We start from the raw sequence: 72,089 nt of genomic DNA, 5'->3' as shown, positions 1-72,089 counted from the left end.
TATTGAGTCTGAGACACATTAGATAGCCTGTGTAATCAAACAGAGGGAAGAACTCGTCCACTCTAGAAATGAGGATAATACTACAAATGATGTTCCTCTACCGGAAATGGATGAAGAGGAGATTGTTCAACTTGACATAGTCTATCCAATCAAGAAGAAGGACGATTCCATTATTCTTGTTGATAAAGATGTTTAGAACACACTGGACCTATCTGGAGACAACACTGCACCAGATATGGAGCCTCCTACAATTACTTAAGTATAGGTTACATTAGTTGATCAACCGATTATTCAACTAAAAGTGGACAATGAACCGGCAACAGAACGATTGGAGAAACCCCAATCTCCACCGGTCATTGAAAATACTCAAAAGGAGTCTACTGAGAAAGTTGTCACTCAGTTACTTGAAAAGACAACAGAGCATAATACAAAGAGAGATATCATTAAGAGTGTACCTTCTGAACTAGTGAAGTAGAAACTACTTGAAGATGATGATGATGATTCTTTAAGTATTTTAGGACCCATTGATATGAACACTTTGAGCACGTCAGAAATGTTGCAGATTGCTAATGTTATGCAATCTAGAGCGCATAAGAAGACACTGAAAGAGAAAAGGATTGAAGCAGAGACAATCCAGAATGCAGTAGAAATTTTGTCTGGTTTACTACTGGAAACAGCTGTTGCACATCTTCCTACACCCATTAGAAAAATTAGTCAGTTAGTTGTAGATGCATCTGATCAAATCAAGTCATTTGAAGATGCTACTCAATTGTCTTCTGAGAAGAGCCACAAGAAGAAATATGGAGATAACTGGCAAAGAACATTGAAAGTGGCAGAATGGCTCTATCTCATAATGGAAGTCTGTTGAGAAAAGCTATTGAATCTGGAGGAAAGTATCTTTCCTTTACCTCTAATGTTTCTTTCTTTTATTCTGACATTTCTAAGATTCAAGTTGAAACCGAGAAAGAAATGGAAAGGATATGCAAGGCATATGTCCCACTCCAGGACTCCATTCATGCCTTTAACCGGTCTGTAGATGATTTGCATGACAGATTGGACAAGAATGATAATGAGAAGGCTAAGAGACTTCGATCTCTAAAAGAGCTCAAGAGTCTGCTCACATCACAGGTCGACATTCTTCAGAAAGCCTACTCCAATGCAGAAGCTATTCTTGCTACTCCTGAAACCTGCACACTAGACTCAATTGAAGAATTCCATTCCCAACTGATGTCTACATTTGAGTATACTACTAACATACTGGAATCATGGGAAAATACTTTATCACAGATGAAGCAAAACTTCAATGACATTTTTATGAGATTAGCCAATGCATGAACTTTTTTAAGTCGTTAATATATGTTGAACACTTTGATACAGTTTTTCTATATATATGTACATATTTTACTTTTTCATTTTGGCATTGTTGTCAAAGGGGGAGTAGAAATATGTATGTGTGTTTTTGAAAATTTTGTATTTATGCATGCATTAAGGGGGAGTATGAGTAAATGTGTAATTTTGTTGTGTATGCACACTTAGTGGTATTGTATTACTCTAAAATTTTCTAAGTGTTGCCATCAATGTCAAAGGGGGAGATTGTTGGCTTGATGATGATTGTAATGTATTCATCACTTGTTGTCATTGATGAAACACTCTCACACACACACACATATGATTACATTGACTACCGGTGTAACTTCAATTGGTTTACACTGTCAATCAGTATGTTTAAGGTTTATCTCTAACCGGTACTTCATGTCAACCGATATGTGCATAAGAGACAACCTGTGGCTACACTAAGTCGACATCAAAATGAAGATGAATATGAAGATGGAGATCAAGCAGAAGATTCCAGGACAACGGTTCACATGTTTTGTTCCAACCAGTATCGACTGTTCTAACCGGTATCCGATTTTGTGATGAGTTACCAGCACCGACTTCTTGGCTGCCATTTTTGTGATGAGTTTTGATCACTTGTCTAGATACACTGCACCTAGGAAATTGTGTTTTGATTTCCTTAGGCCGACATAAGATTTGAATGTCTATTTAAGACATCTTAGTGAATCATTTGAAAGATATAGAGAATGAGTATGGTTATGATGTTATGCGAATACTGATATGCATCGAGAGTGAAATCTTTTGTTGAAAAGCGATAAGTGTTAAGATGAAGAGAAGTGTTGAATATACTTAGAAGGATCTGATCAAGCAAGTATTGTGCTACTCAGAACAGATCAAACCATTCTTGTTATTTTCTAATCATTACAACAGAATCAAATCCCCTAACCGGGTAAGCTCTAACAAGCTTCATTGTACAAATCCTCTAACAAGGTGATCCATTAGTTTGGATTCTCAAATCCTCCAACAAGGTTACTCCTAACAGGGTAGTACTCTTAACAGAGTATACACTTCTAATCAAGCTTGGGGATCTCTAACAAGATTCGCTCCTAGCAGAGAACTTTGCAGACCTTAACCGATTAGTTATCTATTACTGCAAATAGTTAACTTGTGAGTTCCATCTCATTGTGGTTTTTACCTATTTGGTTTTCCACGTATAAACACTTGTATTATGGTGGATGCTTTACTTTTTGTGGATGTTGTTATATCATTTTGGATAGAATGTACTTTGTTTAAATTCTTGGTTAAGTTCATCTACCGGTTAGTGTTTGAAGTAGTGTTTTATTTGGTGTCACTGATTCACCCCCCCCTCTCAGTGCTTTTCAAGTCCATTAGCAGTATCCTCCACAATGTTTTGCTCAACATCATTTTGAACTTCTAGTTTAACGATCACTATCTTTTGTTCATCTACTGCATCATACTTGCCGGAATCATCAGATTTGTCAGAATACTCATAAACTTTCACATTAACACTTTCCACAATCTTCTTGGTTCTTTTGTTAAAGCACTTGAATGCTTTGCTCTTAGTTGAGTAACCAAGGAAAGTTCCTTCATCACTTTTAGGTTCAAAATTTCTAGTATACTCATCTCTCTTTATTAACACCTATTGCCAAAGACTTTAAAATGACTAACATTAGGAGTATGACCATACCATAAATCATAAGGAGTTTTGTCACTACCTTTCTTGACCAATACCCGGTTCATTGTGTATACTGCAGTGTTGACTGCTTCTCTCCAAAACTTTTTAGGTACATCCCCTTGTATCAACATTGTTCTTGTTGCTTCAACTATGGTCCAGTTCCTCCTTTCTGCAATCCCATTCTGTTGTGGTGTCCTTGGTGCAAATAGTTGTCTCTTGATTCCATTCTCATTATAGTATTTCAAAAATTCAACTAATATGAATTATCCACCCCGGTTAGATCTCAAGCACTTTAGGTTCTTATCAGTTTCTTTCTCCACTAAGACTTTGAATGCCTTAAACTTGCTGAAAGCATCAGACTTCTCCTTAAAAAATGTAACCCACATCATTCTTGAATGATCATCAGTAAATATCACGAAATATTTATCACCTTGAAAACTCCTAGTCTTCATAGGACCACATTAATCAGTGTGCACCAAATCTAAAATATTTTCAAAAGAAAATGATATTCTTTTGAAAAGGGGAAGTAGTCATCTTACCCAACTGACACTCCTTAGAAATCACATTGTCTGGTTTGACTAGTTGTGGCATACCTCTAACCATACTTGACTTGCTAACCTTAACCAAATTATCAAAATTTATATGACAAAATCTGCTATGCCATAGACAATTGTCCTCAACTTTTGCAACCAAACAATTGTTAACATTAGTGTTTAGATGGAATAAGTTACCTTTTTTCTATTTACCGGTAGCAATCAATTCTCCTTTGCTTCCTAAAATCTTGCACACTCCATTCTTGAACTCAAGATGATAACCTTTATCATTTAGCTGACCAACACTCAACAAGTTATGTTTCAATCCTTTAACCCAATACACATCATCAACATTACTTTTTCCATTTAAGAAAATTGAAACTTTACCTTTTACCAAGCATGGTGTATTATTGCCAAATCTCACTACTCCATAAACAAATTCTTCAAGTGAGATGAACTTGTTCTTGTCACCGGTCACGTGGTGTGAGAAACCACTATCAATAACCCACTCATCACTGCTGTCAATATGGGACACTGAAGCTTTCTTGTCATAGAGATCTTCCTTAACTGCTACAAAAACAATTTCCTCATTATCTTCATCCTCTGATTCCTCATTGGTAACAACTTCATCAATTGCAACATAACATTGTTTCTTACCTTTTTCCCTTAAACTTTCTGAACTTTTCCCTCTGATCATTGTTAGGACAATTAGCAATAATGTGTCCTATTTTGTTACATGAGAAGCACTTAAGAGGAAGCTTTCCTTTGTACTTATCGGTGCCTCTAGGAAGTTTATTTGACGATAAAGCCTCAATTTCCATCAGGTTATGTTCACCATCCACTTCTTCCTTACCACTGCCATGATGCCTTCACCTATATTCATTCTTTTCTTTTCTTACTGGTGCATTAGATACTGATGCTTTGAAAGCAACTTCTACTTTAGGTACACTATTGTTAAAGCTATTCAATTCAAAACTAGTAAGCTTGCCTATCGATGAATAAATTGTAACTTTATCTTTGTTGACTGACCTCAATTCTTGGATAGAAGATAATCTAATAGCATAAGAAGATAGAAAGGTTCTAATCATTTTACCTACATCTATGTCTTCTCCTATGGTTCCACCAGCACTTTTGATTCCTCCAACTACTTTTATTCTTTGTCCGTACTAGGTGATGTTCTCACCTTCCATCATCCTCATGTTTTGCACATGCTCGTCTCCACCATAAATCAATTTCAACTTTTCCCAAACTTCATAAGTGGTTTCTAAACCATGAGCATGAATATACTCAGAATCAGAAAGAGTACTTACAATGGCCTCCAGTGCTTGAATATTCTCATGTTTTTCCTTAAGTTGATCTGCAGTTAGAATACCAATAGGAGGTGTGTGCTGATTAACAAATTTCTCCCAGAACTGTGCCCCCATACCTTTGATGTAGATCTTCATTCTGTCACTCCAGATTTTGTAGTTATCCTTTATGAACTTAGGACCTTCTTCATCATCTTAGATCTTTACCTCAAGCGGTTAATCTTTTGCACAAAGAGGACCTAGTGCTCTGATACCAATTGTTATTATGAGTCTAGTTATTACTTAGAGGGGGGGGCGGGGGTGAATCAGTAATAAAACAAATCTGCAACTTTTCACAAAACTTTATCGGTAACTACTCAAACAATCTGCTAAGCTGATTTAACAAACCATTCATTCAAGTGTTCATCATTATGCAAACAAAGTAAAGATATCAAATGCACAAATCAACAATGCATCCACCATATGAACATAGAGATTTTTCATGTGGAAACCCAACTGTGAAAAACCACGGTGGAAATTAGCACCCACAAAATATTTGCACTCTTTTGGAATGCACCCGGTTAAAGGCCTAGCCCGATTAAGAGCTTACAATATGCTTGGTTAAGAGCATACCCTATTAGGAGTCACTCGATTAAGGGATTTTGCCTCAACTCTGTTAGGAGCTCTACCCTGTTAGGAGTAACCTTGTTAGAGGATTTTGAACTCAAGTTAATGAGCCACCAAGTGAAGGGATTTACAATATAAGACCTATCAAGATCTACCCGGTTAAGGGATTTCAAACTGCTGTAACTGTTAGGGAACAATAGGGAAAATGATTTGATTACAACACTTCCTTGCTTGCTAGTATAGATCCTTTTTCAGCACAACTCTTCTACACACATGCAGACACTTCAATTTGGTTCCACAATACCTTCTTCTCAAACTATCGACACAAAATCTCTTCTCCAACTAGCCCTAAATACACTTTTCAGTTAGGGCGGCTATAAACCCTAGTTACATTAACAAGTTACAATGAATTAACATTTAGCTGGTCAAAATACGTCACCAAAATATATTATAGATCATTACAACAAATTTCTAGATGATTTTTGACATTGAATGATCACCGCACATCGAGATCACCGCACATCGATTTGATAAGCAATCAAACCCTTGTTTCATTCTTCTAAGCACTTTGCTATTTCCCAAGAAATCTGATCCTTGTATGTGCTCAAATACCATCTTATCATTACACACAAATTATTACACATCATCACTAAGCTATGATCATGATAAGATCCATCGTCAAACCTTAAATCATTACCGGTTAAAGATTTGTTACCGGTATTCATTCTTCTTCATAGAGTTCATAACAGTCAATTACAAATGTGCTTTCTGGTTCACCAAACTTGATGTGATTTCAATCACAAACTCATGCCAATGTTATGAACATATATTCTGAACTGCAACACCTGAATCTTCTGCAATCGTCTGTACCAGTCACTTGATCATCGCTCTATTCCTATTTACCAGTTTAGCAGTTTTGTTGTCTAACTCATTCCACTATCGGTTAGTCTATACCAGTAGATGTAGATGACCTAGATGACTAAACAAACATGGTTGTCATCAATGGCAACACAAATAAAGTCATCAAACATCCAATTGCAATTATATCATCATCATCAAGCCAACAATCTCCCCTTGACATCACATACCTTATCATATCAACTTTACTAGTCATCTTCTCATCTCCATCATCTCCATCAGTTATGCCAACAATATCCCCGTTTGGCATTGATGGAAACACCAAAATCTCATCATGTAAAATTGGAACTCTAACTATTATGACTGATGTACTGTTCTTCTCCCTTCATCAGTCTGTTCTTCTCTTTTTTCTCTTCACTATTCTTCTCCCTCTTTACTTTTCTTCTCCCCCCTTTGACAATAATGCCAAAGGTGTAAAGTGTCAAATTCACCTTCTGCTTCTATTTTTTTCTTCATATGTGTTGTTCCCCCTGAGGAGTAGCCCTTTTCTCATCAATCCACAGTGAAAGATCTTCAATTAGTCCATTGGATTGATGCTGCAACAACATCTTAGTTGACCTTCGCTAGGGGGATAACCCCTAGTTTGCCTCCGAGATACTCAAAGGTTGCTTTAGGCAATGGCTTAGTGAAGATGTCAGCCAACTGCTCCTTTCTTGACACATGATCCATCCTAACTTTCTTTTCCTGCACTCTCTCTCTCTCAAATAATGATACTTCAGTTCAATATGCTTTGTTCTAGCATGCAATACATGATTCTTTGAAATATTTATTGCACTTGTATTATCATAATATATGACCACCAGTTTTGTCATAATCTTCTTGAATCCTTCTAATACATGTCTCATCCATATTGCTTGTGTACAGTTCATAGATGCAACCACATACTTTACTTCTGCAGTAGACTAAGAAATGCAACTTTGTTTCTTACTAGTCCAGGATACCAGTCTTCCTCCTAGAAAGAATGCACCATCGGTTGTGCTCTTTCGGTCATCTATATTACCTGCCCAATCAGCATCTATGAGCACCTTCAAAGAGAATTTTCCTTTGTATGGATACCATAATCCATAATCAATAGTTCCTCTAAGATACCTAAAAATTCTCTTCACTGCCACTATATGAGTCTCTTTAGGATTTTTCTGAAATCTAGCCACTATACCAACTGCATGAGCAATGTACGATCTGCTATGAACAACATAGTGTAGTTTACCAATCATTGATCTATACTCAGTTTCATCCACTGGATCTGAATCATCTTCCTTGGATAATCTGCAACTAGTAACCATAGGGGTTCCAATCGGTTTAGAGTCTTCCATTCCAAAGGTTTTCAATACCTCCTTCACATATTTGGACTGGCTAATAAAGATTCCTCCTTTCATCTATTGGACCTGCAAACCAATGAAAAATTTGATTTCACATATAAAAGACATTTCAAATTCCTTTTTCATTTCTTCTGCAAAAGTTAAGCTCATGTCATCATCTCCTTCAAATATGATATCATCTACAAACACTTTTGCAATCAATAACTTGTCTCCTTCTGTCTTCAAGTAAATGTTGTTGTCCTCACTAGTTCTTTGAAATCCAATCTTTATCAAGTGTGAATGGAGCCTTTCATACCATGCCCTTGGAGCTTGCTTTATCCCATATAAAACTTTATGAAGTTTGCACACCATGTCCTTGTCTTTAGTCAATGAAAACTCATCTAGTTGTTCAATGTAAACCTCTTCTTCTAGAATTCCATTAAAAAATGTAGACTTGACAACCATTTGGTATACCTTGAATCCTTTGAATGTTGCAATGCAAGTAACATTCTTACTCCTTCAAGTCTAGGAACCAATGCAAAGGTTTCTCCATAATCCTCACCTTCTTCTTGTGTGTTGGTGTAAATAATTATTCATCTTGGATATTATTACACCTTACTTAAATTTATCTAGGATAATGCATTTCATAGTAGTTTGGGCATGAGCCACTTGGGTGTTTGTGCCACATTGGGATAGTGTGTGTAGGAGAAATTCCACCTTTTATGGTGTTGATCTTGTTACTACTCTATCATATCCACTTATTGTGGAGTGATAATTCCACCTTCGGTGGGTGATCCACCTCATGTGGAATATTCATTGTATGTAACAATTATTTTTTTATCTATTGATGAGAATACATTTTATTCTTGTCCTATATTTTGTCTCTCTATTTCTACATTTCATTGAGCTCTTGATCTTGGCAAAATCTCACATTGTCCATATCCTTTGCAAACTAGTCTAGCCTTGTTCCTAACCACTTCACCATCTTCATTCAATTTATTCCTGAACACCCACTTAGTACCAATCACATTTTTATCAGCTAGTTTGGGGATAAGTGATCAAGTGTTGTTATTATGTATTTGATCAAGCTCCTCATTCATAACCTTTATGCAATCATCATCCTTGAGAGCTTCCCTCACTATCATAGGTTCAATTGTGGAAATCAGACAAGCACTTTCTTTGATCTTTCTTTTTGTTTGTACTCCAACATTCCTATCTCTAATTATCTGATCTGCAAAGTGATTCAATTTTACATATCTAGGTATAACCGGTTTTGGTATAGAAGTCTTTTCTTGTTCTTGTTCTTCATCTTCCACCAGTTGAGCAGTATCCTCCACAATGTTTTTCTCAACATCATTTTGAACTTCTGGTTTAATGATCACTATCTTCTATTCATCTATTGCATCAGACTTGCTAGTATCATCAGATCTGTTAGAATACTTATCAACTTTCACATTAACACTTTCCACAATCTTCTTGGTTCTTTTGTTAAAGCACTTGAATGCTTTTCTCTTAGTTGAGTAACCAAGGAAAGTTCCTTCATTACTTTTAGGTTCAAACTTTCTGGTATACTCATCTCTCTTTATGTAACACATGTTGCCAAAGACTTTGAAATGACTAACATTAGGAGTATGACCATACCATAATTCATAGGGAGTTTTGTCACCACCTTTCTTAACCAATACATGGTTCATTGTGTATACTGCAGTGTTGACCGCTTCTCTCCAAAACATTTTTGGTACATACCCTTGTATCAACATTGTTCTTGCTACTTCAACTATGGTGTGGTTCCTTCTTTCTGCAATCCCATTCTATTGTGGTGTCCTTGGTGCAAATAGTTGTCTCTTGATTTCATTCTCATCACAGTATTTAAAAAATTCAGCTGATGTGAAGTTTCCGCCCTGGTCAGATCTCAGGCACTTAGGTTCTTACTGGTTTCTTTCTCCACTAAGGCTTTGAATGCCCTAAACTTGCTAAAAGTATCAGACTTCTTAAAAAAAGTAACCCACATCATTCTTGAATGATCATCAGGAAATATCATGAAATATTTATCACCTTGAAAAATCCTAGTCCTCATAGGACCATATAAATCAGTGTGCACCAAATCTAAAATATTTTAAGAAGAAAATGATTTTCTTTTGAAAGAAGAAGTAGTCATCTTACCCAACTGACACTCCTTAGAAATCACATTGTCTGGTTTGACTAGTTGTGGCATACCTCTAACCATACTTGACTTGTTGATCTTAACCAAATTATCAAAATTTACATGACAAAATCTTCTATGCCATAGCCAATTGTCCTCAACTTTTGCAAGCAAAAAACTGTTAACATTAGTGTTTAGATAGAATAAGTTACCTTTTTTTTGTTTACCGGTAGCAATAAGTTCTCATTTACTTCCTAAAATCTTGCACACTCCATTCTTGAACTCAAGAGGATAACCTTTATCATTTAGTTGACCAACACTCAACAAGTTCTGCTTCAATCCTTTAACCCAATACACATCATCAACATTACTTTTTTCATTTAAGGAAATTGAACCTTTACCTTTTACCAAGCATGGTGTATTGTTGCCAAATCTCACTACTCCACCATCAAATTGTTCAAGTGAGATGAACTTGTTCTTGTCACCGGTCATGTGGTGTGAGCAACCACTATCAATAACCCACTCATCATTGCTTTCAATATGGGACACTAAAGCTTTCATGTCATAGAGATCTTCCTTAACTGTTACAAAAATAATTTCCTCATTATCTTCAACCTCTAATTCCTCATCGGTAACACCTTCATCAACTGCAACATAACATTGTTTCTTACCTTTTCCCTTAAACTTTCTGAACTTTTCCTTCTGATCACTATTAGGAGAATTAGCAACAATATGTCCTATTTTGTTACATGAGAAGCACTTAAGAGGAAGCTTGCCATTGTACTTACCAGTGCCTCTAGGAAGTTTATTTGCCAATAAAGCCTCAATTTCCATTAGGTTATGTTCACCATCCACTTCTTCATTACCACCGCCATGATGTGTTGACCTATATTCATTCTTTTCTTTTCTTATCGGTGAATTAGATATTGATGCTTTGAAAGCAGATTCTACTTTAGGTACACTATTGTCAAAGCTATTCAATTCAAAAGCAGTAAGCTTGCCTATCAATGAATCAACTGTAACTTTATCTTTGCTGATTGACCTCAATTATTGGATAGCAGATACTGTAATAGCATAAGCAGACAATAATGTTCTAAGAATTTTTACTTACAATTGTGTCTTCTCCTATGGTTCCACCAACACTTTTGTTTCCTCCAACTACTTCTTTTATTCTTTGTCTGTACTGGGTGATGTTCTCACCTTCCATCATCCTCATGTCATCAAACTTCCCTCTTAGGCTTTCTTCTTTAGATTTTTGCACATGCTCATCTCCATCATAAATCAATTTCAACTTTTCTCATACCTCATAAGTGGTTTCTAAACCATGAACATCAATATACTCAGAATCAGAAAGAGTACTTACAATGACTTCCAATGTTTGAATATTCTCCCATTGCTCCTTAAGCTTATCTGTAGTCAGAGTACCGGTAGGAGGTGTGTACTGATTAACCACATGCTCCCAGAACTGTGGCCTCATACCTTTGATGTAGATCTTCATTTTTTTGCTCTAGATTCTCTAGTTATCCTTTGTGAACTTAGGACCCTCCTTCTTCATCATCTTAGATCTTTACCTCAAGTGGTTAAGCTTATGCAAAAAGAGGACCTAGTGCTCTGATACCAATTGTTATTATGAGGACCCGGTTATTACTGAGAGGGGGAGGGTGAATCAATAATAAAACAAATATGCAATTTTTCACAAAATTGTACCGGTAATTACTCAAACAATATGCTAAGCTGATTTAACAAACCATTCATTCAAGTGTTCATCATTATGCAAATAAAGTAAAGATATCAAATGCACAAATCAACAATGCATCCACCATATGAACACAAATATTTTTCACGTGAAAAACCATGGTGGGAATTAGCACCCACAAAATATTTTCACTCTTTTGGAATGCGCCCAGTTAAAAGGCCTAGCCCAGTTAAGAGCTTACAATATGCCCGGTTAAGAGCAGACCCTATTAGGAGTCACTTGGTTAAGGGATTTTTCCTCATCCCTGTTATGATCTCTACCTTGTTAGGAGTAACCTTGTTAGAGGATTTCGAACTCAAGTTAATGATCCACTCGATGAAGGGATTTACTATATAAGGCCTGTTAGGATCTACTCAGTTAAGGGATTTCAAACTGCTATAGCTATTAGGGAGCAACACGGATAATGATTTGATTACAAAACTTCCTTGCTTACTAGTACAAATCCTTTTTAGCACAACTCTGCTACACACATGCAGACACTTCAATCTGGTTAGACAATACCTTCTTCTCAAACTACTGACATAAAATCTCTTCTCCAACTAGCCCTAAATACACTTTTTAGTTAGGGCGGCTACAAATCCTAATTACATTAACAAGATACAATGAATTTAGATTTAGCGCAGCAAAACACTTCACTAAAATATATTACAGATCATCACAACAAATTTCTAGATGATTTCTATCGTTGACTGATCACCGCACATCAATTTGATAAGCAATCAAACCCTTATTTCATTCTTTTAAGCACTTTGTTGTTTCCCAAGAAATTTGATCCTTGTACGTGCTCAAATACTATCTTATCATTACACACAAATTATGACACATCATCACTAAGTTATGATTATGATAAGATCCACCGCCAAACCTTAAATCATTACCGGTTAAAGATCTGTTACCGGTATTCATTCTTCTTCACAGAGTTCATAACAGTCAATTACAAATGTGCTTTCTGGTTCACCAAACTTGATGCGATTTCAATCACAAACTCATGCCAATGTTATGAACATATATTCTGAACTGTAACACTTGAATCTTCTCCAATTGTCTGTACCAGTCACTTGATCCTCTCTCTGTTCCTGTTTACCAGTTTAGGAGTTTTGTTATCTAACTCATTTCACTACCGGTTAGGCTCTACCACTAGGTCTAGATGACCTATATGACTAAACAAACATGGTTGCCATCAATGACAACACAAATAAAGTATCAAACATCCTATTACAATTATATCATCACCATCAATCCAACAATTTCCCCTTGACATCATATACTTGATCATATCAACTTTACCGGTCATCTTCTCATCTTCATCATCTCCATCAGTTATGCCAACATATATACATGACATAACATGGACCTAATTTAAATCTCCAAACACACAACACCATCGAAAATCATGCAAAGATCAATCACAACATGCTACATCACTAGGAAAACCACATAACATGAAGAACATCACCGGTTCTACAAAATCACCATCAACTCGCACAAGGATCAATGTAGATCGTCAAAATAAATAGGACACAAGTAGGAAACACCAGCAAGCACGTTAGAATCATCAGCAATAGATGCATCAACACCACTTATCAAATCTTCTTCATCGATCAACATCTGAATCTCACGAACACTCAAACAACAACAACTATCATGAAGAAAGATAACTTGAGGAGCACCAAATCATGAACCATCTGAAATGAAGATACTTAGCCCAAGATTTGATCACACTAGAATATACTGGAGGAAATACTAAACTCTGCAAAGTACTGATCAGAAAAACAAATTGCAAAACCGGATCATATGATATGACCAATTAAGCTTCCTGGATCACCAAAACCAATACTAGAGAATATAGTGATACTACTCCATACACCAAACCATGATCCCAATAAACCAATCTGCAATCACCGGAGCAGGAATATGTTGACATCAATGACAACAACATATCCTAGTAGCAACAATGTCTAACACTTACACCAATAGAGTAACAAGGGGATTCTAAAGAGAACCTAACATAACTCAAAAATATGTCAAGTAGCACATCACAAGGGAAGCACATTACGAACAAACAAACACACAAGAGATGATCTACGACATGAATGAAGTTAATCAAGCAAATCGTCCACCCCCCGATCTTGCTGACCATCTTTTAGGAAAGATGGACAAGATGTAAGAGGAGCCACTTTGAGCATGATAGATGGAGTTGCTACAAGTTCCAAACAAGGATCGTGCTCTAATGATGAGTCACTTTGTTTGTCACTAAGAGCTAGGGTTAATGATTTTGAAAAACGTTAAGATAAATCATGATTAACATCAATAAGCTCATACATATAATCAGAATCATTAGAATAAACATTGGTAGCATGAACAACATCATCATCCATATCATCATCTAGATTAATAAAAATAGGATCTCTAATGCGAAAAAAGAATGAGCCATCATTTTTCTTAAGCATTTTTAATCTTGGTGATTTATGTTGAACTTCTTCCCTAGGGTTAGGTGAATGTTGGACAAATGGGATCAAGTCAACATTTGGTGTCTTCAAGGAGGAAATGGTTTGGGAAGCAATTTCACGAGCCTTAGCACGACATCTCCGTCGACATTCTCTTGCACAATAGTTACTTTTAGTTTTTGCTGAGACTTGTGAAGGTTGAGGATCAATGGAAACATGCTTCTTGTCTTCCTTTAAAGGAGGATGAACAAGAGAAGCCCTACTAGGTTGAGACATAGAAGATGCCAAGCAATTTTTTTTATAAGATATAGGAGGTGGGATTGAGTTATATATGGGAGGAACATAAGAAGTAGGAAGAATCCTAGGTCCATTATGAGGAGGAGGAGGAATATCCATAGGTAGAGGATCTCTAGGTTTAATCAAGGACATGATCATCTCATTTTTCCACTTCTGATAAGATAAGAAAAGAATGTCACTTTGAGTCTTAAGAGGTTCAATTTGTTGAGGGAAAAAGTAATCAATGTTGAAGTTGTCATGCTTTGTTGTGGGTTGGTAAATGCTATAATTAATTGTTATGATAGTGCCATTATGAGGGAATTCCAAACATCTATGGATTGTAGATGGAATATCTTTCATGGAAGAGAGCCAAGTATATCCCAACTTCACACGAAACTGATCTGATGTAGGAATGATATAAAAATTCACATCTAAGCACCTAGTACCAACCTCAATAGGGAGACTAATAGAGCTAATAGTAGGGCAAAAGAAAACATCATACACCTTGACCACAACATCAGATTTATCATATGTAACTTGATGCAATTGTAAAGTATAAAGATATTCTCCAGTAATAACATCCACTATACACACTAGATCAATGATAACTCCTCATGAGAGTTTGTCTTTGATCGTCATAGTGATATACAATGGGCCATCGGGTGCAACAATATTCTCACTAGGATCAAAAGTAATGCATAGGTCTTTGGGAGGTATAGGTTTATCCACAAGATTCATCACATTACATTAGATTCCATACCAAGGTCATTGGGAGAAATGGCAAGAGTCTCAAACTCAACAACATTAGTGGAGTGAGAAGGCAAAGGATCGGTGAAAATTTGGAGGTTTTGATTAGGATGAGCTACAGACTTGTTTCCCTTGTCGTTCACACTAGCTACGAATATAGTATTATTATTAATGAAATCTTGAATTTTACTCCTCAATGTATAATATTTCTCAGTATCATGGCTCAGTTGATGGTGATATTTGTCATATGTAAAATTCATCATTATTTAATTAAAAAAAAGGGAAATCATGAATCCCTAGCTAATCAAAGAATCCTAAATAAACCAATGAAATAATGCAAAGCAAAGTAATAGGAATATAAAATATTCAATTAAGACTCCCTATTCCATGATTGCATATGGCTTCCATTGTTCTTATCTTTTTTGTGGTATGATGGCTCTTAGATATTATGCTGGCAACCTGCAAATGACACAAAGATTCAAAGTTCGTGATTGTTAAAAATGGAGATTGAATGCTGAATTTATAGATTTTTGGAGAGGATTGAATAAGAGGTGGAACATAATGATCAAGAGGTAGAACTTAGGTGAGCTCACATGGTGATTGATAGTTGAACTGCTGATTAGGAGGTGGAACTCAATAGATTGAATAGATAAACGAGTTAACTAATTGAGAAAACAACTGATTGGAAGATAGAAAAATAATTATTGGAGGATAATTAATTGATGACAAAGAAAGCTTTATTTAGAAAAAGCTAATTAGAAGATAGAAAAAAATGATTGGAGAGAATTAGAGAAATGATGTAATTAATCAATTAATTGAAATAATTAATTAAAATAGATGCAATAGTTAACTGTTTAAAATCTTTTTGGAAAAAAGCAAAGTGGAAGATAGAAATAGAGATTGAAAAGATAATTGAATTAATTAATTTAGCATGTGCTTGAACTTTGACTTTGATTTTCAATTTAATCTTTGCATGAGATTTAATTCAATTTGTTATTTCAATATATTTAGAACTTGGCTTTGATTTTCAATTTGATTTTTGAAATCATGCACATGTATTTGAAATTAGAAGAAATTAGAAGAATATGAATTTGAATTTGAATTTGAATTTGGAGAATTAATGAAATTAGATGAAATTAGAATTTGGGGATTTGGAATTAGAATTTGAAGAATTAATTAGCTAACTAAATAATTTAAAGAAATTATTTAAATATTTATAAATTGAACTTAATTAAATAATAAAGATTATTTAAATTAAAGGATTAAAATCACAATTAATTAAATAATTAATATTTAATTAATATTTAGAAAAGGGTTAATGATTAAATGATTAGAAATGAACTTATTTAAATAATAAAGATTATTTAAATTGAAAGATTAAAATCATAATTAATTAAATAATAAATATTTAATTAACATTTGAAAATGGTTTAAATGATTAAACGATGATAGAACTGAAAATAAAATAATTAGTAAGATGATGAGGAAATATGAAATTAGAAGAATAAGATTAATTAACTTAATTAAATAATTATTTAACTAATTTAGACGAATAATTAGTATATGATCAATGAGACATTTTTAGGTATCTACAATATTAACAAAAGGTTTTGGGATCATGATAGGATGGCAATGGTTTAGAAGTATCAATTGGCTTGATGGGAGGAAGTTTCAACACATTAACATTTATCAACCTCAACATTATACTATGCAATGACTCAGAAAGAGGAGTTAATTCTTTTCCACTTGGCTACCACTTGAGTGTTGATGTTGTCATTTATCTTAAGGTAACCTTTGTTCAGTTTAAAATTCACAAACGATTGTTGAGCACCCTCATTCTTATCAACTAGAGCCATTGAAGGAGATTATTCAAATTGACTCACTTGAAGTTGATAATTATAAAGCACTACACAAATTGTGTAAAGGAAGTAAACTCATAAAATAGAAGCTTATCTCTAATGTGTTTTTTTAACTTAGCAATAAAAATTCTTTGAACATCATGATCAGGCACTTGATAAGCAATTTGTGAATGCAAATGTTTATATCTACGAATAAAATCAATCACTTTTTCTTTAACTCCTTGTTTACAATGAATCAAATCAATTAAAGTAATTTTAGGACCAATATTATTGTGAAATTGTTGAATGAAAGCATTAGCCAATTGTTGAAATTGAGTAACAAAATAAGGAGACATAGAACAATACCATTACAAATCTTTATCCCCAAAGGTTCTAGTAAACAACTTAGCCATAAGTCTTTGGTCATGAGAAAAATCACTACACAAAGTTTCAAATGTCTTCACATGAGTCAAGGGGTCATGTTTTCCATTATACAACTCCAATTGAGGTACTTCCATATGTTTAGGGTGAACCACAGAGGCAATGCCATCGAATAATGGGCTCACTACATCAAATGTGAGCACATTAAACTTGGATTGAGTAATTGAAGCCAATTGTTGTCGAAGGGATGTAATAGTTTGGGCTAGGTTATTGATGGTTGCTTTTGTGGATGGATTGAAATTAGACATGTTGAATTGTGATGGAGGAGTAACATTGTTATATGTAAGTGGAGGTTGAGAATAAGGAGGTGGAACACTATGGTATGTTGGTATGGGAGATGATTGAGATACAAATGGAAGAATTGCAGAAAGAGGTATGTAAAAATATTAAGTAACGAGATTTCCCCCAAGACTAATATGTGTAGGATTAACATTTTGTGTGGAAGTAACCATGAAAGAATGTAGGCACACTAGGCAAGGATGTAGGCATAAGAATGGAATGATTGACTTGACTAGTAGGTTGACAGTAATCAAAGACTTTGGCACAACTTTTGATTAGCATGACATTAGTATCAACAATATGAGCAAGGCCACACAACAAATCAACACCAATATTATCACTTTGCACCATTATTTTTAATCCTTCAAGTAAAGGGATTGTCTCACTTTGCACCATTCTTTTTAATCCTTCAATAATGGATGTGTCAATAATACTTGAAAAGTGAATTAAACCTCCATTATTAAGTCATCCATTGTTGAAGGATTTTTGTGAATTAAACCTCTAAATTTATGAAATTCAATTGAAAATAACAATTATGAGTGCAAATTTGAATTTTAAAATGATTATAAAATTAGATCCAAGACAATAAATCAAAATTAGGAATGCAAGATGTCTACTTCACCAAAATGTAATGTATGGAAAATTAAGAATTAGGGTTTTACTAAATAAATCCACTAAATAGCCTAATTAACCAAATTGCATTGAAAGAGAGTTGAACCCAATAGATAGATAGGCTCAATCACAATGGGAAAGAGACTGAGATTCTGATTGGATTCAACTTGTTAGGGTTAATTATCCTATTTCTAAGTTGAATTGTAATGTAATTGTTAAATTAGGGCAAAACCATGAATTATTGAAGTAAATTTGATAGAAACAGTAAGCTACATATGTCCCATTGAGCCACAAACTTGGATCCAGGAAAAAGATGTCTAGAACATGTTCTTAGAAGTTTGGCCTAATTTTTCATGACTAGGTAGCACAGATCTGCCTTGGTCCTCTGAATTTTCCATCATCGAAAGTTGAACCTATTCGTCACTATTGACTCTATCGGGTTTCTCGAGTACAACTTTGCACCTATTTCTTGCACACAGAAAGAAAGGAAAATATGTTGGGAGTAGGGATTTGCCTTAGGTCAAACCTTGGGTTTGGAAATAGCCATGTAATTGAATTGACAAATGTAATGAAAGACTGAAATAAAGTACTTTCCTTTTGAGGGAAAGATTGAATTTAAAATGTACTGCTTGAAACCACAATGTTTACCTTGATGAATTTTTTTTGTCTTCACACAAAGCTTTTAGGGTTTCATGTAGGATGTCTTCATAAAACATTGATCATGAATGCCATCTTCCATGCTTGACTTCACTTTTGCTTCAATGCTCGATGAATGACTGATTGCTTGCTCACTTGAATTTGCTAGTGTACTTGAGATGTTGATTTCAGTTTGTTAAGATTTCAAATGAGAGGGGTATAAATCATTTTATACTTGTCTATAGAAAATCAAATTGAAATTTCACAACATGCCAGCACAAGATCCAAATTCTTTCTCATTAATGATGACCGTTATGAGGCTTCAATTTGGGGCCCAATTAAGAGGCCTAGGGCATGGTACACCTTGGTCTTGGAAATCAAGACTCTAGATTAGGGGGAGAATTGGGAACTTGATAAAAATGTAGAATAGATGGGTGGTGTAAGCATAATCAACATTGTAATTAGGCCTTGAAAATGGAAATGCCAACATGAGGCCTAGGTGAGGACAAAATTGTAGGCAAGTATAATTTAGGATGCTATAGGTTCCTAATCAACATGTTTCTAAGGATGGGGGGGGAGGAAGAGAAGTGAGAAGAACATTGGAATCTTGCTTGTTATTTTTAAAGTTAGGCACTTCAATACCATATTTTGATGCTAATTGTTTTTCCATATCACTTATTTCACATATGTATTTCTCAACTTGTAAGATATAGCCAGGAGGTCTCTTGGACTTAGACTTCTCATAACGAGAAACATGAATGATATTGACTTGATGAGGCTCTTTGTTCTCTAATGATTCATCTTTAGGAGGGAGTGCATCAGACAAATTGCTAATGATTTCATCCTTTTGCTCATAGATAAAACAAACTTTGGGGGAAGGATTACTATTATCCATCAATGCTTCATCTCTAGAAGAAATACCATGTATGGAAGGTAAAGTGACATAAAGGAATGTGTTTATGATATCATCCTCTTCCTTTGAGATATCCTTATGAGAGAGATACATTTTAGGAGAAAGAACAACATCAATTTTTAAACCTTCATCCTTAAGAGGAAGAGTTGTAAAAGAAGTGTTAATAATCTCTTCTTGCATCAAATTATCCTCATGAATAAGAGAAGCTTTAGGAGAGAAATTATCATGGTTCCTTAGTGCCTCATCTCTAGAAGATAAAGCTTCATAAAGTAGATTGTCATGCATGATAACATCCTAATGAGTTTTTGGAGATTTAGAGGTAAGGGTGAAGTCATCAAGAGTTTCATCCAACATCTCAAGGTCATTGCTACTAAATGACATACACATTATGTTGATTAAATTTTGGCAAAAGGATGGTTTAGAAGATGAGGGCTTAGGACAAAGGAAACCATCAAGAGCCTCCTCAAGCTCTTCTCTACTATATGTTTCTTTGAAAGGATAGTCATCATAAGCAAATGGGTTATCAAAGGCACAAAAGTATTGTAAGGAGTAATACTACATTGTTGAAAATAAATGCTAACTGTTACAATGAGATGAAATGAAATGAAATAATCTAATGTGATCAAGCATATAAGTGTAAATACACAAAATGTATAGTTCTTTTTTTTTTGTATTTTTTTTTATGAAATTATGAAATGCATGTAACTTTGAGTGTATAAACTATATGAAAATTAGAAGTAATCATAAGACATGTGGGGTTCACTAAAATGTAAGTTGTGGGAAATAGGATTCACAAGTCTATGCATGAAATCAAGGAATCTAATTCATTGCCTACACAATTACATTGGAAGGAGAATGATCCACTAGGCTCAAGATGGCTTAAGCACAAATTGGATGCAATGGTACTTCATTGTGGGGGAATATGACTACACAATTGAAAATGAAGAATGTAAGAAGTCCAAATAGGTTGAAATGGTAGTTTTCAGCAATGCATAGGAAGACTGGTAACTGAAAAACCAAAGCACAGAAGAAGATCCAATAGAGCAGGTTGTTTGCAGTACAAATTTTAGGTAGAAGTGGAGGGATTGGGGCACCCAACGCGACCTAGTACTGGGAATAAGGTGCCTGCCACAACCGGCTCTTGACAATTTCAACTCCAATGAATTGTAGATTGTAGATCTTGACGTACTTGTTTTGTACCTATTTTTGTGGGTCTGTCACCTGTTCCTGCACACAGAAAAGAGAAAAAATGTTGGGTAGATTTTAGGAATAAACCTTGAAATTAAATTGAATTTAATTGGAAAGCTTGCCTTTTGAGGGCAAGGCTAGATCTAAAATTGAAATGCTTGAATGTAGATGATTATACCTTTAATAGGTGATGCAATGGTCTTAGGATAAGTCCTTAAATGTGTTGATGCAGTAACATAATTAAACATTATGAGAACATAAATTAATGCTCGAAGATGCCTTCAAGTAGCTTGTTCCTCCTTCAATCAAATTTGCTCTTGACGAAGAACGATTTCTCTTGAATTGGATGATAATGCTAGCATGAGACAAGATGATGAAAATGAATTGAGAGAGATGCCTTATATGCCTAATCAAGAATTTTGGGGTGCAAAACTCCGAGTAGGTCGACACAGGCAAAGAATTCTTTTTTAACTAAGCTAATCATTATGTGGTTCAAATTTGAGCCAAAACATCGGCGAGCGAGGTGCCCTGGGCGACCTTCTCCCTCCAATGTGGTCCCAAATTTCAATCGGAGATTTGAAATGCTGAGGAGAGGTTAAGATTAAATGTAAATTGAGTTTTGAGGTTGGGGTAAAATACAAAAGGCTACACATGTTAAAATAGGACCTAGATAGGTGAGAAATGAGGAGATGAAAGAATTAAAGGGAAAACCTATGATATAAGGGCCCATGTAAGATTTTGGTGACATTTAATAAGGGAGGACCCATAATATTAATTAAAATTAATAAAAGGTCCTATAAAGCATAGAGGAATTAGAGATACTAAAATGAGTGTTGGGAGAGTGTGAAATTGGACACCCTAATTAAGGTGTAAAATTTACAATGCTACACGTAGGAGAAGACAAAGACAATGCACTTTAAAATAAAGATTGAGTCTAGCAAGAAGATGCACATGTGGAAGAACAAATAGATGGATCATCTAAGGATGGAGAAGAAGAAGAGGGTTCAAAGAGTTCATATGATGTTCAAGATGAGCATACAAAGGAAGATGATCAGGTTGAGCCCATTACTCCTACCTTGAGGAGGTCCACAAGGCAACAAAATCTAATTAACAGGTATAGTCCACCATATTTCCATTGTATATTTTCTTTGTTAACTATTGACAATGAACCTAGATCCTTCAGGGATACTCTCTCTTGGGAGGAAAGTGAATCTTGGATGTAGGCCATGCAAGACGAGACAATGGCCTTAAATTATTGTGAGACCTAGGATCTTATAAGTTTTCCCAAAGGAAGGAAGCACATTGGATGCAAGTTGGTATTTAAAAAATGGTTTGGAGTAGACGAACAATTAGAGCAATACAAGGCCAAACTAGTGGCCAAGGGCTAATCCTAGAGAGAGGGAGTTGATTTTGGTGAAATTTTCTTTCCTGTCGCAAAATTAACTTCAATTAGATTCCTATTTTCTATTTCTATTGCTTGTGATTTTGAAATAGACAAAATGGATGTTAAAATTTCTTTCTTGCATGGGGATCTTGAGGAGGAGATTCATATGTGACAAATTAATGGTTTTGTTGTGAAAGGGAAGTTTGCAGGTTAAAGAGATCTTTGTATGGTTTGAAATAGTCACCTAGGATGTAGTACTATGATTTCAATACTTTTGTATTAAAGTTGGTTTATAAGAAGAGTGATGAAGATCATTATGTTATTATTAAGGTTATTGATAATCAGATAAAAATTATTGTCTTGTATGTTGACAACGTGTTGTTTATGGTTAACAACAAGGTGATGATTGGAGAACTCAAGGCTCAAATCTCTAGCACATTTGATATAAAAGACTTGGGGGCTGCAAAATATATTCTTAGGATGGAGATTAGAAAAGATTGGGTTCACAAAAAGCTTTGGTTAAGCTAGAGTAAGTATGTTGATACTATTTTGTTGAGGTTTACTATGCATGATTGTAAACCAGATAGTATTCCTTTTCCAGTTGGTACTAGGTTGAGTTCACATGTGTCCGAGAATTAATGATGAATATGAGGATATATCTAAGGTTTCTTATGCAAGTTATGTTGGGAGTTTGATGTTTGCAATGATTTCCACTAGACCAGATATAGCCCAAGCAGTGGGATTTCTGAGTAGATTTATGTCTAATCTTGGTAAAGAGCATTGGACTTTTATTAAGTTGTTGTTTATATATTTGTGAGGTACTTTTGATTATTGTTTAGTTTATCATAGTACTAATGATGTGCTTAAGTCATTAAACATACATGGATTTATTAATGCAGATTGGGTAGGAGACTTGGATAGTCAAAGGTCCACTAGTGGTTATGTATCTACTTTGTTTGGAGGAGCAATGAGTTAGATGAGTAAGAGGCAGCCCGAAATTTCTTTGTCCATCATTGATGCAAGTATGGTTAGTATCAAATATATTCTTGCAGATAATTGGTTATGAAAGAAGAGTAATATGGTTATACTTGGTATTGGCATTGGTTTTGGTTATAGTTTTGCAAGGATCATATGTGATAGTCAAAATGTTACATGTTTGGTCAAGAATCCTATGTATCATGCTCATACTAAGCATTTGATGTTTAGTATCACTTTTTGTGAGAAATGATTGATAATGGTAAGGTCTTGATAGAAAAAGAAGACACTTTGGATAATGTCGTAGATTCTCTTACAAAGCCAATGACCACACAAAAGTTCTCTTGGTGTAGGAAGGCCATGGGCCTTGATCAATGTACTTGATTTTATTTTAAGTATCTCTTGAATGTAATTAAAATTTATAATGTCAAGTGGGAGAATTATAGGATCAAGTGACATTAACCTTGCAATCCTAAGCCATTCATATGTCTCAATTTTAAAAAAAAAATGCTCCCTAGGAATGTGAAAAATATTGAATATTTGTACTTTATGGCTATTTATAATCACATTTTCAAGAGGTGACAAATTAAAATTAAAATGGATAAAATAAAATCCTTCCCACGTCCATAATGAGACATGAAAGGTCATGCATAAGGAGACCAATTTTGGGAGGAGAAAGGGTGCCCATTTGGGGATTTGAATAATCATCGCAAGCTATAGAGCACTCAAAATGTGTAAAGATTAATTGGCTTTGGTTTTGGTTCCCATGAGGGTTCACTTGAAGAGTTATTTATTATTTTATTATGTATATTGGCTATTAATTATCCAAGGCATGGGTTTTTGCAAATAGTTTTGGGCCCTTATTTTGAGAAAACAATAGTGGTTTTTCCTCTCCCATTTGGATATAAATTGGAGCCAACTTGCATAGTTGTTCATTCATTAGTTGGCCATCGTTTCAAAGTAGTTTTGGGATTATTTGGAGAAGTGTAGTGAAGGGTATTATTTTGGTGTTCTCTCTACTGAAGAATAATAATATACTTGCCCTCGTTGTTTGATAGAGTTTTTTCCTGAAAGGGTTTCTCCACGTAAATCTAGTGTCTCTTTTGGTAAGCTAGGAAGAGGAATTTTTTTGGGGTTTCTAAGGAGCTTCCTATAAATGGTCAACCCCTCACTTTGATTTTTTAACCTTAATGGACAATGAAGATGTAAAAACAAGTAAAAATAATCTGTGCTCCTATCTGAAGTGTATTTAGAAAGTTAAGATAAATGGAAAATTATGAATGCAATTATGGTGAGTGTAAACTATCATGTCTAATGAGAGTTATTAAGAGAAAATAGAGATCACAAGGTGTTAAAAATGAGCAACAAAAGGATTATATAATATAAAAGAAATAAATGGAAGACACGAGAAAAACAATGTCACCTCAAGTAGCTTTATGAAGCCAAGATAGATAATAATGTTGTACATGATGTAGCAAAACCTTCAAGAAGATTGTTGAAACAAGGATACAGTGTTAACATAAAGTTCAAAATATTGAATAGTACTAGAACTTGATGAAAAATGCTAGTATAAGTGTTGTATATTAATAGAAGGCAAGATATTTTGAGAGATTGAGTGATACATTTTCAAATTGTGAAGAAAGGGGAGATATTAGTGAGTCCAAGGGCTAGAGATCTATTGGTATCCACTAGCCTAGGAAGGTAGTAAGGAGTAAGCTGCTCCAAAATGACCACTAAAAAATATCATGAGATGTTAGTGCATCACATAGAAATATATGCTTCATGCTAGCATCAAGACAATTTCAACTTTAGAAAAGGCAAAAACTAGAAAATCATAATGTTAGCATGTTTGTTCAAATATTAATTTTCATAAAAGGGACCACAAGAGGTAAGTCCTGACACCATGGGAGGAAAAATACTAAGGAACTTGGATAGAATAAACCTAAAAAATATGTCAAGGGAGGTAGATAACAAAGTGTTAGCTAGGAGAGGAAGATATCAAAATGGCTATTGAACAAAAAATATCATGAGATGTTAGTGCGTCACATGGATACCTACACTTCACGTTAATATCCAAGCAATTTCAACTATAGAAAAGAAAAGAAACACTAGAAAATAACACGATTAACATGTTTGAATGTTTGAAACACTAATTTTCATAAAAGAGACTATGAAAGATACACATTTGATACCATGGGAGGCAAAAAGGTTAAGGCAAGGGTAGAATGAGCCCAGACAATATGATATCCAGGTGAGATCAAGGGCTAAAAAGTTGTTTAAATATTCTCTCTAAAGCAGTTCCACCAACATAAGAAGGTAGCAAGTGGTAAAGTGCTCCAAAATGGCCATTAAACATAAAATCTCATGGGATGTTAGCATGTCACATGCACATCTATGTTTCATGCTAGCATGCAGACAATTTTAACTCTAGAAAATAAAACACTAGAAAATCACAAGGTTAACATGTTTGGAACATTAATGTTCACAAAATGAACCATGAGAGACACATAATTTACACCATATGAGGAAAAATGCTAAGGTAATGATATAGTAAACCTATAAAATATATTAAAGGAAGAAGACACCAATATGAGTTTAAAACATAATGAAAAATTACAAGGTTATGCAATTTTTTCGGTTAGAATTGTTGGATATATTGTCATGAAAAGTATTTTAGATTTGTTTTGAAGCATACTAGAGCAAATTTATGAGACATAATTGAGTAAATTTATGGAGGATTTATAAGTAGATTCATGAAGAGGTTATGAGAAAATTGTGAGAAAATTTATAAGAAGATTATAAAAGGAAAATTTGTGGCAGATTTACAAAGAGGACTTTATGCAAATTTAAAAGAGGAATATATAGATGATTTATAAAGAAAATAACATAAAGAAGAGATCTATGTCAAATTTGTAAAGAAGAGTATATGCAAGATTCAAAGAGGAGTCTATGGTAGAAATATGTGTGAAAGCATTGCATTCAAATTTGTGGAGGAAAGTATTGTATCGACATCAATTATATTTGTGAAGGAGAGCATTTGTATGATAATTGTTGTATCATCTACAAGCATATTTGTGAAGGAAAGTATATCTATATTTAGATTTTGTCTAGACAATTAACATCCAATGAAGAATTCAAAAGTTGGTGCATCCTAAGGGGAGATTGGTGTCTCTCACTAATTTGGTGCTTAGTTGTAAGGGTTGGTTCCTCTAGTAGGTTGGCGCTTACAAATTGGTGACAAGTTTATATAAGCAATATTTTGCCAAGCTTTTGTCCTTGTGGGTTGGTGCCTATGAAGTTTGTAAGACAAGTTTATATAAGTAATATTTTTCCATGGTTTTCTCCCATAAGGGTTTGCACATAAATTTTGTGTTGTATGATTATTGTATCTTTTGTGAATGATATTGTGCAAATTGATATTCTTATGATGTCAAGTCAAAAAATAAAGAGATTGTATTATACCAATGCACCCCCCCAGTATATTCATGTGCTCTTCAACACTTCACCCTACTTTAGTGATCTTATGATACTAAGTGATATGTTATGCTAAAGTATATAAATAGAATATTAAAAAGTAAGTTACATCATATAATACTCGATAAGGATAGAGTATTCATAGAGCTTTTCAAGTGGAGGAACCATGCCCCCAAGCTAAGAACTTGCAAAACAAGTACATTAAATAAAAAAAACCACAATACAATAATGTTAGAAAGAATAAACTTACATAACCACTATTTTAAAATATCACAAAACTATATAGAAATATAAACAACACATGCCCAAAGGAGAAAAGCAAATAGAAAACAAGCAAAAAAAGTTTTGGGTCAGTAAGTGAGAAAGACCTAGACATGGAAGGTTGTCTCAATACTTTGCATCATCCCCAAATATAATGAAAACAATAGAGATGAAAAATAGATGAATTCTTTTATGGTGAGGAATATGTAATGAGCCAATTGATTGATTCATAGAGAAAGGAAAGCAGTCAATATAAAAGAGAATACATGACTTATACTCTATCTTTCTTTGTTGCTAAGGTTCATAAATACCTTATTGGATCATAGGAATTCACAACTAAAAATTTTGGGTGACCATGTGAGGTATAAAAAAGTAAGTCATATGAAGCACATATGCTAGCAAGATTTGCTTCTAAGTGGCTGACATGCTGCTAAAAAATAGGTCACATATGAAGTGCATGGGCTTGCCAATTATGATGCTAGGTGAGTCAAGTGCTATAAAAAATTACACCATGCGAAGTGCATGAGCTAGCAAGCTCCACTACTAGGTGACTCATAAGCTACCAAAGTAGGTCTTATGAAGCACACAAGCTAGCAAACACCATTACTAGGTGGCTTATATACTACTAATGTTGTATGAAGCATTTCTATAATGTGGGTGTGCATATGTGTGGACGCGTATATGATTAGAATGCATGCATACAAATATTTTAAGGAAATATTAGTGTGAAGAAAGAAGGGAGGGGATTCTTAGAAAGAATGCATGCCCCCCAATTTTTTTCCCATCTACCAAAAATATAGGTAAGGACAATAATGATGAAGAAGGTTGTGCATTTACCCAGGAGAAGGGAATATGGTTGCACATGAAATTATGCCACCATGAATCACAACAAGCAAATAAAGTAAGTTATGTGCACCACATAATAGATAATAGCACAACAAAGTGATAGTGACCATTTATGGTGATTGTTGGAACATGTCCATTGTCTCCCCTTGGGATTCATGACATGATTTAACAGTCTCCAATGAGATCCTTAAATGGGATGGTAGCGGTTTCTTGAATAGGTGCACCTTTTGGGAAAAACAACTAGCTCAACTCCCAATTAAATCATATTTATATTTGACACTAATTGAAAACAATCCATACCAACAAAATAACCTTCTCACGTGAAACTCATATTAGTACAATTTAAAAGATCTAATTATTATTAGACTATTGACACTAAGGCAAGGCCTAATCAAATTAAAACATCAGAATCAATTGGCCTATTCAATCACCGCACCAATAAAAGTTGTAATTCTTGGACGTTAATTTTTTTTTATCTCCAATCACCTTCTTAATAATTGAAAAAATATAGGTAGGTCCTTGAACATTACCTAACAAGCACACACTAGGCAATGTTAACAAGCACACACTAAGCAATCATAGGCATAAGAAATCGTCAAGTATACTATATAATAGAATAAATTTGCACAATACATAATTAAAAAATTTATTTTAATTTTTTTATTATTTAGATAGAGAATGTTTGAAATTACAAAACCACTCTTTAATTACAAATTTGTAGTACATCTTTTCTTCCATCCTTTTTTCATTTACTTTTAGATTGTATCTTTTAAGATTTTTTTTTTAATTAGACAAAACTAATTACAAAGAAAATAATGACAATTTAAATCCGTTAATGGGTCTCAAAGGGTTAATCCTTCTTCTCAGACAACAAGTCTTTCTCTTTGGTCCCCCTGCGATAACCTGGTACCTTCTAGTGCAGGATGTGTAGCCAAGGATCGTAATGGAGTAACCATTGCTAGGTGCAAGCAGCATTTGAACCCGAACACTAATAATGAAAATGAGGCAAAAGCAATTTTCTTGGCAATTCAAGTAGCGAAAAAATTAGGAGTTTCAAGGTTCCATTTGGAAGGAGACTCCCAAATAATAATGCAGGCTGTAATTCGAGGAGAAGCTCAAAATTGGAAGATTGACAAAGAGGTTAAATGGATTAGAAGCGAAATCCTCCCAATCGGGGGGGTCTACATCCACAAAACGTAAGTGTGGATGTTTGAGGAAGTCAAGGAAGAGACAAGGCTAACGTACCCTATGGATAGACTCCCCCCCTCAAGATAACAATGGCACTGAAGATCCGAAGGAGTAGATGGAGCAGGTCGAAGCGTCCAGTGGGAAAGGCAAGGAAATTGTCTCAGTGAATTAATGCAGCAAGCTACCTGGTTTTTTGATATATTTTGTTTGAAGCGTATACATGTATAATGCATTGTAAAGACTTTAGCTTTAAGCACAGGGAATGGGGATTTGTGTTTAGATTCAGTATGGATAGAGAGGGGGGTGTATGTTTTATAAATCAGCTGATAGTGCAAAACTTTCTTTCATTTTGTGTTTCGAGAGACTATAAAGATGTAATGATTTTTTGACTAAGTAATAGAAAAACATTTACCAATAAAAATAAAATAAAATAATGACAATTCAAAAGAAACTACAGATAAAGAAAAAATAAAATAAAGATTTTCAAAATGTTTCAAAAAAAATTGAACAATTGCTTAAAGAATACAAATAAATCTAATAAAAAACTAAACCATCTCTGCATTTGACACCACTTGCGTGCACTAAAAACAAGCCATAAATTTAAAAAAACAGGTCCTCACGTGAAACTCGTATTACCATACTTACAAAAACAGTATATTTTAAAACATCTAATTATTGTTAGACCATAGACAGGACATAATAATTTAAAAATAATTAAAACATCGGAATCCATTGACCTGTTCAGTCACTGCACCAATCAAAATTGCAATTCAAAGTCGCCTTCTTAATTACAGAAGAAATGCAACTAGGCCCTCAAACGTTACCTACTTTGTGTTTCCTCAGTTTTGAGATAAGTGAAATTTAATTGCATGGCAATGTGATATGAATAATCCCACTTGAACACAGATTCATGCACAGAAGTCCATAAATTATGGAGTATTAAAGTTGATCATCATCCCAATCCCAAAGTCCAAAGTGTTCCCAATCTCAATGAAAAAGTGGAATAAACTATTTCATATAGTTTTAAATCCCATCTTCCTTAACTCGCTGGTACTAGTGATTATATCTCTATATATATATATACTCCATGGCTGCTCTTAGCAAGCACACACTAAGCAAGTTTAGTTTTTGTTGGGAGTTTTATCTGGATCCTGTGCATAGCTAGAAATGACTAGCCAGGGAAGAGGCAGTGCAGTGCTTTTGGTGGTGTTGATTGTGGTGGTGAACCTTCAATGGAGATCTGTGGAAGGGCATGTTTACACAGTGGGAGGCACCCAGGGATGGGGATTTCATTCCTACAAAAAGTTCTCCGCTGTTAAGTACAGAGCTGGAGATAGCTTAGGTAATAAATGAAGCTTTATGTTTTGATATAGATTTTTTAACAACTAATGATATCAATCTTTCACAATTCATATCGATTTTTGCAGCTGTTTTTGAATGCGATTGTGTATGATTTTGGATCAACGTTTCAATCAGGATGTTACAGAACTCAAGGAATAGAAACAGTTCTATACTAATGTTCTATTCCTTGAGCTTTCTAACATTCTGATGATAGATCACAGAGTGTGTTCCGAAACGTTGATGGAAAAAACACCCACAATCTAATCTAGAAACTGCAGCAAGAACTCTAAGATGTTAAGGCTTCCACAGTCCACACCATTGGACTCTTTGATATAAAACACTTGTTTACTTCTACAGTTCTTTCATCCAAAAATAATGTGAAAGTTTTTCAGTTCTTTCATCCAAAAATAGTGTGAAATTTTTTCAACCTGTGATTTGGATTACACAACTTATCCAGTATCACTTAGATGAATGAAGATTGATCAATGTAGAGTGAAATAAAATGAATGATAGATCATTATAGTTACCCACTCTTTAAACTCTTAGAAATTTCATTATATCTGGTCGAGTTATATTCAGTATTTCTTTGTTTCTAGATTATACTGTTTGTAATTTTGTTTGCATCAACATTTCAGATCATAATCGGTGACAAGAGTAAGAGAGCTGTAGGAGTAAAATGAGTCTACTCCTACAGCTCCTCTCACTCCGTCTTAGTAATGGATCTTCAAATGTGATCCTAAATGTTGATGCAAACAAAATTGTATCCAGAAACAAAACAGTAATGATAATAGACTATAAAAATCTAATCTTTAATATTGTATTATGGTGCTGCAGTGTTCATCTACCCACAATTTGAACACAAGGTAGTGCAGGTGTGGTCTAAGGAGGATTATGATAAGTGTGTGGTATCAAAAGGAGCAAAGAGCTATACCTCTGGACGGGATAAGATTGTACTGAAGCGGGGTTGGAACTATTTCATTTGCCCCTGTAAAGGGCATTGCTCAAATGGAATGAAGCTTAAAGTTAAAGCATTTTAGGTTAACCATAATGTAATCTGTAATGAAAGTCAGACAGGGGACTTTCTATTTCAGTTGTTTTTAACTAATTCAAGGAGAATATTAAGTTATAAACTTATGTTTCTCATTTTGATTTCAAGAGTAAAGCGTTCGTGTACAATAATTGTATATTTTTTTTATAAATTATAAGTAATATATAAATATTTCAGATATGAATTTATTTTTAATTATTAAATTAAATAATATGTAATGTAGATTTTTTATTTGAAGATCTATTATTTTAAAAATAGCATTAATTCAAGTTATTGATATCAATTCAAACTTTTTTAATAAGAATCATATGTATAATCTTTTATGATTATATATGTAATTTATTGAGGTTAGATTAAAGGGCTGTTTTGATATCTAATGTTACTATATAATTGGAAATGCTTCAGTGTTATTCTTGATCAAATATATATCGCCTAGACATTAATCCTTTGGTGTTGAGACTTGTGTGTTAGAAATTTTCAATATGAAAACATATCTTCTTAATGCTTTTGCTAATAATAGACCACAATTCAAGGTGAGCTAAAGGTGTTGTGTATGTAGTTTTATTCAAGTGACCATTATTTTGGTTTCTATGGTGTATTACAATTTCATTCTAGAGGCTCAAATTTAAAGTTAATTTGATTTTTATAGTTAATTGTGAATTGGATGAATTTAAACTTAGAACTACTAATTGTTATTATTTTAGAATTAGATTAATCATCATATTAATTTTATCTACTTTATTTTATATGATTTTTTTTTTTTTTTTTTGGGTAATAAGTCTAAAGAGCATTATAAGATTTATTTATTATTTGCTCTTTTATTTTTTTATTTTTTTGACTCAACTCATAGATGTGTTATTAAGATTTTGTCATTGAAACTTTGGTCTCATATAGCATATAATTTTTTTGTAGATACATTAAATTTATAATGCCAAACTAGTTTGGTCAAATAAAGGCTAAATCCTCGAAAGTTGTAAAGAATCTAGTCTAATCAAATGCTATTGTTGTGATGTCAAGGATATGAGTAGGTCTTAGTCTAGTGTAGCTAAGAGATTTTATGATCCATTTGGTTACATGGAGCTTGTATAATTATCTAAATATATGGAAACCAAGTAGTGTGCACGAGTTTTGGATTTGTTCAATTCTATTCCATCTTTATCACAGTTAACTTTTAATGGTTTCTTTGAAGAGAAAAAAATGAGTTTGAAATTCACTTCTACATATAGCTTGCATGCTTCAGCTCCACAAAACAATATCTTAAAATTTCTATGATTGAATTAAAGATCATATCGAGTTGACTATAATATGAAGTAATTAGAGAATGGATGTGTGCCTTACTATTATTATATGTCCTCATTGGTCATTTTATTTTTTCCCACCTATAATCCATGTTGTTAGATTTGATGCTTGACCTTAAGCGTGTAGGATGTGTAGAGGTGGCTTAAGTGTGGTGGATGTGTGCCTAGTCCCTGAAGTCAATTTAGTAATTATATGACTATGTTCTCTTCTAAAAGATCAAATTTAATGCAAAAACCGGCATCTAAACCACTACCAACAATAATGGCATTATGCCTGATATTTATATGCTTTACATCCCCGTCATTATGAATGAGAAAAATACAAACTAATTTCCTAAATTCCAAATAAATTATAATCGATCCCCAAAAATAAAATCTTGCATCAGAAACAATGATATAAAGAATATTTGTATCCTGCTGCATTCAACCTCTAAAGACATGCCTAAGCTGTCCAGTCCACATTTCCATTGCCATTTAATTCTTTGTACAACTTACATTGTTTTCAAAGAGGTTTACTGCTAAGCACAAGCATTAGAATGCTCAGCCGATGAATAAGAAATGCAAGACATTTGTCATAAATAATATTAAAGGTATTTTACATATTATCAAAATGCTCTATGATAGTCAAAACCTTGAAATTAAAAGAAAAAGAAATTTACCAACAAAAATACCTGTCCATGACAAGATTTTGCTTTGAGATCTCAAGGATAGTGCCCAAAAGACCCAAATGGACAATGTATAGCACAAAATACTAGATAGTACTCATGAGGGTCATTCCAATTGATCAAGGAATCTAATAGTATGTCAACCCAAGAATGAAATTTGTACTTGTCGTGGGGATATTATTATTATTATAATTAATAGACTAAAATAGTTTGAACAAAATTAAAAATAATGCATTCAACCTCTGGCCTTGATAATCAATAAAAATAATGCAACCCTGTTAGTATAATTTACAATGTGATTTAATATTTGAAAAATGTGGAAAAATCATATGCATTCCGACCTAGTGAGCTGCATCACACCAAAAAGAGGATAAACTTATTCACAGAAAGAAATATAATAATATAGAATTGTATAAACTGACAAAATATTTAAAGGCTAATCTATATTTGAGGTTGTTAAAGGCTATATTAGTCAGAATCATAAACATAATTGTTTCTAAATGTTTAAACTAGAAGCAAGCCAAATTGCATGAGAGCACATTGAAAGGCTACCAACATTGCATGAATCCTGGTAGAAGGATGTTTGTTTTAATCCCTCAACAAAGACTTAATAACGTCTTCCATTCATCATTATCACTTACCAGCCATGAATAAAGTCAATACATGAAAGCAAATTGAAAGGTTGCTAACATTCCATGAATCATGGCAGAAAGCTGCAAAATTTTAATTCCTTGACAAAATGTCGGTAATGTCTTTCATGTCACTTGCATCCCATTAAAAAACTAACAACTGGTTCAAGTATTAGTTGAGCAAATAGAACAGATGGAAACCACTCAACAGATCAGATCTTTAGTAAGGGTCTAAAAGTGAACTTGGAAAAGTAAACAAAATATTATAAGCAAGATGCATGTAAAATGCTCAACACAAAAAACTTAAGAACTAATTATCTAATCTCATTAAAGAGGCAACATTAGGCTGCAGACTACTTGCTAAATTCTCAAAGCTTCGTTGCAGCTGCACCTCATCAAGGCTGTGCTGAAATGAGCCATTCCCAGCTGCTGCCATCGTCTCCAAAACATGAACTGTGGGATCTCTTCCAAACATGATGGTATGAAGTACCACTCTTGGTTCCCTCTGTTTCAATCTATTTACCAAGTGAACAGGATCCTGCCCATCATTGTTTCCACCATCACTCAAGAAAATGACTGTCGGTTTCTTCTTCTCCACATTAGGATCTTTGGATCCACGAATGATAGCATCCTCTGCCAATAGTAAGCCACTTGAATAACTTGTTCCTCCACATGCACGATACTGAAGCAGGTAGTCAACTATGTCTTCTTTCATCTCTTTCATTTCTAAGGCAAGAACTGCCGTAGTATCAAACAAAACCACAGATACAGAATCATCACTTGTGGTTGCCTGCCGTGTGACAATGAACCTAACAATAGCCTCATACACGCAACCCAACCTGCAATTGTGTCCAGACATAAATTTGGACATAGTGGGTCTAATATCATAATGACTCATTGAACCAGACTTATCAATGACAAAAATCACATGATGAGCAATGTTCTTGGAATGTTGACATGCAAACACATGACCATCCTTAGTTACATACCCTGAAGAAGATGCAACTGAGCCACTGCTTACCACCGGAGGATGCCATAGTTTCTCTGTGCAATAAGATCTTGAGGTACTACCATCACTTTCATTGTGCTCCTGTGACCTGCAAAGGTGTTTACACAGAGCAAACTCTTTCTGATCTTCTTCACTGCAAGGATCTTCAAAACGCATTCTTCTCCAATAGGTCTCATGGGTAAGCTCATCTTTTGAAATTTCTTCAATAGGGCCATATTTCCTTGTCTCGTGCCTTGACCCATCGTACAAATGACTTGTGCACTCTAATTTATCATTCACGGGACAGCGAATTAAATGAATGTGACCCCGACCTTGTGCTTTGCAATGCATGTTACACATCTCAGCTATTCCAGATTCTCCACAAGCATATTGCCTGCCATTAATATCAAATTCTTCCCTGTCTGATACAAAGTTGACATGTCTCATATTCCCATGAACTGTGTTATGCAATCCAGAATGATTGATGGGCCGTTGACAAAAATACCCACATGCTTCGCACCTAAGATTACAATAATGTACAGCATCTGGATTGAGCGTGTGAAGATGTATGCCCTTGTGAATTTTTTCAAATGCTGGGATTGGAATGCAACAATCCTTCCGCAGTCCGTTTTGTTCAGAGACATGCTCATACTCAAAGGAACTTTTTTTGCCCTGAAATGTACGCGTTTGTCTAACAAGTTCAGTGAAAATTTCACAGATGCCATCAGCTTCACATTTCTCCCGACAAGCATGCTCACTGCCACAGAGATGTTCTTCGCTTTTTAATGCATGGAAATGATCCTCATAACCACAGAGTCTTGGGCAACCATCCATAATGCATTTTTTGGGACAAAACCTTTCATGGCAAGCATGTTTTTTGTGATCCCCAAGCTCAATTGGCACTGCACAAGGATTTTTGCAGCTTCGAAGGGAGCATTTCATCTTGCACATATGTTGAGGTGAATTGCACTTGTGAGGACCGTCATGCCCAACTTTAAGACAACATGCCATAGTGCAATTAGATGACTTTTCATTTAAAGAACAAATCTTGCCGCAGCTATGGTTTCTCCTTTTGCAATCATGATCTCCATCATGACCTGCCAAATTACGACATTCCTCCACTTCAATTCCTACGCCTGCTTCAAGAGAACAATATGTGCACTTCTCTGCACACGCGTGATTTCCCATGCAAGAGTGATCAGAGGTATGGCCTTTCTGTAGAACACATCGCCAGAAACAGACAGAGCATTTGCAACCACAGACAGACAGACCCTGTTTTAGCTCTGCAAGGGCTGCAACTGCCTCTAATTGCAATTTCTGTAAATCATGATTGCCAGCGAATTCTGTGGTATTACTACAGAGCCAGCTTTGAACGCGCTCACACCTCCTGTCAATCAGTTTTCCTACGAAACATTGAAACATAGAGTGCCACTGATCACCATTTAAACCTCTTTTTTTGAAGACTGAGTCTAGCCTTGATCTGAGATCAGACAAGATTTTGTCATTCGAAATTGATTCTTCTGCAGGTGCAAGCTCCAGCCCAGTATCGTGCACATCAATCAAGAGATCCTCAATCTCTATTGGAGTATCAAGAATTTCTTCTTGAGTGTCAAAATTCACAAGCACCCTGCTGGCTCCTGACATAGAGAGACATCCTTCTCTGACTGCAGAACCCAAATGTTTACGAAGAATATCCACCTTCATGGCAACACGTTTCAAATCTACGGGGGTCCAGTCCTTGGCTGCTATCTGGGCAGTTACAAGCTTCAAATCTCTCAAGAAGGAGCGCCCGTTCTGGTAGGCAGGTTCTAAATCCTCTTCCACAGTCAACGCTATTTCTGACAGGCTTTCTTGGTAATATTCTCTCCGAGTGAAAGGAGGCATTGCAGCAAGTTCAACCATTCCTCCATACATTTTTGTTAAAAAGTTTTCCCGGGATCTCTTACAAATTTGTAATAGTTTTATGCGAAACTCATCTTTTAAATCCTCTACATCAGCTAAATCAACATCCTTGATTGCTATGTAGAATAGCCCCTTGAATAACTTCTTGTCGCTCTTAACCAAGCTTACCCCATTTTGAAAGCGATTAAACACAGCTTCCGTCTCCTTGTCTAGATGAAAGTCCTGAGAAGCGAAGTATCATATTTTCCAGTTAATTTGAACTAGCTGCACTAGTTTAAAAAGACAACAAAGCAAAGTCAATGCAGCAAAATAAGAGAAGGTGACAAATCAATTCCGACAAACCTTTTTATTGAATATTGTTAGATTACTGATGGCTGCATTAAGGACAGAAAGCAGCATGTCTTCTTGCTCGGTCCTCTCGAAGCTACCCAGTCCTTCAAAATCCATTAGTACATAGAGACACTCTGCATCCACTCGAACTGTCATCCACACCCCATCTGTACATCTCCCGCCCGCTACATCAAGAAGAGATCCTGATAGATGATTTAATAGGTATGACTTCCCACTGCTTTGTTTCCCCATTGATGATATCACCTTGATCTTACCATCCCACTGATTCAACACAGCATCATACAAGCCAAAATGCATCAAATTAGCCAGAGAAATACTATCTGTGTAAGTGAGGTGTGGTGGTATCTGAAGGCCATCAATCAATGGCCTTAGTCCGTTGTTTTCAGCTCGAGTAACTTGAATAGGTACAAGGCAAATGAGCTGTCGGATCCAGTTTCCTGCAGCCTTCTTTTGACAATAAGGCAACTTGACATCTATAAAATTAGAATCCCAGCCCTCAGACTTGTCAACATGAAACTGAATACTCAGTTCAGAAAAATCCTTTCCTTTTTCTTGCTCCAACTGTCCAATAAGAAGCTTCAAGTATTCTTCACATTTTCTTTGACCAAGATCTGCTTTAGTTGTATCTTTTGATTTAAGCAAAACATTGAAGTTGAGATGCCTGATAAGACCTCTAAACAGAGCAGGACTAACTGCAAACTTATCAAAAATATGGTAAAAATAGTCTAATGCGGCACAACTCTTCGGACAGTCCTGGTACACAGAATCCTTTTTACGTGCTTCTGAATTTTGCTTCCCTTTTGATAATTCTTGAAACTCCAAAACTTCTGTAGCTGAAACTAGAGTTAACAAATTAGAAGAAATAAAGCCAGGCACAACATCAGAGTACACAACGAGGTGAGTTTGACAACCAAAATGCACTATCATTGCCTGAAGATTCCCTATGTCTCCAACATTTATATCCAAGCAAATGGTCTTCAAGTAAGACATGGTGTCACCTAGCATATAAACTTTAACCTCAGTCTCAAATGAAGATTGAGTTTCTTGAGCAGTTAGTTGTGCTGAGGACAAAGAGCAATCTTCAGAGACTTCTGCAGATCTCTGAAATACAAAAAGAAAGGAGCCATCCCCTGAAACACACGCATTTCTGAAATCTGACATAAGAGACAGATGCTTGGGCTTCATGAGTGGATGTTGATGGAGTTCAACCACCCTGGCTCTGTTTGAGTCGTCAATTAAAAGCAATTCCGCTTTCCCTGGAATAAACTGCATCCATACTGTGTTTGTACTTCCAGAAAAAAATTCAAGTAAAATCTCAATTCCAGTCCAATCTATGTGTCGGAATGACTCGTCGAATTTATAAATTTGAATCTTAGCTACGTCTGCCTCAAAGAGAGCTAGAAACCTAGTGCGTTCATCAAAAGCTACCAAATCAAAACCTCTTCTAAATATACGAATGGGATTACTCCCACATACAAGTGGCCCTAGCTTTGGGACCATGTACAAATTGAGACTATTTTGTTCTTTATCGTGAATGAAAATCAACAGCTCTCCAGATTTGAGAAAAACCACCTTTTTCAGAACTTCTGTTTCAGCATCACAGCAGACTAACTCAACCATATCTGAGCATGATGGAGTAATACCGTGCATTGAGTTTAAACTTAACTCATCCAAATCCTTTTTCTTGGGCACCAATTCCACAATCATCCACTGTATACTTGGTTTTTCTTCTTCTTCAGTTAAAAACTGCATGTTTACTTCGTGAGGTCCTAGATAATAATATCGTTTTTCAACAGAAAATCTTTGAATATGCAAACGCCTTCCCATCACTTGGTTTTGAGATAGATTTTTCTTTGTTAAGATGAGGAAGTTTTCTTTTTCATCTTTGAATCTTTGTTCCTGGATCTTTTCAGCTGCAGCCTTTTCATATTGAATTTTTTCACGAAGCAATAAGAACATGTCTTTCCTTATCATAGCTTTCACATTTTCCTTGAATGCTTCTTTTCCTTCCTTATAGATTGATGACCATAGATCTTTAAAGAATCCAATCGAAAACAGAACTTTACTTGAAGTTTCATGAAGTTTAAATTCAAATAATCGCTTCTTCCATTGCAAGTAAGATTCCAGAGATTCCGTGGAAAGTTTCACTTCAACAGAATCCAACAAGTGGGCAATAACATGAAGGCTACCAGCTGTCAGAAACTTCTTCATGTCAGTTGTGCTGAAACTTTTTAATTTATCCAAATCCTCATTACTCATGAGGAATGCTAAGAGGAGGTCCTTCTCAATAGAATCTCTTTTCAGTTGCAATAGCTTGTCACGTAGAGGTCGACCAAACTTTTTCCTTTCATTTAACATGCCATTGGCCATCAGAGAACCCAAGAAGACAATATTCTGTTCCAGACTTAGTAATTCTTTTGGAACTGAAGGCCTTATCCAGTCACGCAGTACACCATCCAAGGTCTGGCTGAGCTCTATGATTCCTTCATTGGGGCTCTTTTTGCTTAGAAACCTAAGAAGAACAGGTACACCTGAAACTACAGGAAATTCCTTCCCAGATGCATCTTGATCAATGGGCAAAAATTTAGCATTTTCAGTCTTGTGATCTTCCCCCTTGTACCTCAAGACAATTTCTCTTCCGAACACAAGTGGATTGCCAGATTTCTCAATGACAAATGTTACGCACTTCTCATCATTCTTCTGCTTAAATGTAAATTCTGTACCAGTAAAAAGCACCCTTTGCTTATCTGGGTTAAGATCCCAAATAGTGGCTAACTGACATTGAAGGTGCTCAAATCGGCTGGGTTCAGTTGGGTATTTATCATCTGCAATGCTCTGCCTCGCCATAAGTTCTGAGGCGTCCAAATCAGAAAGATATTGAACAGAGGTGCAATACTCTGGCAAAACATGGAGAATACTGTTCAAGATTTTTAAACCCAATTCTTTGAGTTTGAATTCAATTAAGTTGGATTTGAGATAATCACCACGGCGATCTTGAATTGAATGCATCAAATCCTCATAATTCTTAAACTCTGGCATTTTTGAATGCTTGAGTAAAAGAACAAACTCCTCATCAGGGAGCTTAGTGAAATCAAGATCATAGTACTTCGAAAAATTCTGTAACTCAGAACACAGTGCCTCAACCTTAATTTTCTTCCAGTTAGGCTTAACATACTTTTTTGCCGGTTTATAACATGCACTGAGGAAGGCACAGCGATGGTAACCTTCAGCAAAGAACAATGGCCGGTCAGGTACCATCGCTCCCTCATGGGCTATTGCAAATGCACCCATCGTGAACTTTTGGATGCTCACGCTCCAACCAGACGAAACTTTGACATCATTTTCAGAATTTCGAACATGGCTTATCTTCAGCCTCTCTGTTCTTCTCCTTCTATGAGATTTGTTGGCAACAAAAGCAGTTAATGAATCAAAAACATCTTTCTCTTCAATACACACATAAACATCATCACAGAGGTCCACAACATAGCGAATAAAGTTGCACGAAACTTCTTTCCTAGATGCATCTTTCAGAAGTGTTCCTTGATGCCAATAAAAAACAACTAATATTTCCTGCGAAATACTGACATACAAACCTGGCTCAAAACTCCCTTCTTCCATTAGCTTGAGAATTGGGTCATCAACAACTTTCATGTCCTTGAGTATTCCAGCCATTATTTGTTTGTCCCCATAAATCCCAATTGCAGGCAACGATATGTCATTCAAGGAATTAAAGTCGATTTTAATATCAGAACATTTCGCTGCAGCATTGGGCACAAATTGATTGCACAGATGGAAAATCTCATCTTCTGGAATATGCACCTTTTCTACAAAGCTCAGTTCCTGCTTGTCAGATACAATCCTCATAACTTGGAAAAGGGGAAATTTATTACTTGAAGCTTGAACAGCAGTCTGGTTCAGAAATTTGGCTCTAACATCTTCAAGGTTCATCGTTTCTTGTTCATCTCCATGAGAGGATGTAGACTGCTCCAGGATAGTATATTCTTGATTTATGGTTCCTCGTTTACCTCCTTGAGAGGATGTAGAGTCCACCACCATGTAGTCATCCATAATCCAGACTGTATCCCCAGAGTCTAATATCTCAGGTGCAGCCGAAATTTTTTCTCCAGATTTTGGAGAAACATTATTATTCTCAGTTTCGGATAAGGCAGCATGAAAATCTCCAGATGCACCAGGTATTCCTTCTTCCATCTCAAATATAAATGGATCTCCTCCTCCCATTGCAAATGATTACAATCTGATCTGGAAAGGAACAAAAACAAGCCATTCAGTATCCAAGATTTCAAACTGCACATTGCCGATGATAATTCTTAAAGAACTTGCGAATTCAATGACCAGTCACGTGAAACAAGTAAATTCGAACCCTCTTTACAAATAAACATAGTGCTAGTGTGGTACTGGTGTTCAATCAAGTTATATTAACAAATATCAAATAGAATCATTCCTAGTAAGTGCAATCCACAGAAGACCATCTCGATCTGAAAATGGTAACCAATTTACCAGGAATGACGTTGAAAATTTATCTGGGAGGCAAAGTTTTACGTCAACAAATTGAAAATAAGAAGTATTCTTTTACTTACTTTATAAATCACCAAAAACTGATTTCTTCTTCAAAAAACAAAAAGAAAAAAGCGTAGGAATGTAAGAATCAGCAATTGCAATTGTTCTGGCTTTGCTTCACGTTGTCAAAATCTTTTGATGTATAACATGTTTTGTTTTTATAAATTACTCTCTGCATTTTGCTCGGTGCACAGCTCTACTGATGTTTTTCCCTTCTTAGATAAAAAGCTTCAATCGATCAACCATAACAAGACATGCAATGCTAATCCGCTATATTTGACTATAATCCTACTTTAAGAATTATGAGGAGAATCAAGTACTATTTTTCAAGAATTTAAAATTCGTATATTTTGCTAAAATTGATAGCAGAAGAGTATTTATTAAAATGAATTCTCATCTACTTAATGTTTTCAATTGTTTTGTATATTTTGAATTATATACCTAGTTAAAATACAGCAAGACTACATGGAAAACTCAGAATTTGTAACAGTATCTACTTTAACTTAGTCATTACGGAAAATGAAAATGACTGTTAAACGGAGAAAAAGAAAGATAATATAACCTTAACGATTAAGCTTTAGATAATAAGATTATAATGTATTTAGTAGTTACATGAAATGAAATGATATCTAAATAGATTTAATCATTAAGATAAAAAAAACTAATCTTTTAAGTAATTAATAAATAATATTATTCTATACATTTTATATAGATAAAATATTATTATATTTTTAGAAAATCTGTAGATTTTGATTGTGTAGCCTTTTTTTTTTTTTTTGGCTCTAATTTATTCTGATGATAGATCATGGAGTACAATTCAAAAACATAGATTACAGATATACCTAAAAGCTTAAAACAATATAATCTCAATTTGACAGATATTTAAGAGAAAATCTAATTGATGAATACAAGAACAATTTATTTAGTACACATATCAGAAATAAAATTTGTCATTATTACAAATAAAACTTCTCCATCATTTTATATGAAAGAAAAGAAAAGACGCTATTAAGTATAATCTGATCAATTAAGACTTCAAAAAAGACTGAATATTATCTAATAAAAAATAGAACGAGACTATAAAAATACTTTAAGTGACCAGTGTAATTCATAAGGAAATTCATCTTTATCTAAGAGATTGAGTTGACTTTAAGACAGATTAGCCTTCAGAAATGAATATGGACTTATAAAAAGATTATAGGAAATGCTAAATGGCTAAGATCTTAATCGAGCAGACTTTTACAATTGAATTTAGTCGATAAGCAAAAGATACTATAATGAAATATATATTGTTATGGGGAAAAGTTATCCATGCCTACACCTGAAAAAAAATGCAATAAGATTACAAGAAAATCTGACGAGTTAAAAAAATGTCATTTTAACTAGAACAAAAATGAACTGTTAATCAAGGAGGCATCCTAACCTGCAAGATTTTATCTTCAGAAATGATTACAGAATGCACATTGCACATACTTCGTTAAAATACAAGAAGATTACAGGAAACCCAAAGAGGTTATAACATTGTCTAGCTTAAATGAGAAGAATTAAAGAATAGACTTACTCCTTAAGTCACAAAAAAGTAACTATTAAAAGCTTATTTGGAAAATAATTTAAAAATAGACAAACCTTAAGTAAGGAAAAATAACTGTAATCATTTTTATGTGAGAAAGACACATTGATAAAAAAGTAAGCAAGTGCTACTTTGATTCCAAATTGACAGCAACTGTATCCAAACATTGAATATTTAACTACACATCATTCATTTATTCCCAAATGAAAATAGCATTATCATGGATCCTCCTCTTTATTAAAGAGGATAATGATAATAAGTGGTAAGAATGGGAGCAGCTGTCTTACACAAATTAGTAAATACAAGAGATATAATATTCAAGTACTTTGTATGCCTTGAGGCCACACTGTTTATTTTCTATAACATGAGCATTGTAGTTCTCAGCTAAAGAAGAAAACCATTTTCAGGGGGTTAGCATTAGCATCTGAATCAGTTAATTTGGCGTATATTAGAAGATAATGTAGCAGACATTTGCCATTTAATTGCTTTTATATTTGATTTCTCCATAGGAAGGACTTTTACCTTTACCTTTTCATTTGGTAAAGGTCGTTTTAAGTTGGGCAGCAATTTGCTATATGAGAATTTAGATAATTTTTCGTTAATTTATATTATATAGAATATATTAATTTCACATTTAAAAAAGTTATTAGGTGTATTTTTCATAGATGTTGAAGGGTATTGTCATCTTCTGTATTTGTGATTTGGGTATGAATTAGTCATATTTGTGATTTGGGTATGAGTTAGTCATCTTATGTATACATGGCATATATTTGAGTTTATTTGTGAGGTGTCTAAGAGGTAATTATCTATATGTGTGCAACTCAAGCAGAAGCTAGCCATATTATATTGTCTATAAATGATGTATGTTTAAGCCAACTACCATGTGAACATATGATGTTGGAATGAGGTCCCTACATAATTTTGTGTGGATTCAAATACTCCTATGAGTATGGAACCATCATTTATTTGGAATGTGTTTGATATCATTCCATTGTAATTGGAATAATTGAAAACAAAAGCTCAATAAATAGTTGTGATTTAAAGGCAAGTACATAGATCTCATAGAAGAGGAGAGGATGGAGACTTGAAAAATTAGTCTTCAAATTGAGGGACGACCTTAACATTGAGAGCTTATGATATTTTGGTGTGAGTATTTGAGTAATGACATAGAGTTGTCGCCACAAGTGTAATTAAAAAGATTATGAAGTTGGTCATTCTAATTTAGATGAAAGAATGCTTAAACAATTAAATTGGTAGTTATCATAAGAAGATTAAAAAAAGAAAAAAAACAGGTGTATTATTATAGTGCAATAATCCACTTGTCAGTTCAGTCCCTAAGTCGAGAATAACAGTTGAGACGAGGTTGAAAAGGGTGGTTGTCATGCACACGCACTTCAAACTCAATAATCCAACCCTATTTTGATCCTTGCAGACCAGAGCTGAATGTGACAATCGAGATAGGATTGATACGGGTCATTGACAAGCAATTGACCCAGATTTGAGACCTGGTTGAGTGATATAACAGTTAAGGCCTGGTATTTCCCTGCAATGGCCTTTACTTCGAACCCTAGATGGATTTAATGTTTATGACGGGGTATTGCCATACAAACCACCAAAGTTTGACCCTAGCTGAGACAGGCGGTTGCCATGCAATCAAACCCCTGTTTGGCTCTTCAATCCCACAGCCAAGTGAAATGGGTTGAAATAGGTACCCAGTTCCAGTCTGGTCAAATGTTCAAGCCCTAGGATGAGTGTAGTATTTGGCCGGCAAAACCATGAAAGCTGGAGCCCTAAACGAGACAAGGCATCAATGTGCAAACCACCTAAGCTGAAGCCCTGGTAGATGTAGAATTTTCCAAACCTGCAAACAGAGTGCAGATCTGCACAAGATCTAGCTAGAAAATAATAAAAGCAAAACTGCAGATAATAGCACAAAAGATGAAAACCAGAGCAGCTAAGAAAGGAAATTGTATTAACCCATTGTTCTCTTTACAACTACAAAATATGCAGATTTATACAAAAATAACCACCATAGACCACTGCAAGTAATTTCCTGGAAATTACGAAGGAAACATGGGCAGAACAACTGCATTAACAATGTTGACGGTGAAAGAGGCAGAGCATGCACCGTCTGTTTTAACAATGCAGAATGCATGCATTGTTATTGTCCATAAATCACGGCAGGAACAGACGGTTTGAAAGTGGGCTAACACAGCTGCTAACACAGCCTTAGTTGGACTTAACATTACTCCAACAGTAGAGACAGCATTGCCATGCAAACCTCAAGACTTGAGCCACAAGGCAAGTTGTTGCCTTAAAATCCACGAATATTTGAGACCTCCATTACGGAAAACCAGGGAAAAATTGTTTTACATATACATTATATATTGCTCATATCCAATAAGCATACCTGACTCCAGATTCGAACCTGCGTCCACTCTATAGTCTTTACCAACTATATATGATAACGGGGTAAACATTTTTAACAACGATTCATAACATTCAACAATAGGGGGAATATTTTTACGAAGTAATCAAAACAATGAAGTGTGAACACCTACCCCATGGCCTATCCTGTGACCTACCTTCTTCAAAGGCTTCAAAAACCAGATACCGGCAAGAAAATGCCCTTAAAAAAAGTAAAATCTTTACAATAAGCTACGTTGACAGGAATTTCCAGGGCAATTATAACTAAAATAACACATATAGATAAAATACAGAATATTACGAAACAATAATGGAAGTAGCAGGAAAAAACACAAGCATTTCGCATTTCCTTTTTTTTCAAAAGAGCTAGGTTTAATAGCTACTTACCAGTTTCTTGTTCCAGAAATATAAGCTCGCAAATTTTAAAAAGTCGGAATGCACGCTACCATTACCAGAAAACTAATAAAACAGAATGAGTGAAGACGATGAAGCTGCGCAATGTATATATACACACATTTACGCGGTTTTCATATATACACACAAAAGGTGACAGATAATGTATATATACAAAAGGTGATAATGTATATATACAAACATGTACGAGCGCTTCATATTAATGGTGATAGACAATGTATGTGTGCGTACGCGTGCGATATAATATATATATGATACTCAATTTAATTGAAACTATGCTTTATGGGATAATGATGATGTGGAAGTGTGCTTGTTCATTAAATTCAGTTATTATTATTAATTTTTAATTTCATTAAAGTTTTTTTTTTTTTGGTTCACCTATGCATTCGTTTGATGCATTTTCTCTTTTCCAAAAGCCAATCATTTTTCAGAATTTTACAACTTTCAATGCAGTTCTATAGTTTTCATATTTATGTATATTTAAATAATTTAAATAAAAAATTTTGTTTGTTTTTCTATTGGCTAATAAGAGTAACAGTAGGGGAAAAAAATTATTTTTTATTTATTTTAATAAAAGCATTTAATAAACTTTTCAAACTTTAGACATTATAGTGTATTGTTTTAATTGTAGTACTACATTTATTAGAGGGCAGTTGGCAAATTCTATCTCAAATCTATGAGGCAAGTACAAAGCTCCAATGGGATGTTAGCATTTGTCCTACCCAAATCTGTAAAAATCTTTCTCCATTTAATGGGGTATTGGATGGGTACTGCAGATTTCTTTTCTTATTTTCAGCTTTGTGTACTGCAGACTTCACTTATCTTTCACCTTTCCTGCTCAACAAAACACTGGGATTCCGTCAAGTCCATCTTGATCAAGCAAATTATGATGGCAGAGAAGCTCAATCTGAAAATGAGGATCTTCGAATTAGATTGTATCATTGAAATTGTAACACACTTCCTTGAACCAGTTGAATTTAATAGTAGCAGTAGAAAAAACACTACTTATAACACATTATTTACTGTAAAATAAACTTGAAACCAAATAAAAAATAGCATACACGAATCATGAAGTTGGACGGCCAGAATCACAAAAAAGCTATGAATTAATTCTGAATTGACTAGTTACAACTAATAGCAAAAACAGAGTTAGGAATCTCAAAATAAATTGATAATAATAATCTAAACTACATTTTTTTGGGGTTGTTATGCATCTAACATGCATTACACTTACTAGGAAAAATTAATTAAAGTTGGGCAAGAAAAAAATCACAGATTGTGCCATTCTAAAATAGGGTTTAAAACTTGAAAAAAAAATAGGGTTTAAAACTTGAAAAAAAGACAATTTCAGACAATGCCACCACTCATAACAAAAAAAAACTAATGTTGCTTAAAGGATATCAAATGTGCTTCAAGAGTTTTTAAGACTACTAAAAGGTAAAAACCATGATCATAACAAAGAGTGTGGCTAAGAATTTATAAGCTTTCATTTGCAAACACAAATAATCAACAAAGAATTTCAAGTTTTCAAACATAATTTGAATATTCAAAAGAGATCTAACTATTTTCACAAGATTGTGATTTTTCTCTCTTCTATTAACAATTTAAACATAGGACCAAAAATTTCTGAGTGAATTGTAACCGGTTGACTGCATTCTATAAGCTTGGGGATTTCAGGCCAACATATAAAAAATATGGTGCCACATTTATAGCTCATTCAAATTAAAAGGTGAAAGATAGTTTAAATTGTTATGAAAATAATCTTTTGACTTGTATATTATACAACTAGCTTTGTGCACCATGGTGTTGTGAAACATGTGATATTGAATTGAATTGATTTTCAGATTATGAATGTCTACTTAAAGGTTGTTCCAAAAATAGTACTACACATACAATCTCATAGGAGTCAGCTCGTCCAAATTTGCCTGCATTGGAGTCCCAGGAAACATTAGAAACATGAAAACATCAATAATTCAAATCTCGAGGTTAAAATCCAAAACACCTTTTCTTTTTTTGGGATAGACCAACCTCATTAAGTAAGGCCTCAAAGTTTGCAGTAACTGCTCACTACCATATTTGTTAGCAAAAAGTTTCCTACAAATCATCTAGGATACTGTCTTCAAAAATTGTAACAGAGAGCTGGAAGTTTTTTTTCTAGTATCATCCTACTGTAATGTTCTCCATCACCAGCTAAGGAAGTAATGACGGAACACATCCATGAGCCCATGAACTCATTATGAAGCCAAACCTTACAGTATGCATCACACCATATATGATATTTTCTGGAATACCTTGTAAAATACTTAAAAATCCAAATAATTTTCTTGATGGCAGGTCACTCTAATTTGAATGCAAAGAAAATATATACAATAAAAAAAATGCCTAAAGAATGTAGGCAAGTAGGATTAAAGACAGAGTAATTAAAATACAGAAAATTGGGACAATCGATTTGTAGAAGTCCTTTAGACATAAATTTTGCACAGCAACAAAATCAATTTAATAGACAAAATAACATTGAATTATGGTAAGCCATTGTTGCACTACGGTGCAGTATGCTACATTGTTTTTAATAGATCTACATTAAAACTAATATGTTTTTTCAGTCATCCTCATGTTATTAGGCTCATGCACATGAAAGTAACAATTAATATCCACGTGGAACATAGACAAGGTAGGAAAATAAAGTACATGGAAAATGTGGAGACATAGACAAGACGTGTGGTCTGCTTGGCATGTCTGGCTCAGAGTTCTTTTCAACACGTGGAGCAACAAACAAACCTTTATAACATGACTATTCATGTGTATTGGCAGATTTGACCTCCCAAGGAGAGTCCGATAGTCTTAAATAGACTGCTAGAAGTTACAAAATGTATGAAAGTACAATGCAAAATGCAAAATGCAAAATATATATTGAATCATTCATTTCCAAAAACATTAAAACATATGTATAATTTGCTTATTTATAAATATGTTAAGAAATATATATAGAACAATGTTTGGTATATTAAAACAAATTGAATAATCCTTATTCTCTTTTTGGAATTAATCTTCTGAAATGAAATATCTTCGAAATGTATTTAACAAGATATTTAAAAAAAACTTTGGCAAATTCAAAGAATATATTATTATCTCAAATACGAGTTCAGATTTTCTCAAATCTATTGCATTTACAGGAGGAGAGTTTTTCATGGTTAATATTTATTTAGTGTTTTATTATTTCTAAAAAATTGTAAACCAAATTAAAATTGAATATTAGACATTATTATTTTGTTTATAGTTTTAATTATGAGTTTGTCATGGTTAATATTTATTTAGTGTTTTATTATTTCTAAAAAATTGAAAACCAAATTAAAATTGAATATTAGACATTATTATTTTGTTATAGTTTTAATTATGTAGTATTTTAATTGACTGTAATACATGTCAACAATATTTTTGTAGTAACAGATTCTAAAAATTTCATATGCAATTCAACTAATTAAGCAATGAAATGTTATATTAAAGTATAACTTTCTCAACTTTTCTAGATACCCCAAATACAATCACTTTTCCTTTTGAATGATCATGGAGCAATTGTTATTAAATATTTTTCTCTATTTATTTTTTGTTCAAATGAATGCTATTGATTCTTTTTGTGCATACCTCAAATATAGTTTTTCACTTCATGACAACAAGAACTAAACAAAGTACAAATAATTATAAATATTTCACTATCTTATACTCTTGCTTTTGCAATAATATTTGAGTTTAACAAATTAGATTCATGGTCAAACATTTATAGATATTTCAAATGCTTCAAATGTTTCCATGTGCAATAGTTATTTCCTTTTCTCTTTTCCTTACAGTTCATGCTCACAATAAAAATATTTATATACCTCCCTTTATTACATGACACTTTCTAGAGGCATTTTAAATTCATAAATCATGTACAAAACCAATATTTTTTTATTGCTTTTTTATTCTCATTATTGATTCCAACCCAACTTCCAAAACAATTATTCTAAATGCTATTGCTTCCAAACCTTGACACTAATCTATAACATCGCACAATCGGCAGGAACTTGACGTATTGTGTCTCTTGTTTTTATTAGATTAAGAAGAATTGCAAAACTTATATATGTAGTTGAGTAAAAATATCAAAAGATAAATAATAATTAGTTTTATTTCATAAAAAAATTATGAGTCTACTATATACATAGACGAAGTCATAATTAGAGTTTCTTGTCTCATAGAAGTTTATTGGATCTTAGAGCAATCTATATGGATGATGATATCAAGAACATCATTTGTGAACAGACATGGTTGTATGGCTCACCTCGCACTGTCAGTATTGTCCTTGACCAAAGTCTAAGTATTTAACTCATTTGTGATATGTTGTGTAGACACCTAAAATTCAAGCAAAAATATTAGAAACAAAGGGAAAAGAGTCCCATCGAACATGCCAAAATGCTTATGCTAAATTTGAACCCTATTGTAAACCCTAACTAAGATCCAACCAAACCCTAGGTCTACAAATGCATTCAACAAAACTCAATAGAGATCCACAAATGCATGCAAATGACAATGAAATACATAAATTATACCTTCATATGCAAGAGAGGCTTGTTTCTATTGTTCTCCTATCCACCATAATCTTGTATTTGATGATGGGTGCTCTTAGATTTGTATGCACCTGCACAAGAGCTCAAGGAAGAATGGATGTGGTTGTGATGAGGAAGAATGGATGTGGTTGTGATGATGTATAGCTAAAAGTGTGATGATGTATGGCTGGAGTGATTTTGGCAAAGTGTAAGTATGCTCAAACCATGTGTGTTGCGTTATGAGAGGAGGAAGCCTCTTTTATAGAGATCATCATAAGAATGGAGGGTTTAGATTAAGAGGTGACAAGATAAATGGTCAACATCACATAGATAAAAGAGAATCAGTAGGATTTGAGGTTAGGTAAAGATGGAGGGAGGATGTCAAGAGGTGAGTTGACTTTTGAGAAAACACAAAGTGACTAAAGAGACAATTGACACTTGTCACATGCCTGTGGATTTAGATTGTGATCCATGTGAACAAGTTGAGGGCTAGGAATAAAAGAGGAAAAGGTAAAGTGAATTAATTAAATAAATAAAAATATTTATTTATTTATTATTCTAAACATTCACTCATCTTATAATTTTAAAACTCTAATCATTCTTTTCAAATATTCACTTTTGTTTTTCTAAATATTTTTTTAATAAATATTTTATATTAGTAAGAAACAATATTTTTACAATTATATTAATAATAATATAATTATATGATTTTTCTATCAATATTTTGGATTATATTATGTATCCATCATTAAAAAATATTATTCAATCAAAGAGTAAGATATATGTGACACACATGCTCCCCTCAATCAATGAGATTACATATACTATTATTTCCTAATTAATAAATCTTAAATATAAAATAAAAATAAGGTGTAATAAATAGTTTATTATACCAATAGTTTTGACTTAATTTTTTGTTGCCACAAGGTATCCTTGCGACCCAGCCCAACAACTATTTGGAGCAAGTTGTTCAGCGAGACTAGTACTTGGGATGTACCAAGCAACTCGCTTACTAGGTGCATCGGGTGATATCTAGGCCTCGGGGTTGAACCTGAGACCAATGGGGAGCAAAGCAATGACCCAAGGCAACTCTGCTACCCATGTGCGCTAACATTCTTGACTTATTAAATAAATAGGAAGGTTGGAAGAAAGAGAAAAAAGAAAAAGAAAAAGAAAAAGAAATAAAAGAAAACCAAGACAAAGTTAATGCACATATAGAACAAGCCCAAAGAAAAACCATGGGTCAAGATAGATAAATGTAACAACCCCTATCATTATTATCATAATTATTATCATAATTATTATTATAATAGCATAAGAAGAAAATTATTATTAATAGTAGTATAATTATTATTATCATTCTATTAATAGTCTAGGGTTAGTGCAGGATCAAGGGGGGCCAAAAAGTGGCGATGTGAAAAAAATAGCCTTCCTCACTCGCCTAAAAACGCAAAAATCCGTGTTGACTTTTTGCTTGGCCTGGGTGTCAGTACATCTTGGCCTGGTAATTACCTATGCAAATCGGATATCCTATCCGATTTTCTCGGATATCCGATTTTTATTTGTAATTTTAATTTAAAAAATATATTATATGTTACATATTACATTATATATATTATATAATATATTATTATATTATATTATATTATAATATAATAATATATTATATAATACAATATTATATTCTATTATATATAATATAATAGAATATTGTATTATATTATATATATAATATATAATATAATACAATATATATAATATAATACAATATATATAATATAATACAATACGTATTATATAATATAATAATATATTATATAATATATTATTATATTATATTATTATATTATATATGTTATTTAAAAATAATTTAAGTATAGAAATCGGATATCCGATTTTCTGAGACTTTTATATTTCGACAGTGACAGTTCCATGAGTCATTTTTAACTCACGAGTCGCGCGAATTCATCAAAATCTGATATCCGCTCTATCCGATATCCGGTGTTTTGACAAAAAATTGCAAAAAAATAGATTTAGAGGTAAGAATTTTATCGTTTTGAATCATTTTCATTCATTTTTTGTATTTTTTGTTAATGTTTATTTGATTTTTCATTGAAAATATGGTTTTTTTCATGAAAACTAGGCTTTTTAAAATCAAATACCTAATTGTTTAAATTTGTTAACTAAATTTAATTGTTTACATTCAATTAGGTAAAAAATGGGGGATAACAATGAAAACATTGACCAACCACAACCACAACTGCAACAACCAAACCCTCATTTGCCAAACTCCCCCTCAATTCAAGATTTGATTGCACAAAATTTGAATGAATTGAGGGGGATTGTAGAAGTATATCGTAGGATCCCTCGTCTACACCCATTGTTTGATCCTCTCACGTCGATCATAAAAAGCATGGAAACCATGACTGAGGAGCACGATGTCACCCTTTTGTGGCGAGATTCTATGAAGGAAAAATATGCAGATGGCTTGTTGTATAAGGATATCAAGGATCTTGAGATATCCAAAGCCGAAATCACCTCATTGTTTGTCAATCCCCATATTGGTCAACCCGTAGATCCCAAAAAAATAAAACTTTCTATCAAATGGTGCACAAATGATGGGATTGTGAAAAACTTTTGGGATCGTTGGTGGATGGTTTTCAACAAACCACCCAACAACAATCTTGATATCCCCTTTTATTCATAAAAAAATTGTATGCTGAGTTTGTTTTACGCAAACATGTGAACTACTTTGACATCCAACCTTTCCAGGGTGTAGGTTTAGGTATGCCCCAAAATAGACATGGGGCAGTCAGAGTAGTCTAGGGCCCATATGTCCCCCCTCCTCCTATTGATCCCCCATGTGCAGTTCATCATCCTGATATCATTTGTGAGGCGGCTTCACGAACCATATCGGCTATTCACTCTTTGAGTAGCCTTTTGGTTTCTCAGGCTACGCCAGTAGCTCAACCTACTCTTGATGGTAGCGGTGCATCCGGTGCCGGTGACACGTCATCCTCGGCTCCACACATATGCGTGCCCCATAGTTGTGTCATGTGTGGGCACGTATGCTTTGGTCCAATTGGACAGCCTGTTGATCCTCCCGTGGGCAGTGCAAATTATGAGGTGCATGAGATGCATGATGCACCAGATGTTATTACATAGACTGGAGGATACCCTGGGGAGTCCTCACATGCTAGAGTCAAGGAGGCACCGTCATCATACATTGATGATGTATTGGTAAGATTTGTGTTTTCACAATTCATGTTATATTTTAATTAAATATTTATAAATTAGATAATATTAAGTACTAATTTTTATTTACATGGTCTATTTAACTGTTGATGACCGAGGATGAGTTGAGACAGATTCAGGAGGGCACCTTGTCGGCCATTTCATTTGGCCTTGATAGCTTGACGGTACATATATTATTGCACCTAGTCGTTTATATTTTATTGTAAATACATGCTCATCATTTATATTTGTATTAATTAGATTGTGTAGTAACTTGCATGTATATCTTATTTTACTCTTGTAGGGCACAAGCAGCACGAGTGTGGTGCAGTGTGATTTAGGATCTGGTAGTGCAATTGGAGACAAGGGAAAGGTAATTGAATGCAAATATGATTGAATGAATAGTTTAAATAACTTGTAGTGATTATACATGTCTAGACATAGATTGATAGTTTCATATACTTGTTGTGTATATATACAGAGAACTCTTGGCTTCACATCCTTGATGTCTACACCTAGTATACCTGAAGAAGAAGAGATGCCTCGAGTAGATGTGTGTTTATTTTATTATTTGATTAGTAGATATAATTTATTATTATTAGTGACAATTATATGCTAACTTGTATCAATGTCATGTTTCTGAACATATGTAGGTTGTGTATCAAAATATTCAAAACATACCTCCTCTACCAAAGACATACATCAAGAGTCCTGCAAAGCTGAAGAGAAAACGTGGAGATGAGGTAAACATGAATAGTTCAATTATAGTTCATTTTTATGTTAACTTTTTGAATGTGAATTATAAAATATAACTAATATTAATCGTGGTTTGTTTTTCTTGTGCAGGATCCTTTAGAGCCGAGCAGTGCAGCGAAGAGGATTGATTTTGATGATCCATCAGCAGCTTAGGATGTTATAGATAGTTTTAGGATGCTTACATGTCTAGTTGGCATGTATATTTTGTATATGGACATACATTCACATATTTAAACATACATTTTGTTTCAGTTGGCGTTTATGCCATATTTGTGTATGAACATACATTTGTAATCATTCGACATTTTTATATATACAGAAGTTGATATTCGATCATATAAATTGTTGCTCATCTGTGCGTGGTGTTATCATGGAAATCTTTAATCTTCATTCCAATAATTAACAATGGCTAATAATGGCTATTTAATGAACAATGCAATTCATTTCATTTCATCATAACTGTTGTTTTTATAATGAACAATATAATTCATTTAATGAACAATACAATACAATTCATTTAATGAACAATACTTGATACAATTCATTATTACCCTATGCATGGTCCTATTTTTCCCCCCACCTCGGTCGAATGCTTGGGGTTTTATTAGGGCAGCAATTTTTCGGTTGACGAAAAAATCGTCAGTCTCACTCAATCGAATGTTGTCGCCTAGTCGATTTCTCATTCTGCTCATCACGATGAAAAACTGTCGGCTCTGACATGTCCAGTTAGGAATTATTACCCTACGCATGCTCCTATTTTTCCCCCCCACTCAATCCGATGCTCGGGGTCATACCCTACCAACATCGTCCCTTGAGCGCCCTAAGTGCTCAAAATTGTCAAACTTTGATAGGCCCTACCTCAAAATTCGTGGCACCTGTGAATGATTTGTTTGAACCTACGGGGCCACGAGAGGGGTCCCTACAAAATCCTATCTTGGTTTTTCAATTTTCCCTACGGTTTTATTAGGGTAGCAATTTTTCGGTTGGCGAAAAAATCGTCAATCTCACTCAATGGAATGTTGTCGCGTGGCCGATTTCTCATTTAGCTCGTTGCGATGATGAACCGTTGGCTCCGACATGTCCAGTTAGGCATTATTACCCTACACATGCTCCTATTTTGCCCCCCCACTCAATTCGACGCTCGGAGTCATACCCTACCGACATCGTCCCTTGAGCGCCCTAAGTGCTCAAAATTATCAAACTTTGACGGGCCCTAACTCGGAATCCATGGCACCTGCAAATGATCTGTTTGAACCTACGGGGCCATGAGAGGGGTCCCTACAAAAGCTTATCTCGGTTTTTCAAGTTGCCCTACGGTTTTATTAGGGCAACAATTTTTCGGTTGGCGAAAAATCGTCAGTCTCACTCAATGGAATGTTGTCGCGTGGCCGATTTCTCGTTCTGCTCGTCGCAATGATGAACCGTAGGCTCCAACATGTCCAGTTAGGCATGATTACCCTACGCATGCTCCTATTTTTCCCCCCCACTCGATCCGACGCTCGGGGTCATACCCTACCGGCGTCGTCCCTTGAGCACCCTAAGTGCTCAAAATTGTCAAACTTTGACGGGCCCTAACTCGGAATCTGTGGCACCTGCAAATGATTTGTTTGAACTTACGAGGCCACGAGAGGGGTCCCTACAAAAGCCTATCTCGGTTTTTCAAGTTGCCCTACGGTTTTATTAGGGCAGCAATTTTTCAGTTGGCAAAAAAATCGTCAGTCTCACTCAATGGAATGTTGTCACGTAACCGATTTCTCATTCTGCTCGTTGTGATGATGAACCGTCGGCTCCGAAATGTCCAGTCAAGCATTATTACCCTACGCATGCTCCTATTTTGCCCCCCCACTCGATCCGACGCTCGGGGTCATACCCTACCGGCGTTGTCCCTTGAGCACCCTAAGTGCTCAAAATTGTCAAACTTTGACGAGCCCTAACTCAGTATCCATGGCACCTGTGAACAATTCATTTGAACCTATGGGGCCATGAGAGGGGTCCCTACAATAGCCTATCTTGGTTTTTCAAGTTGCCCTGCAGTTTTATTAGGGCAGCAATTTTTCGGTTCGCGAAAAAATCATCAGTCTCACTCAATGGAATGTTGTCGCATGGCTGATTTCTCGTTCTGCTCGTCGCGATGACGAACCGTCAGCTCTGACATGTCCAGTTAGGAATTATTACCCTACGCATGCTCCTATTTTGCCCCCCCACTCGATCCAACGCTCAAGGTCATACCCTACGCATGTGACATCCATGAAGGGATATGAAGGGATATTTTGTAAACAATTAGAAACCTTTAATGATAATCAAGTTGAAGCCTTGAGATTTATGCAATATGGTTCAAGTCCAAAACTGTACCCTGAAGCCACACACTCTTCCCTCTCCCAGCATACACTAATGAGTCGCAAGTTAACATAGAATCTGGAAGGATTTGACAAGAGCGTTTTGATTTTACTTATGTCTTGTGTATTATAATAAAGACCAATTTGCCAATGTGACATCTTCATATCAGAGAAAAGCTTCATTTTATCTCAATACAGTTGTACCTGTTTATGGTGAAAATGGATAACAACAACGATGAAAGACTAAATAAATTCAACCACAAAACCATAGCCTAACAACAACAAAGATCCACCATAACATGTGAAGATTACCTAAGACAATGCAAATCAAATGAAATCACAAAGATTATACCATCACATGTCCAATAGGGTTTGAATCTCCATTCTTCCTATCTCCATTGATCTTGCTTGATATATTTGCTCTCAGATTTTATGTGCACAAGAGCTCAACAAAGAACGGAAATGTGGTTGCAAGTAGGCTTGATTGCATATGCAAGTTCGAAAGCGTAGTCGGGGCTGAATGCATAGTGAGGGTTTGATAATGAAGGAAGCATCTCCTTATATAAAAGACACTATAAGAAATGGAGGGATAAGATTGAGAGGTGTAAAAGAGGTCGACTATGATTAGAGGGTAGGTAAAGAAAATAATAAAATAATGAGAGGGTAGGTAGTGTATGAATTAAGAGATGAATGACATGTGTCATGGGTAGAAAAGGTTAATGAATTAATTAAATAAATAAAGATTTATTTAATTAATAGAAAAAGTGGGATCAATTAAATAAATAAGATATTTATTTAATTTAGGAAAAGGGATAATTTAAATAAATAAAGGTATTTATTCAAATGAGAAATAAGGCTAGAAGAGGATAAATGAATTAATTAAATAAATAAAGATTTATGTAATTAATAGAAGAATTAGGCTAAAGTAATTAAATAAATAAAATATTTATTTAATTAGATTGGACAATTTTAGGTGTCTACATTTTGCCCCTCTTTGAGACAATGCAACTTGTTGCATTGTTTCAAAGAAGATAATATGAACTGATACAAAGTTGCCCCAAGATGGGAATGATATGCCCCCTCGAGAGATTGGATGAAAATGTGTGAAAAGATCGCAGACAATCTCTCGATAAGAAAGAAAGGCTAGAAAGGACTGACAGGATAGAGTGACAGAGTCACGGGATAAAGAAGACTGACTCAGGAGACGAGGGCTAGGGCTAGGGCTAGGGCAGTCTATAAGATAGACCACGAGGGCAAAACATCCTCATTGTCATCCACACATCCAAGAGATTAGAGTGCAGAGAGAGAATAGAGCAGCAACAGTCAGCAGCGATGGCATTAGTTCATAGATTCGATCGCGTTCGCCGATTTCAGAGGCCAGCAGATGCAGGAGAGTCGGTAAGTACCACAAAACCTCCTTGTACTTTGTTGTAATAAATGTTGTCATTAATGCATGTTAGGTAGCGCAATAAATGCATGCTCTAGGTAGGTCTAGAAAAAAATGTCAAGCGGGGTAAAAACGTCAAGGCGTGTGTGCGTCATGAATGCGCGTTTGTGTCATGAAAGCGTGTTTATGTCTTCGAGGCCAAATCGACAATTTTGTGATAAACATACGCTGTCAATTGGATAAGCTGCTGAGAGGATACACTCAAGTAGGTCCTCTAGGGAAGACTAGGATAGATCAAGGCACTTTGTGATGAATAGTGAGTATCAAGACATAGTACTTTGTGATGAATAGGGAGTACCAATAGGAGCAGCACTTTGTGATGGACAGGGAGTGCAAATATGAGCAGCACTTTGTGATGAACAGGGAGTGCAAAAACATGTAGTACTTTGTGAAGAACAGTGAGTACCACTAGGATAGAAGCAACACTTTGTGATGAACAGTGAGTGCCACTAGGAAAGAAGCAACACTTTGTGATGAACAGTGAGTGTCACTAAGATAGAGTATCATAAGCACTTAAGATAAAAAGAAGCATTTTGTGATGAACAAGGAATGCCACTATGACTGACATGATCGATTTTCTTAACTGCAGGAGTACCTACCTATTTTGGAGTCACGGGAGAGATTCCCATTGACTCAGAGGTTACGACCAGAGCTGATATTTGAGGATAGAGCCGCGATTGAGGTTATGGGCTTGCGACATATTTTGTATGTGCCTGAGTTTCGGGCGAACATGGGATTGCTGACTACGCTAGCTAAGAGTTGGCACTCTGAGACATGCACATTCCATTTGCCAATGGGTGAGATGACAGTCACCTTAGAGGATGTATATAGGATACTGCGGATACCGATCGATGGGGAGTTAGTTCCCTATGATCAAGACAGAGACAGATGCACTGAGACGAATGTTTCAGGATCCAGGACTGGAGATGAGGGTAGGACACATGGCTTGGGACACAATGACACGAATAGGATTGGCACTACCATCAGTACTGGCAAGAGTGATCAGTGGGTTCCTTTGTCTGGATAGGGCGACACGAGGATTGGTTGTGTAGCCATATGTATTTTGACATCATTGTATCATGACACTTATGATTTTTGATATATGAGATGATTCGTCCTTGTGGCAGCTATATGCATGTGTACCTATGTGATGTATGTTTCGTGATGTATGTGTCTATGTGATGGATTATGATATGGATGCAAATATGTACATAATGAAATGCAATATTTTTGTTGTTTTATGTTTTGTATGTTATGCCAATGCAAATGTGAATGTATGAAACGCAAATGAATATGATAATGCAAATAACAATTTACATGATGAAAATGTAAAATGTGCTAACATGTGTTGTGCGTAGGATGTGATGCAATTGTGATATCTATATGTATGTATGAAATGCTTAATATGTGGTAATGCAGGTGCAACTACATGAAATGTAAATATTTTGGCGTGTCATTATACTCAGTCGTGTGATAGCGGGCTACATAGACTCAAGAAGGATGATGGAAGTCAATCAAGAAAGGGGGATGAAAGATAGAAGATATGAAAGTGAAAGAGCTTCTTGTGCGTTATCATCATTGAGCTTATTATGGCAAGTAGGTTATGACAATCGAGGCATATGTTCGACCCAGAAAGTCATTGTACCTGTTTTCATGGAGATAAGACAATCACAAACAAGGAATACCCCAGTTCACACTAGACTCTTAGTGTCCTCATATCCTTGGACAAGTCATAGCATTACTAAGAGACAATCCACAAACAACAAAGAAAATAGGTGACGATACCCCATCCTCGCCTTTCTAGTCAAAGACATCCTGGAGATAGAATCTCTAGTCAAAGACATCCTGGAAAAGCTAAAAGACATGTCACTAGAAAATTAAAATCAAAAGAAAACCAAGACTCGACACCAACATCCACTGTAGTCCTCAAGTTTAGTGTCTCTTGTCACTTGTATAAGTCTTATTTGATTGTGGTCACAATGTTTACTTTCACAAAAAGGATAGATAGCACTGAACCATGATGTTGTCTGAGTCTGCTAAAAGATTTGATTTGTTGAAGCCCATTGTTGCTGCTGTGTCTCATTTGAAACTGGCTGAATCCATGAAACTGATACTTTATTGTGGAGAAGATGAAACTTTATTGTGGATTGTGATGCAAATGTTGTTTTATTGCCGATTGTGCGCGGATAGATTGAAGAAAACTGGAAGAAACTGTACTCCTCGAAACAGGTGATGTTCTTAGTTCCACACCCATTACTAGACGTAGGATTTGCCTTAGCCACAGATAGGAGCTGATTTATTATGGATGGAAAGGGATTAAAAGGGAGATTTATTATGAATGGCGAACCAATCTTGGGTAGATCAATAACAAGCCATGATGGGAATGGGTAAGTTTATTATGAATGTATAGGCTGTGAGTGTGTGCAAAGTGAAAGGATAAGATGGAATCCTGAAGGAGGGAGAAGCAATGTCTCTACGCATGGCGCTAGTAACCCAGTTTTCACCATGGTACTTGCCCAGGGCGCCACCAAAGTGGTTTTCACCATTGGACGAAAAATGTTTTTCTTTAATTTTTTTATTTTTTTTGTGTCACAAGGCGCCTATTTACCAGGTTTTCACCAAGTAACAATTTTTTATGTTTTATGATTTTTTTTTGTATTTTTTAATTTTTATGATTTTTTTTGTATTTTTAAATTAGGATACTCTGAAGAGCTATGTGTAAAACCTGCAAAGGTGCATGTTGTTGATAGGATCCTCCAAAGGTTCACCCTCTGTGGTTGAGAGATGATATGCACTAGATCCATATGTTGTTGTGATGATGTAAGGACCAAGCCAATTTAGTTCAAATTTTCCCTTCTTCTCTCTATCCTGTTGATTTTCAGGATTTTCTCTGAGAACCAAGTCACCTACCTCAAATGTGTGAGGCTTGACTTTATGATTGTAGCTACATTTTTCCTTGACTGAATGATATGTAGCTTGAGTGACTATCTTCCTTGATGAAGGAACTGAGATAGAATTACTAGTGTGTGGACTACACAAGCACTTATGCGTGTCACCTAAAGAAGTTTGGGCATCCCTGATAACAAAGTCCTTCAAGGAAGTTCCATTAAAGGTCCATGATGTATCACCAAAAGGGAATGGATGTGTGGAACAAGTGGATGAGTTATGAAGGCTTATGATTGCGAAAAGAAGTGAAAGTAGCATGGCATGATGGAGACTTAGGATCAACAAGTATTCTTTTTTACTTGAAATTGTGGAACTTTTGCCTCCAGTTATTTTGATATTAGGGGAGATCATCTCTTGCTCTTTTTCTTTCGTAAGATTTTTATCCTTGACTTTGATTTTTGCAGAGTCTAATAGCTTTTGATTTTGATTTGAACTAAAGGACTTTTCTTTATTTTTGACTTTTAGATTTTTCTTTTCAAAGCTTGATTTTTGATCCCCAATAAGTAAGGGATTTTGTGATTCTTGTTGATCCAAGTCTGGAAGTGGAATGGAAATGGAATGAGTGGATGATATGGTAAAGCTAGGTGAGTTTTCAAGAGGGTTGGCGATATACTCAATAGATTCTTCGCTGGAATCACTCTTAGGACTATTGATATCAAGAGTTGCTTGCACCACTAGAGGAGATTTGCATTCAAACTTAGTAGCCACAACACTAGGTGGTTCATACCCAATTCCTTGGCATTGAAAATTCTTTGTATGTTGTTCCTGTCGACTGAATGTGTTAGGAGATAGTGGGAGTTGATGAACATGAAAAATATACTCACCACATCCCATATCTTTAATCTTGAACTTTTCTTGGATCTCTTCTTGTTTTGATGTAGAAGCTTTTAAGGATTCTGGATCAACATATGCTGATGAAGTAATAGCTTGTCGATTGACTGGAATTGTTATTTATGATCTAGGTCACAAATTGTTGCAATATATGAATGGATTTGGGTCAGCTTTGACGGTCACTTCAACTCCATTATGTGGAAACTTGATACATCGATGATATGTAGATGGGATTGCGCTCATCTCATGAATCCATGGGCGTCCCAAGAGTATGTTGTATGTGAGATCGAGGTCTAGGACTTGACAAACCACATCCTTTGTAACTGGCCCAACTCCGAGGGGCAAGGTGATTGTGCCTTTGGATGAACGCTCTTCATCATTATATGCCTTGATGGTAATTTTGTTTGTAGAATCCATAGCCTTTTCAGAATATCCCAATTGTTTAATAGTGCTCAATGTACAAATGTTTAGACTTGCTCCTCCATCTATCAGTACTCATTTTATTCGATGTTTGTGTATGAAGGCTTCAATGTGTAATGGTGCATTATGTGGCTGACCTACAGAGGCATCATCAGCTTCTGTGAATGTAAGGGAGTGTGGAATGGACAGGTATCCTACCATGGCTTGAAAATGGTCCACGTTTAGATCAGTAGGGACGGAAGTGTCTCTCAAAGTTTTATCAAGAATGGCTTTATGTGCGGGGGATATGCGTAAGAGCTCAAGGATGGAGATGAGCGCGGGTGTCTTCCCTAACTGTTCTACAAGGTCATATTCAGGTTTGGTTGATGAGGAAGCAGTGTTTTTAGCTGGAGCACCTTGCAAAGTGAATTTACCTCGACAAGTTGTAACATTACATTCAGAGGTAGGTTCGGAAGAAGATCCAATTCCTTTCAGGATGATCTTGGGTCTTTGGGTAGAATTCTTAGGCGTTTTATCCTTGATGATAATGGTAGAGACATAATTGTCCATTGAAATGTGATTGATAGTTGAATCATAGTTATAAGATGCTCTGGTATAGTTGGTCTGATCATCTGTGGCTTTAGCTTTTCCCTTGTCATGTTTTGGGAATGGTTCCTCAAACATCTCATGTTCTTGATTGGATGAGTGTCCTTCAATCTCAATGTCACCTCTATCAATGAGATCTTATATGATGTTCCTCAGTCAATGGCAATTTCCTATCTTATGACCCTCACTCTTATGAAATTCACAATACTCATCATCATTCCACCAATTTGGTTTAACCTTTGGTTCATATGGAGGAAAATCTGGAATAGTGATTACTTTGTTTGCCACTAGCTTCTTGAAAACTGACTCAAGTGGTTCTCCCAATGGGATGTACTTCCTTCATGACTTTGAAGTTGTTTGAGTATTCACTTGATTGTTTGTAGAACTTGATCCAGAAAAAACGATTTTTGGTCGTACCGTGTTGGCATCAACAACACCATCATTGACTGTGTTCTTGTTTTTATTCCAAAATCTTGGCTTGTCTTTTCCTTTAAAGTCATCTTTGTTTTCCTTGAATATCTTAATGACTCCTTGTTCAATTAGGACCTTCTCTATTGCTAAGCCTTTTTCAATGACGTCCTTGAAGGTGGACAAACAAGCTTTCCTTAGATCATAGCCAATGTCTTTGTTAACATTTTGGGTGAACATCTCTACCATTTGTTTTTGTGGAATTTCACAAGAGCATCTGCTAGCTAGATTCCTCCATCTTTGTAAAAACGATGAAAAAGACTCTCCATCTTTTTGCTTGGTGTTGCACAAAGTAGTGACTGATATGGCTGTCTCTATGTTGTAGGAGAAATGTTGAATAAATGCCTCTGCTAAGTCACCCCATGACTTAATACCAGGTGGAAGTTGGGAGAACCATTCCATAGATTGATCACCTAGGCTTTGTGGGAATAATCTCATCAAATATGTCTCTTCTGAAGCTACCTCAATGCAAGCTATGAAAAACTGTCTTATGTGTGCCTTAGGATCCCCTTTTCCTCTATACTTATCAAACTTAGGTGTCACAAAGTGTGTAGGAAAAGGAGGCATTGGAATGCTTTTGCCAAATGGATAGGGACATATGTCTCTCATTATGTATGTTGGCTTCGGTGTATTTATGTCCTCCATTTTCTTTTGTAAGTCCCTGATTTGTTGCTCCAAATTGTTCTTAGGTGGAGATCGACTTCTTGGACCATACCCCATGCTTGAGGCACCAATTGGAGGAGGAGCATGTTGCATATATGGATGATATTGATCATACACATGTTCATATGGAGGAGGTCTATAATGATGCTGCGTATATGGACCACTTGGTATAGAGTCATGTTGAGGAACGAAATATCTGATTTGTCCATGTATACCATACTCTACAGGCATGTCATGAGTTTGTTCTAGTGTGTTGCCCCCAAATTTGACACGGGGTTTCCTTGTGTCCAAATTTGAGCATGCCTTTGAATATCCAATTGCTCTGGTGGTTGATCCTTAGCATTGGTATGTGGTTGAGCATATTTCTTTGCATAAGACTTCCATAATGGTCTGCGAAGGTGAGTATCATATGCTTGACCATAAGGGACCTCTGGTTTTTGAAACAAAGACGATGGTGATTCAGGCACCATATGTGGTCCTCTATTGCCTCCACTATTAGGCCTTCTTTGATCCATGTTGGAGTGAGGTTGTTGCAAAGGTCGATTTTCCATTATTTGAGACATGTCAAAATCATGAGGTATCTTGGCTCCACTTTGTGCCATCATTTGTAAGAAATATTGTCTATCCCTCTTCATTATTTGCTCAACCAATCTATTGAAATGGGGATTCATAATGGTGTCTTCCACTTCTGTTGAATGTATGGAGAAGTTGTCCATATTGTCATTGTGTGTATCATTGTTGTTTGTAGTGTCCATGTTATCAACATTTGGAACATTTCTATAAGCATCCATGTTAGGTAATGTAGTATGATCAGAATTGAAAAAGATATCATTGTCATACTCATAGGAGCTCATGTTTGTGGACTCTTGAACCTCTTTAGTTTCTCTCCTAGATTTTTGTAAACAGGTTTCAACCATGAACTAGGTCTTGACCAAGATGTGTGAGACTAGATGAAAATGGAAAGAGTATGGAAGACCAAGAGTTGGATGGAATGTAAATGAATCTGAGGTTTACTTGCAAAAATGTTTATGGTGAAAATGGATAACAACAATGATGAAAGACTAAATGAATTCAACCACAAAGCCCTAGCCTAACAACAACAAAGATCCACCATAACATATGAAGATTACCTAAGACAATGCAAATCAAATGAAATCACAAAGATTATACCATCACATGTCTGATAGGGTTTGAAACTCCATTCTTCCTATCTCCATTGATCTTGCTTGATATATTTGCTCTCAGATTTTATGTGCACAAGAGCTCAACAAAGAACGGAAATGTGGTTGCAAGTAGGCTTGATTGCATATGCAAGTTCGAAAGTGTAGTCGGAGTTGAATGCATAGTGAGGGTTTGATAATGAAGGAAGCATCTCCTTATATAGAAGACACTATAAGAAATGGAGGGATAAGATTGAGAGGTGTAAAAGAGGTCGGCTATGATTAGAGGGTAGGTAAAGAAAATAATAAAATAATGAGAGGGTAGGTAGTGTATGAATTAAGAGATGAATGACAAGTGTCATGGGTAGAAAAGGTTAATGAATTAATTAAATAAATAAAGATTTATTTAATTAATAGAAAAAGTGGGATCAATTAAATAAATAAGATATTTATTTAATTTGGGAAAAGGGATAATTTAAATAAATAAAGGTATTTATTCAAATGAGAAATAAGGCTAGAAGAGGATAAATGAATTAATTAAATAAATAAAGAATTATTTAATTAATAGAAGAATTAGGCTAAAGTAATTAAATAAATAAAATATTTATTTAATTAGATTGGACAATTTTAGGTGTCTACAATACCAATTTCATTATTAGAAAAAATAAATATACAAAGATCTGTTATTAGCATCCTCTATATTATGGATTTGAATTGATGTTCTCAATTAGTTATTATCTGTTTAGCTTTTCTTCATAAGGCACAACCATCTGGTGGTTATCATATCAGGACAAGCATCCATGACTTTCAAAGTAATTGATATTTATTCCTACACCTCACACTCACAAGATTAATAATGAAATGACATTTATGATTCATCAAATGCTGACAAAGTCTAATCAAATTTCAATTTCAAGATGTATACAACATATCATATTCAACTTCAAGATGCATACAACTTACCATATTCAAGCTCATGCCAACCACCACTTGGATATTGTTATATGTCGATTAAAGTACAATATATGTAATAAAACCATATAGTCTTACAAAAAACCATCATAGACCATCTATGTCGATTAAAGTACAATTCATTTGTAATAGGGGCACACTCACAATCTGAAGTTGCAAAGCCCTGTGGGAAGCATCAAATTAGAAATTTACTAATTTGACTCATACTACTGTCAAAAGCATCAAAGATGCTACTGCTAGAGAACACCATGCTCCATTGTGGAGAGAATATTAGGTGCATCTAATGTCAGCGTCTGAAAATGAAACAATGCTATTCAATTGCCAAAATCTAACTGACTTTATTTTATAAACCATTAATGAATAAAAATAGACAAGGTTACCTGAGTGAAAGTTCAATGACCACCTTGACTAGTAGGTCTTGATGTTGAAGGCCCAACATTAACCTATTTACCTGACTATCAATGTCAAATGTTTGATTCAATAGATCATCTGTCATGACAATTTGATCCACTGCAGATGTGTCCTGGCCACATGCATTTGAATCATCTTCATGATAATAAATGATGACAAGACCCACAATTTAATCTCATTAATGCACAAAGGAATATGTACCATCACCAAGAGAGGGTCTTGTCAACGACGAATGATCTAGCATGAACTTGTATTTTTAAGAATTGTTAGTCTACACATAAAATGCATGGATGAACATAAAGGATTTATGATAATCACTTCAACTAAAATGCATGATAATAAATGAAAAGGTGGGATTATATACCATAAAAATACGTCCCTTCAAATTATATCAACAGAACCCACTATGTCGACGCAAAAATCGTAATGTGATACTGTTGTATATCATCAAAAAAGACCTTCATGAGTATAAAGGTTATGCGATAATTATATCATAAAAAATTATCAACTAGTGTTGTCTAATAACAAAAATTGTAAAGCTCATCAAATGCATGATAATAAGTCATGTTGCAAAAATACGTCCCTTCCAATTATATCGAGTGTACTCGCTATGTGCATGCAAAAATCGTGTTGCCAAAAAAAAACGTTCATCAATAGACCTGCATTTTGAACACATCCTTAATATGCACGTAACAAACTTGAACATTAAGGTTTAATTATCATTGTTTGAAATGAAATGCATGATAAAAAAATAAGGCACCATTAAAGACCTACTACTCAAGTGTGCCTGAAGGGTCATCTCTTTGTTTAAGAGTATCTAATATTGCTTCATGATCAGCAGTAGTCACTGTCCATAGCTCTTTGGTCTTCGGTTTTGCTTGATGCTTCAACAACTTGACATTTGTAGCTATAATAAGGTGTGAATACATTATAATGGTTTTGTGTCTCTCATAGTCTTCAAATGCAGGTATGCCATTCTTTCTAATCATGTATGTTCGCAACCAAGTTCCCACAACAACAACTGAACCTGTAGGATATGTGAACCCATCATCATCTGTCACTGGTTGTGTTAGCTTTTGTTTTCCCTGTACACATCGTGCCAACCAATATTCTGATCTCTCTTCATTCCCTTGCGGTGCAACAACTGCAAAAACATGTCCTGGTTGTACAAGATATGATAGACGATCATACTCAAGTGAACTTTCCATGTCATCTTTTGACAAGGATATTGTTTGAGATAAAGCAGTTAAATAGTGGGGAACCCACGCATCAACCCACTCACTTGACTTGCACTGATCCCAATCACACCGAACACAACTCTGACAAAAACAAGCCAACGCTCATGTCCAAATGGTCCATGTACTTGCATCTGAGCTGAGAAATGAATGCATCTTTGAAGAATCTTTAATTGTTTGACAATCCAATCTATCTCCCACTGTTCCCTCCTCAACCAACCAAAAGAATATGCTCACTATTGAATCAAGAGTACCTCCATGTGACAATGTTGAACTACACCAATCAACAATAGAACGCGCATCAAAGAAATTTGTACCAGAAATCCTCATTTGCTCCTTAACTAGAGCTCTCTTCAAACATGCACCTACTCCATCATGCTCTCCCTTCCCATGCCCCGCCTCAAAAAAACACCAAATATGAGGTATACGCCTCTCCACATGCATTCTACTCAACCAATAAAACATACGGGCATTCTTGAATTGACCCATACAGTTATATGACCATATTATATGTCGGTCAATTGCAATATCTTTCTCATGCAAGAACTCAAAAAAATTCTCGAAAGAATGTTGCACATACTCGAAGGAGTGTGATCTATCATCACTCATATAAAAATGATACTCCCTTATTATCTTCTTGTCCTCTTCTATACTATCAGGAGCATGTCTATATGTAATGTGAATAAAAATAGCAATCTGGACTGAATTGTAGTACTGAGACTGTACCTCATTTTGTGGTTGCAATGTATAGTTCTCTACAAAATCAACCACCAATACAATAGTGCCAATCGGGAAAGAGTTCTTACACATCCTGAACTGTTGATCCAACCACTAAGACCTATGGGTGTGCCTTGCATACTTGTAGAAAAGATTTTCCTTAAAATCCAAAATAAAATCAGCAATACTCACTTCTCTTGAGACTAATTCGCATCTAGAACCTTCACCTCCACTCTTCAAAGTATATTTCACTGTCTTATATCTTTTTTTCTCAACATAATTATTTCCAAACTCGTGTTCGCTGCCCTCATGAAAACATGAAACAAACTTTGACAACCCACCACATTCTGAGCACTTCTCATTCAAACAATCATTTCTATAGAAATAGCAGCCATCATCTCTAGGGCATAAAAATAGATCTTGCAAGTCTCTTGATGATCTCAGAAATAGCATTGCATCACACTCCTGCAACATCTCATTAGTATGCATCGTAGAACTAATATGACATAAAAGTTCATGGTACATTGAAAACTCCACATGGTACTTGCAACAACAGGTATTGCGAATCTTAAGAGGAACACAATAAAATGGTTTCAAAGATTCAAAGGCCCTTTGTGATATTTGCAAAGTTGGATGTAATTCACAAATTTTTTTGTACAACATTATTTGGCTTGATTCCAAGAAATGTTTGGGATGTGGTGTGCAGTCTCGGTTGCCGATTCTTAATTTCAAAACGTCCTTTACATTGGGTGACACTCTAGAATTAGAGTGCCAAAATTGTTGAATCTCTTCCTTCACATTGTCAGTCAACTTTCTATCAACACGTGGAAGCCTCCCACCAAATGCCCATGTATCTTGTTGAAGTGGATAGTCAAGTCTTTGTCTTCGTGCAAGTGCTCTATCCAAAGTTTTACGGTTTATGTTAAAATCAACACAAGTTTGTCTCATTTGATGAGCCTTCCTCAATTGATGGCTTACTAAGGAGGTTGTAATCACTCTTTGAGCGGCTCTCTTATCTCTTTCTTTGGTATTCTTTCCAATAGAATTGAGAGCATCAAATAGATTTTTTGCAATAATAGAATTTCTCTCCATCTTCTTGTTCATACGAATCTTCAATTTGTTTAGCAATGGTCTCATCTTTATCATCTTTAGCAATTGAACAAAGAGTTGGCATTGCTCGGTCAATGTCTTATTGCTAAAATTTTGGTTGAAAAGTTGTGTAGCCCACAACCGAATGGTTCTTGTTGACCTCTTGCCTTCAAGATTCGCAATAATGTTCTCATCGATTTCAAATAACCATTTTGGGGTTCTTGAAGGTCTTGGATTTGGAATTTGTCTTTCATCCATGAGAGGGTCTTCATTTCTAAAGTAATTAGGTGTTACATTTGGTTCACTTGGTTGAGCAATTCCACCTTCAATGTTAAAGTTTTCCACATTTTCACCTCCTATGTCAAAATTTTCCACATGTTGAGCATTTTCATTATCACTTTCAACATTTTCAAAATTTTCAATATTTTCACTTTCAAAATCTACATTTTCATTTTCAATAACTTGTGGCACATTTTCAAATTTAATTTCCTCTTCAGTTGAAGTAACATTAGCAATATTTAACATACCTTGTCTTCTCCTCCTATGACATTCTCTATCTCTTTCTCTATACACTTCAATTTGGTCATTTGAAAGTTTTCTTTTGCGTTTAGACTTCCGACGACTACTACTCCCCATTTCCCTCCACACATGCTCCTTTGTGATTGACAATGTAAGTTTTCACTTTAATAATCTCCCACAAGCACAAATTTGTCTCTAGCTGTCTGAAAACCCATGAACCTCTACAGAAAACAGAATATATGCAGACTGTGAGCCGTTGGAATCTACAGAATGGCCCACAAACCCTTTTTTTCTCGGTTTTTTGTACAAAAATCAGATATCAGATAAAATCAGATATTGGATTTTATCCGGTATCCGATTTTAATAAAAAAATTTGTGGTCCCCAAAAAATTCTCGTTGCCACCATTTATTTAGTAATCTGCCACATTGCAGAAATAATCGGATATCGGATTTTATTAGTCATATTTTAGAGAGAGAGAGAGAGAGAGAGAGAGAGAGAGAGAGAGAGAGAGAGAGAGAAGGAAGGAGAGAGTGAGAGAGAGAGAGGGAGAGAGAGAGAAGGAGAGGGAGAGAGAGGGAGAGAGAGAGAGACCCCTATGGACACCCTGTGACCCCTAACGACATGATTTGGTGTCTTAAGGGGTCCTATGGTGTCGTTAGGGGTCATACGGTGTCCATAAGGGTCATATGGTGTCTTGGGACACCATAGGACACAATATGACCCCTTTTCCCTACAATATGACCCAATATGGTGTCATTAGGGGTCATATGGTGTCCTAAGAGGTCATAAGGGTTCATGGGACACCATATGACCCCTATGGACACCATAGGACCCCTAACAACACCATAGGATCCCTTAAGACACCAAATCATGTCGTTAGGGGTCATATTGTGTCTTACGGGGTCGTAGGACACAATATGACCCCTAACGACATGATTTGGTGTCTTAAGGGGTCCTATTGTGTCGTTAGGGGTCATACGGTGTCCCCATAGGACCCCTTAAGACACCAAATCATGTCGTTAGGGGTCATATTGTGTCTGACAGGGTTGTAGGACACAATATGACCCCTAACGACATGATTTGGTGTCTTAAGGGGTCCTATGGTGTCGTTAGGGGTCATACGGTGTCCATAGGGGTCATATGGTGTCTTGGGACACCATAGGACCCCTTATGACACAATATGACCCCTTTTCCCTACAATATGACCCAAAGCGACCCAATATGGTGTCATTAGGGGTCATATGGTGTCTTAAGAGGTCATAAGGGTTCATGGGACACCATATGACCCCTATGGACACCATGCGACCCCTAAGGACACCATAGGACCCCTTAAGACACCAAATCATGTCGTTAGGGGTCATATTGTGTCCTACGACTGCGTAAGACACAATATGATCCCTAACGAAATGAT

The 72,089-nt window shown here is 35.1% G+C and overlaps 2 protein-coding genes across 5 annotated transcripts; one reads left to right on the top strand and one right to left on the bottom strand.

The window, feature by feature from the left end:
- The first annotated feature begins 30,213 nt into the window (after nt 1-30,213).
- Nucleotides 30,214-31,597, top strand: LOC131036851 (basic blue protein-like). The gene is made up of 2 exons (XM_057968843.1): nt 30,214-30,439; nt 31,273-31,597. The coding sequence occupies exons 1-2, from the start codon at nt 30,265-30,267 to the stop codon at nt 31,473-31,475; spliced, it is 378 nt and encodes a 125-aa protein (XP_057824826.1). The 5' UTR covers nt 30,214-30,264; the 3' UTR covers nt 31,476-31,597.
- Nucleotides 31,598-34,316: 2,719 nt separating this feature from the next.
- Nucleotides 34,317-46,395, bottom strand: LOC131036860 (uncharacterized). 4 transcript variants are annotated; one of them, XM_057968858.2, is made up of 4 exons: nt 46,282-46,395; nt 37,311-41,579; nt 35,068-37,190; nt 34,317-34,917 (listed from the first exon to the last, which is right to left on the bottom strand). In XM_057968858.2, the coding sequence occupies exons 2-4, from the start codon at nt 41,556-41,558 to the stop codon at nt 34,389-34,391; spliced, it is 6,900 nt and encodes a 2,299-aa protein (XP_057824841.2). In that variant the 5' UTR covers nt 41,559-41,579; nt 46,282-46,395; the 3' UTR covers nt 34,317-34,388. The 4 variants fall into 4 exon arrangements, with proteins under 4 accessions (XP_057824841.2, XP_057824838.2, XP_057824839.2 ...); XM_057968855.2 differs by having other exon boundaries at nt 34,317-37,190; XM_057968856.2 differs by having other exon boundaries at nt 34,317-37,190; nt 37,311-41,574; nt 46,282-46,383.
- Between the last annotated feature and the right edge of the window lie 25,694 nt (nt 46,396-72,089).

This window comes from Cryptomeria japonica, chromosome 2 (genome assembly GCF_030272615.1).
Source record: "Cryptomeria japonica chromosome 2, Sugi_1.0, whole genome shotgun sequence".
Classification (NCBI taxonomy): Eukaryota; Viridiplantae; Streptophyta; class Pinopsida; order Cupressales; family Cupressaceae; genus Cryptomeria; species Cryptomeria japonica.
This window is presented reverse-complemented; position numbering and strand designations above follow the sequence as displayed.

Coding starts and splice junctions, on each gene's coding strand:
- LOC131036851 (XM_057968843.1), top strand. CDS start 30,265: ATGACTAGCCAGGGAAGAGGCAGTGCAGTGCTTTTGGTGGTGTTGATT. Junction 30,440..31,272: donor CAGAGCTGGAGATAGCTTAG/GTAATAAATGAA, acceptor ATGGTGCTGCAG/TGTTCATCTACCCACAATTT.
- LOC131036860 (XM_057968855.2), bottom strand. CDS start 41,558: ATGGGAGGAGGAGATCCATTTATATTTGAGATGGAAGAAGGAATACCT. Junction 37,191..37,310: donor TAACAATATTCAATAAAAAG/GTTTGTCGGAAT, acceptor TTCGCTTCTCAG/GACTTTCATCTAGACAAGGA.